The sequence below is a fragment of the Hemitrygon akajei genome, unplaced genomic scaffold (genome assembly GCF_048418815.1).
Source record: "Hemitrygon akajei unplaced genomic scaffold, sHemAka1.3 Scf000118, whole genome shotgun sequence".
NCBI lineage: Eukaryota > Metazoa > Chordata > Chondrichthyes > Myliobatiformes > Dasyatidae > Hemitrygon > Hemitrygon akajei.
Window position 1 is genome coordinate 792,421 of NW_027332004.1, and position 53,693 is coordinate 846,113.

At 43.7% G+C, this 53,693-nt stretch overlaps 2 protein-coding genes across 6 annotated transcripts; both read left to right on the plus strand.

Moving 5' to 3' along the window:
- The first annotated feature begins 377 nt into the window (after positions 1 to 377).
- LOC140723532 (uncharacterized) lies at positions 378 to 19,239 on the plus strand. Of its 3 annotated transcripts, none has more exons than XM_073038101.1 (5): positions 378 to 489; positions 8,424 to 8,519; positions 10,481 to 10,768; positions 11,316 to 11,482; positions 17,106 to 19,239. In XM_073038101.1, exons 2-5 carry the CDS (start codon positions 8,510 to 8,512, stop codon positions 17,250 to 17,252), a joined length of 612 nt encoding a protein of 203 aa, XP_072894202.1. In that variant the 5' UTR covers positions 378 to 489; positions 8,424 to 8,509; the 3' UTR covers positions 17,253 to 19,239. The 3 variants fall into 3 exon arrangements, with proteins under 3 accessions (XP_072894202.1, XP_072894201.1, XP_072894200.1); XM_073038100.1 differs by lacking the exon at positions 378 to 489 and adding an exon at positions 656 to 674; XM_073038099.1 differs by lacking the exon at positions 378 to 489 and adding an exon at positions 3,021 to 3,077.
- Positions 19,240 to 39,579: 20,340 nt separating this feature from the next.
- Positions 39,580 to 47,647, plus strand: LOC140723547 (uncharacterized). Of its 3 annotated transcripts, none has more exons than XM_073038121.1 (6): positions 39,580 to 39,672; positions 41,915 to 42,000; positions 43,955 to 44,314; positions 44,882 to 45,048; positions 47,117 to 47,288; positions 47,400 to 47,647. In XM_073038121.1, the coding sequence occupies exons 2-6, from the start codon at positions 41,991 to 41,993 to the stop codon at positions 47,471 to 47,473; spliced, it is 783 nt and encodes a 260-aa protein (XP_072894222.1). In that variant the 5' UTR covers positions 39,580 to 39,672; positions 41,915 to 41,990; the 3' UTR covers positions 47,474 to 47,647. The 3 variants fall into 3 exon arrangements, with proteins under 3 accessions (XP_072894222.1, XP_072894221.1, XP_072894223.1); XM_073038120.1 differs by lacking the exon at positions 39,580 to 39,672 and adding an exon at positions 39,997 to 40,099; XM_073038122.1 differs by lacking the exon at positions 39,580 to 39,672 and adding an exon at positions 40,073 to 40,099 and having other exon boundaries at positions 41,918 to 42,000.
- The last annotated feature ends 6,046 nt before the right edge of the window (positions 47,648 to 53,693 follow it).

Genomic DNA, 53,693 nt, shown 5'->3' on the forward strand with positions numbered 1-53,693 from the left:
CTTGTTGACGACTTTGACTGGTAGTTATCTCTGGCAGATCTCGGCACAGCCGCTCCCCAGTTGCCCATTACCCAAATGCTAAAACTGCGGTCAGCTGTACATGATGTTTTATAAATAGGCCAATTTAAAATCACTGCAATTCCAGGCTACGGGGGCACAGTTAAATCTGGTGAAAGGGGATGTCCACTGTTCAAAAGAGAACAATATTCCAAATGCATAATATTTCATCAGAGTTGAGAGCGTCCTCTCAACTCTGCAGAGACTGCTCTCTCTGCAATAAACCCGCAGCGATCTTTGCCCTGAGCTGTCACTGGAGTTTATAATCTGACAATAAATTGCTCCCAAGGTGAATAATAATTCAAAGTGGCATCACCAACCGAACGGAACCAGGATGCGGGTTATGATTCCTCTCTGGAGGTGGTAAAATTTCGCACACTGAAGTATCAATTCTAGTTCGGACCACAAGTTAGAAAGACTCATTCAAGTAAGGTGAGTCTTTGTGTGGTTCAACTCAAGGGTTGTGGAACAGGGTGTGTCTTTGCACGCTGAATAGACTGAAGTTCAGGTTTATGAGCGTGTTATCAACTGAACATTGCTCAGGGTGTGTTCACTTAATGTCCATAAAATTCAGATGCTCGGATTCCCTGAAACTAGACCCAGGAGTTCTGCAACGGGTAGGAAGATAGACTGTATTTGGTAGTGTTATGGCGTTTTAATAAGCCCACTTGTCACGGCAGTATTTCTAATATTTCTACAATATCAATATTATCATTGACATCGCGCGGCTTTACGGATCTGTGTGTTCGATTATTCTGTGTGTGTTTTTTAGAGAAGACGAGGAAGATCAGACAGTGATATTTATATCTACAAATATTGTCGTAATTCTCGATGACGGTAGATAAAATGGCAAATGCTGCACTCATTGGACACTTTACTAAGTACCTCCTTTACCTAATAATGCGGCCACTTAGTGCATGTCCGAGTACTTCTGCTGCTGTTGCCCGTCCGCTTCAATGCTGACCACTGCACTACCGTCGGCTTCAGTGCTGACCACTGCACTACCGTCTGCTTCAATGCTGACCACCACACTACCGTCCGCTTCAATACTGACCACTACGCTACCGTCCGCTTCAATGCTGACCACTGACTACCGTCCGCTTCAGTGCTGACCACTGCACTACCGTCCGCTTCAATACTGACCATTACACTACCGTCCGCTTCAATGCTGACCACTACACTACCGTCTGCTTCAATACTGACCACTACACTACCGTCCGCTTCAATGCTGACCACTACACTACCGTCCGCTTCAGTGCTGACCACTGACTACCGTCCGCTTCAATGCTGACTACTGACTACCGTCCGCTTCAATGCTGATCACTGCACTACCGTCTGCTTCAATACTGACCACTACACTACCGTCCGCTTCAATGCTGACCACTGCACTACCGTCCGCTTCAATGCTGACCACTGACTACCGACGGCTTCAATGCTGACCACTGCACTACCTTCCGCTTCAGTGCCGACCAATGAACTACCGTCCGCTTCAATGCTGACCACTGGCTACCGTCCGCTTCAATACTGACCACTATAATACCGTCCGCTTCAATGCTGACCACTGCACTACCTTCCGCTTAATACTGACCACTACACTACCGTCCGCTTCAGTACTGACCACTACACTACCGTCCGCTTCAATGCTGACCTCTGCACTACGTCCGCTTCAGTGCTGACCACTGCACTACCGTCCACTTCAATGCTGACCTCTGCACTACCGTCCGCTTCAGTGCCGACCAATGAACTACCGTCCGCTTCAATGCTGACCACCGCGCTACCGTCCGCTTCAATGCTGACCACTACACTATCGTCCGTTTCAATGCTGACCACTGACTACCGTCCGCTTCAATGCTGACCACTGCGCTACCGTCCGCTTCAATGCTGACCACTACACTACCGTCCGCTTCAATGCTGACCACTACACTACCGTCTGCTTCAATGCTGACCTCTGCACTACGTCCGCTTCAGTGCTGACCACTGCACTACCGTCCACTTCAATGCTGACCTCTGCACTACCGTCCGCTTCAGTGCCGACCAATGAACTACCGTCCGCTTCAATGCTGACCACCGCGCTACCGTCCGCTTCAATGCTGACCACTACACTATCGTCCGTTTCAATGCTGATCACTGACTACCGTCCGCTTCAATGCTGACCACTGCGCTACCGTCCGCTTCAATGCTGACCACTACACTACCGTCCGCTTCAATGCTGATCACTGCACTACCGTCTGCTTCAATGCTGACCTCTGCACTACGTCCGCTTCAGTGCTGACCACTGCACTACCGTCCACTTCAATGCTGACCTCTGCACTACCGTCCGCTTCAGTGCCGACCAATGAACTACCGTCCGCTTCAATGCTGACCACCGCGCTACCGTCCGCTTCAATGCTGACCACTACACTATCGTCCGTTTCAATGCTGATCACTGACTACCGTCCGCTTCAATGCTGACCACTGCGCTACCGTCCGCTTCAATGCTGACCACTACACTACCGTCCGCTTCAATGCTGATCACTGCACTACCGTCCGCTTCAATGCTGACTACTGACTACCGTCCGCTTCAATACTGACCACTGACTACCGTCCGCTTCAATGCTGACCACTACACCACGTTTATGAACCTTAGGTTGTTTTCGCTGAGTTAGTAGAATTAGAGTTAACATAATTTTATCCTCGGGTACTGGATGAACAGGCACATTTGACGTATTCGCTGGTGTTAGATGAAGATGGAGACTTGATTGTATCACTGTTATTTAGATGAAGACGTGTTCAATGGAAAAGATTATCCCAAATGAATGACTTCTCATCAGAGTTCACAGCGCCCTTCCTTCCTTTTGCTGAAGAGGCTGAAATTCCGCTTTATGAGCGTGTTATCAACTGGACATTGCTCAGAGGCTGAAATTCCGCTTTATGAGCGTGTTATCAACTGGACATTGCTCAGGGTGTGTTCACTTACTGTTAGGGACATAAAATTCAGATTCTCGGATTTACTGAAACCAGACTCAGGATTCCAGCACCAGGTAAGAACAGGGACTGTATTGGGCTGTGTTGTGGTATTTTAATAAGCCCACTTGTCACGGCAAGTATTTCTAGCTTTTCTACCATATCAATACTATCATTTGCTGCTTTAGAGGAACCTGGAACACGTGAAGATAGATGAGGTTAATTTAATGAGTTGGAACTCTTTTCAAAGGAAAAGAGAAGCAGAGTTGTTTTTTTCAACGTGTTTAATTCCACTGAACACGGATTATCTACAGGCAAGTGAGTGAAGTGTTGCAGACGGTCGCAGGGATGTCCCACTGAGATCACCGTCCATCTGTGATCATAGACAATGGCGGAACGGGACTGAGGGGGGCTAATGCCCTGTTACTAATTCAACTTACTCTGATAAATAAGAAACCAAGTAGATTTAGTGTGTTTTCTCATCACTCTCTGACGAGGAACAGTACATGTATTTGTAAAATATGGTCGAACCCTGTTGATGTAGGTGTAAAGTGAATAGGATGCCAAGCAAATTCGCCGCGGGAAATGGCCATAATTTCAGATGATTGATGCTGTGATGTGGTAACTTGTTTCCAGTAAGTGAGCAATAAGCTGAAGGGGGAGGGCGTTCTTATCTTGCTGGCGACTTTGACCACTTGCTATCTCTGGGAGATGGTTATCGCGGTACTGTCCATTACTGTAATGGTCCAACTGCGGACAGCTGTTGACCAATGGCTCTTTCCAAACAGACTGACCTAGAAGCCAGTTCTTGACAACTGGGTCACAGTTAAATCCGGACAAAGAGAATGTCCAGTGTTCAAAAGAAAATAAAATGCTCCACGTGCATAACGCTTCATCAAAGTTCACGGCTCCCTTGCTTCTGCTGTCAATATGTCATAAACACACAGCGATCTTTGTCCTGAACTGTCGCTGGAGTTTGCAATCTGATAATAAACTGGTCCAAATGCGAACAATAAATCAAAGCGACGACGCCAACATAACCGGACCATGATGCAGGTTGTACTTCTTCTCTGGATCAGATGAAAATTTCTAAATAAACGCAATCATAGCTAGCAGTACTGAAGCAGTAATTCTGCCACGGACCAGATGTTAGAAAGTCTCACTCACGCAAAATGAGTCTTTGTGTGTTTCAACACAAGCGTGATGCGACAGGGCGTGCCTTTACATCCTGAATAGGGCAAATTTCATTTTAATGAGCGAGTTATCAACTGGACATTGCTCAGGGTGAGTTCACTTACTGTCAGGGCCATAAAATTCGGATGCTCGGATTGGCTGAAACCAGACGCAGGAGTCCAGCAGCAGGTAAGGACAGAGCGATAAGGGGAAATGTTATGTTGTTTTATTAAGCCCACTGGTCGCGCTAATATTGTTAATGTTTCTATCAGTTCACTATTGTCCTCAGGATTGCGTGGATTAATGAATATGTGTATTTAATTTTGTTTGTGTATTTTTAAGCAAAGAGTTTATATATCTGGCAGTGATATTTAGGATAATAATTCCTGTAATAAATCTCACTGGCAGTTGATAAATGTATGGAAGTCTACACTCAGGGTCACGTTTTTATGTACCCCTGTACCTAATGATGTGACACGGAGTGAATGCTCGGGGTTCACTGCGGCTGCTCCCCGTCCAAATCCAAGGGCATGTGTTCAGTGACGCTGTCTTGCACACCGCTGTTGGAGTGCATGGTTATTTGAGTTCTTGCCGCCTTCCTGTCGGATTTAATTAGTCTGGCCAATCTCACTGAGCTCTCTCATTAACGAGGCCTTTAGAGCCGCCGCTCACTGGATGTTCCTTTGGTTTGTTTCCGGTCCATTCTCTGAAAACCGAGAGATTTATACGTGAAAATCCAAGTACCCGATCAGTTTCCGTAACACTCAGACCACCCGGTCTGGCACCAGCCATCACTCCACTGTCAACAGACACTTACATCACATTTATGTCCTATTCAGATGTTTGGCCTGAATAACAACTGAACCTGCTGACCATATCAAAATGTGTTTCTGCTTTGAGTTGCAGGCAGATGATTAACAGATTCGCATTAATGAGCTGGTATACAGTTGTACCTAACAAAGGGGCCATTTCGTGCATTTCCCGTATAGACAAACCCTCACGCAACTCGAATATGAACACGGAAGAGATCTGAGCCTGATTATTGCCGATTTGCATGTTTGCAACAACAGGCTGTCGCTGGCAAGGCAGTGGACAAAACATTGTTATAAGGTGGGGGTAACTTTGAGAGAGAGACTCGTCACTGTTCCCTCTAAACTGTGTGTCTGCGTAACCAAGATGCTCCCACGAACGGAGCCTTTGTTGCAGCGCAGATGGAATTAAACACTGCCAGAGAAACGTTTATGAAACCTGATTTTTTTTCTTTGTTGTGCTGCATTTTTATCCCATCCTTTAATTAGTAATTAAAATCAAACGAATGCTTTTTGTTAAATTATTGTTGTCGGCCTTCATTCTAAATATTCATAGATGCACACTACAAAAAAAGACGCTTCTACGACGCTGCACGTTTTTCAGGCCGTGTGAACATTTCCGGCTCAGAGCAATGTTTGATCCACGCAGCTGCAAAAATAGTAATTAGTGGGAACATTGGAGACCGAACCACGTTAGATTCTATGCATATTAATCACGATTGAATATGGTACATTATCGTGCTTCCTCTTATAGACGAGATGTTAAAAGTCAATAGACTGGTCAAAACTGTTTCACCGGGAGCCTCTCTGGGATCCAGGGAATAGTAATGAATAACGCAAGAAAAATTAATAATAATTTCGCCTTGTCCGAGGAAGCGTACTGTGAGGCAATGAGGCTCAAGTGCTTAACAATGCAGCACTAATGTTGAGCAGCGAATAACTAGAAGGTCCATTTACTATAAATTTAAGAGCTTTTCGTTTTCGTTTCTCGAAAGATCACTATCAATACCCCGATAATCACTTTTGCTACCTTTTCAGAACACTGGGTGTAGTACCTCCCCCATTATAGGGATGAGCAAGGATGAGATCTGAGCCAAATTGCGCAATTAAGCGTTCAGCATATCACGCAGCATCTTGGACAATCCCAGTTCTGATACTGGGTCTCCCACAGTGTCTTTTAAACAGATAGAATCTGACGTACGAGTTTGCAGTACTTTATGAGGGGAAGGCAGGGATGTGGCATTGGGGTGAAAAAAATCAGCAATGATTGAATGATGGAGCAGATTCGATGGACCGCATCGCTTCATTCTACTCTGATATCTTAGCGTGAATGAATGATGAGTTCTTCGTATCCCGTATCAGGATTTGTGACGTATGAGGGTCTATTACAGATTTGCTCACTGAGATCCTTTTATTTGTCATCAGCGTTTAAATTTCAGTGAGATTCGCTTTTGAAACATTGAGCAGAAATATTTTGTTCTCCTTTGTATTGCTAATGCACTATAGAAAGATAGAAACATGGAATAGTACAGTCGGACCACAAAGTTGTGACGACCCTCAAATCCTGCCTCCCATATAACCACCACCTTAAATTCCTCCATATACCTGTCTAGCAGTCTCTTAAATTTCACTAATGTGTCTACCTCCACCACTGACTCAGGCAGTGCATTCCACGCACCAGCCACTCTCTGAGTAAAAATCCTTCCTCTAATATCCCCCTTGAACTTCCCTCCCCTTACCTTAAAGCCATGTCCTCTTGTACTGAGCAGTGGTGCCCTGGGGAAGAGGCGCTGGCTATCCAATCTATCTATTCCTCTTAATATTATTTATCTCTCTGGTTAAAATTAAACCTGCGGTGAGAGATTTATTGGAAGAAAATCTCACAACTGGAAGCAAACCACGACTGAAAACCAGGGAAGAGCGTCATGAACCAGCCCAAGGACTGAGAGCAATGACTGGAGAGAACCCTTCTGACTGAGGGTTTCCATTGATTCAGTCAGGAGAGAGTTTGGTGAGTCTCATTTACTCGAACACTGGTCCGTTAGATAATACCTATCTGTACAATGGACGGTACGAAATAGGTGGAATGGACAGAATGCGCCCAGAAGTAACAGTCATTCCTGTGCGTGAACCAGCTCCGATCACTTCAGGTCTGGTAATGTGCTTGCAGAAGCCCAGCTCTTTTAAAAATCATTCACATTCTCTCAGTGTTTGCTCATTTGAAGGTCTTGCATCAGCTGAAGTAGCTTTTGGTCAGTTCTGATGTTTCCTTGTTACGTTATAATCATCTCAAAATGCATTGACAATTTCCTCCCTTTATAAGAAGCCGCAAGTGCGTCTGCTGCAGTGATGGTTAGAAATGTCGAATTATCATGAACTGCAGCAACATGCCATTGATTCCTCTGGCTATTGCAATCTGCAATGATATACTTACCCTCGAATATATCGTAGCGTAGGCCTCTGCTGAGAACAGACCTTTTTAAAAGCAAAATGTCCCAACACTTCATTTTGTTCAGTCCTCACTAGCAAATGGCAAACAATAGTTTACATTTACATACCTTGGCCTCATCAAGTGCTTTTCTGCTAATTACATTGTCAGAACCTGTGAACGTGACATTAAGCAGAGGTAGAAAGTCAAAGTTATTTTCCCATGGATACTGTACATGAGTCTTCAGCAAAGCCTTTGACAAGGTGTCACAGGGCAGCTTGGCCTCGGTGATAAGGTCCCATGCTGTCCGGAAAGAGCAAGTTGAATGTTTTCAGAATTAGCTTCAAGGTAGCAAGCAAAGAGGTGCTGATTGAAGGTTGAATGGAGGTGAATAATTAGTGGTGTGCCGCGAGGCTACAAGTTGGAACCTTTGATATTCGTTATTTTATAGCAATGATTTGGATGCGGTTGCACAGGGATTACTTGACTGGTAAGTTCGAAGAATGCACAAATTAGTAGTTGTTGTTCACAGAGAAGATTATCGTAGCTATAGGGGATCTAAATGGACAGTGGGTGGTAAAGAGATTACAAAACCATCCAGAGCAGCAACGGATTCATGCAGATTTTGGGGATTATGTGGAGGAAACAGTCAGAGGAAGTGAATGAGGCAGGAACAGTCTCATAATTCCAAAATCAGTTGGGATGTGTAGTTGGAGTGAAAAGGCCAGAAGGGAAGTGGGCCCCTCACAGGAAATTGTGAGCATCTCGGTGGGCACTGTGGTTGGCATTCTGTCGTTGAGATAAACGCTCCGAATTTTATATTTCTGTGAGTCTGTCAGTAGATGCGCTAGGTATCAACAGGCAGACATAGACATCGTATGGAAGTTGCTGTTAATGGGGTATGATTGGCACCCAAGCCAACTGCTTCTCTGATACAGGGGTTGGAAATACTTTCATACTTGCAAAGTAATCGTACTCTCTCTGACTCACTGTCTGCTTGTTGTGTAATTCAGAACATCACCAGCAGGTGGAGCATCCCAGAACCGGGACCAGAATGTAAACAAGACGAAGGCAATCAACAATCTCAGTTAGAATCAGAATGGACAAAGGTATGATCACTGGGATTTTTGCAGTAAACTTTTGTCGCGTTTGTACACAGTAGTTCAGATGAAAAAACTGACACAGATGCTAACAGGGTATAGAAAAGTTTCATCAATCATTGTCATTGATCCCACTGGTAAAGCGGCCTTGAGTAATTGATCAACCTAACAGTTCCAGCGCAGGGACCTGACACCGGTAATGGTCGAATCACTCCACTCACCATTCAAAGCTTCACCTGAGTGAAAGGAGCAGGAGCTCTTGAACCAGCTGGTTGTGAGTGAATCACAGATAGGAATGCGACAGCGGACTTGTGGGTTATGTAAATGTTCAGGGTCAGTGCCCGTTTCATCTCCAGAACGGCCCTGACGTGAAAGACTTCGCCAACTTTCATTTATAAAACTCAACGCCAGATGATAGGAACATTTCCAGAATTTCAGAGGTTGTGTGATAACACAGCATTTCGGGGTACGGAAAGAAATCTTTCAAGACCCTTTGGGGTTTTCTTGGCTACTGCGCAAAAGAGGATAGGGGTGTTTCCGAAATCTGTTTTCTGTAGCGGAGCGGAGATCATTGCCGGTGTTGAGAACGGCTGAGGATCAGGAGGCAGCTCATTGTAGATACATTTGTAGCCTGCTTCGGAGGTTTAATACCCCAGTGAATGTCTGGGCTGTGGAGAAATGGTCAACGTGAGTTTCTAAATATTTCCCTCTTGAGATGATGTTCTACCTGAATTTAAATTTCCAGGATCTGTGATGGGAGACCCGGTATAACCAATGACTAAATGTCTCTGTCAGCTATAGAAATTGTGATTGTACTCAAGTCTGTGATTCCAGGTGGAATAAAAAGGTGTTACAGCCTCAAAACGGGTCCTGCCCATCTAATGCATGCTGATCTAAATGTCTGAGATTGCTCTATTTCCCTGCAGTTTCCCAAATTTCGCTTGTAAAATTCCTCTACCCTTTTTCCTTCCCACATGCTCTCAATTTTGTAAGTTTATCTGTGTTTGCCGCCTTCTCTGGATGCACATAATTTATACCCATCGCCCACCACGTGGAAAAATGCCCATGTGGTCCCTTTTAAATCTCTGCCCTCAAGTCTCAGACTCCCCTACCCTGTGAAAAGGAACGTGACCCTTTACACTATCTATGCCCCTGATTAGTTTACGTTCATATACGTGCGTAAGGTCATCCTTCAAGTTCCTGAGATACAGGGAAAACTGTCCTAGCCGAAACATATAACACAAAAAAAAACAACACTATGTCCAGTAACATAATGGTCATTCTCCACTACACTCGCTCCAGCTTAATCCCGTCCATCCTATAGATTAGCATCTGCCACTACACGAAAGCTCTCCAAGCGAGACTTTGCCAATGCCTTGTATAGTTGTTACATGACAATCAGCAGACGGGGGATAAGAAGGGAACCAGGATAGCGGTCAGCATAAATCTCTAGGTAATGGTCAGTCTGCGACCCAGGGTACCGGACGATGTGCGTTTCAAGGGAATGGTCATCCTGTGACCAAGGGGACTGGACATTGTGTGACAAAGTGATTGGAAAATGTGTGATCCAGCAGACTTGACCATGTGTAATCCCGTTGCTGGTCTGTGTGGGACACAGGCTACTGGACAGTTAGTGACCCAGGGAGATCTTTGCTTGTGGAAGATAATCGCAGTGATATTTCACAATCACCGGACACCGTTGCATTAAGATCATTTGGTCATCCGTGTGTTCAACTGCTTTGAATCCAGTAAGCAGTGTTACTGTGTCTTTCCTGATATTTTACTGGGAGTGAATATGTCAAGTCACCAGCTTATTGGGATGGTTACCTGGCAGGATGTACGATTCATATTACCCAGCACAGTCCCACTCCAAATCTGGTCAGCCAGAGTCTTGGCTCCATTGCAGTCTGTATCAGTTTGCTCAGATCTAAATCATATTCGTATAACCTGCAATTCATTATTTATTTCAGACGGGGAATTGAAACGAGAAACGATAGGACTAAAGAGGACTTCACCAGGCGGATCATCGAGGGAAGATGATCGGGACATGGGGCGCAAGGTACCAAAGCAGGGTCAGATTGAGAGCAATGTCCCAATGGAAAACGGTCTGGCCGCAGAGGAGGAGGAGCAAAGTCTGCCCAGAGACAGTGACGTCGGAGACACCGATCAGGACCCTGAAACCGGCACACTTGAGGCAATTGCTTATCAGCTCGGATACTCATTGAACACGGAATTGTCAAGTCCCCAACAGGGAGCAAGTGAGTGCAATATGAGCGTGATGGGTTCGCAGAATGTGGCAGGGAGGAGAGTAAATGTGATTCCTTGTTGGAGGGCTAGTCAGGTGAGAGGGGAAATGTGCGGGTGAGGTACATGTGGTGTAGTGGGCAGCCGTTACCCCACTACCTTCTCTGATGATTTCCAGGATGTGTATTGGAGGAAATGCAGCTGTCCAGATGAGGAGTATGTTTCCAGGATATGAATCAAGGGAAATGGTTTCGCCAAGATTAAGAGCGTATCTTTGGGAAGGGAATATTACCGAGAGCCTCCAATATTTATTGCCCATCCAAAATTGAAATAGGTGTGTGGGTGGGATGAGGGTTGGACGGTTTGCATTAAATGTGGTCATTACATCCTTGTAATACCCAGAACATTGTTGGGTAGCTTTTAAGGCCAGCGTTGGAGATTGGGAATACATCCACTTTTGTGTCTGTAGGCAGGTTCAAGAGACTTTTCTTTTGTTGAGCTGGGTGAGAGCGGTGGAGACGAGCGATATTCGAGTTCCAATCTGCATTTTTATATTCACAGAGACAGAGTTTACAATCGCTAACTTCCTGGCACCGGGGGGTAAACATCGACTGCTCCAACTGGCTAAGTCCTACAGGGTCAGACTTCAACAAGCAATTGAAGAAAAGGCTGAAAGACTCGGTTGGATGTTGACAAAGGAGGGGTATTCCAGTAGAGAAGAAAGTGAGGTGAGTTTAGGTTGCGTACTCTCACCAAACTGCTGGGAATCGTGACCAAAATTAATCTCCTTCCCGTTCTACGTGCTTTACATAGGAATGGAGACTTTGATCTCTGACTTGTCTCTCGCAGATCTGCTTTCAGTTGTTAAGGTGGGGAGCACTGGGAACTGCAGTTTCAACGTCACCTTTTCTTGTCTCACCTGCTGTATTTATCAGTGTGAAATAAAAGCAGTGGCTGCATATATGAACATTGGATTTCAAATCCTGTCTGATCCATCGGGCAAATGCACGTCATCTCATTAATCCAGGATGAAAATTAAACTGTCAGATTGTAAATTGGGCCAACTGGCTTCATTGCAGTATTTGAGGGAAGGAAACTGCTAACCAGATCTGGTCTTGCCTCTGTGAGTTCCCAAAACAATGTGTGGCTGACTTGTCATAGTCATAAAAAAGTACAGCACAGCAACAGTCCTTTTGGCCCATCTATGTCATGCCGGACTATTTAAACTACATACTGCCATTGATCCTCACTAGCCCATAGCGCTCTATACCCTTGTCATTCATGGATCTTTCCAGACTGCTCTTATTCGCGTGTACTATTGTGCTGCTAGCTAGTTCCACAGTCTTAACACCCTCTGAGTCAACACGTTTCACCTTTGTACCCCTTGAACTTTTCACCTTTCATCCTTTACCGAAAACCTCTTGTTACCTCTTTACCTCAGTACAAAGTGCCTGCTTGCATTTTTTCTATCTATATACCATGTAATGCTGTACTTTTCTATCATATCTCCCCTCAGTCTTCCTCATTCCAATAAATAAAGTCCTGACCCGTTCACTCTTTTTTTTATAACTTAGGTCTTCCAATCCCTGCAACATCCTTGTAATTTTTCCGTGTACTCTTTCAAAATTATCTCCATCTGCCCTGTGGGTAGGTGAACAGAACTGCACATAATATCCAGATTAGGCCTTAGCAACGTCGTATACATCATATCCCATCCGCTGTATACGATGTTTTCATTTATGATGGTTATTAGGCAAAGAACCTTTATTTCAGATCCGCAACTTGTGCACATTTGCAGCCCATTTCAATGACTTATGGACCTGTACTCCCAAATTACTGTGTTCTACCTTCCAGTGCCCTACCGGTCGCTGTGTAAGATCTACCCAACTTGGTTCATCCAAAATGCAACATCTCGCACTTGTCCCCATTAAATTCCATCGGCCCCTTTTCAGCCCATTCTCCAGTTGGTCTATATCTCACTGCAAGCTCTTGTAGTCTTCCTCTGTCCATTGCACCTTCCCAATGTTGGAGTCATCCGCAAATTTGCTGATCCAGTTAACTATAATTTCATCCATATCATTTTTATAGATGACAAACAACAACAGACACAGTACCGATCCCCGTGACACTACACGAGTTACAGGCTCCAGTCAGAAATGCAACAGTTTATTGTCTCGCTCTGGATTCCTCCAAAAAGCTAGTGTCTAATCGAGTTTACTACCTTATCTCGAATGCTGAGCAACCGAATCTTGTTGACCAACCTCCTATCCGGGACCTTGTCAAATACTGTGCTGATGTCCATGTAAACAATATCCACAACCTTGCCTTCATCAACTTTCCTTGTAACTTCCTCGAAAATCTCTGAGAATGGTTAGAAGTGAAAGATCACGCACAAAGCTGATATCTCATGACCACAAACATCAACAGTTTGTCCTATAAAAACGAAGAAGATCAATAGGTTGTCCTTAAAGGAAAGGGATAAAACGAAAAATAAATCTGATAACTTGCTGAATATCTAAACAATGAGGGACAGGGACACGCCATTTCAGGTCACTCTCCTTGGAGTTCACAAACAGTGATTGTCTTGTCCTAGATCTGACCTATTCAGCCATGAGTGGTATTAGCAAATCAAGTGTGTTATACCCATGAGTGACACTGTTCTCGTTTGGATTCATTGGCGCTCTATGTAATTAATCGGACGGGTATTATCAAAAGACAAGAGGAATAATCTGTACATATTTATGCTCATCTATAAATTCATCATCTGAAGACTTCAACTTTACTGGTATGGAAATGAATCCTTTAAATCTCTTTCACAACTGTACCTCCTCAGACGTGGTATTAGTGAAACTACGGGATTCTTTTCCAGTGCATTATAGTACACGATTCCTGTTATGGAAAAACTTTCCAATTCCCTACTGGTAACTGATCTTGGAGATCAATCGTTCAAGCCCCAGGACATTATTGCTCTTATTTCTCAGGGCATTGCCTTGAGCCCATCCATCTTCAGTTGCATCCTCGATGAACTTAATTCAATCATAGATAAATGTTGCTTGAAGGCTATTCAATGTTTAATTCATAATTCCTCAGTTAATCGGGAAGCCCATGCCTTCATTCAGGAACTGAACACCATTTTACAGCAAGAGTGCTAGACAATAACCGTCTCAATCATGAGACAGCCGCACTTACATTCCTTAATATGCTTTTGTCTTTACACATCAGAAGACCATAAGGCACCAGAATACAAACGGGGCATTAGGCCCATTGATTCTGTCCCACTATTACATCATGTCTGATTGTTTCTAACCCTCTCAACCCTTTTCTCCTGCCTACATCCCATGAACTTTGCTGATCTGACTAATCAAGAAGTTACCAACCTCTGCTTTAAGAATACCCAATAACCTGGTCTCAGCAGCTCTCAGTGCCAATTAATTCTACGGATTCAGTACATGTCGGCTAAAGAAACTCCTCCTGTTTATTCTAAATAGACGTCTCTCTATACTGAGGCTCTGTCCTCTGGTTCTAAACTCCCCTTCTTTGAAACATATACTCCACATCCTCTCATGCCTTTCGACATAGTTCTGTAAGTTCTCCTGATTCCTCTCTAGACTTTCCACATTGCCATCATCTTCTTTCTCTGATCAGGGAACTAAAACTGCTCACAATATGCAAGTGCAGTCTGGCAAATGTTTGTTCTTGCATTCCAGTCCTCTCGAAATGAATGCTAACAACGCATTTACATTTTCTAACACCGACTCAACCTGCAAGGAATCCTGCACTAGGTGTCCCGAGAACCTTTGCAATTCTGATTTCTGAATTTTCTCTCAGATTCAAAAATATTCTACGTCTTTATGACTTCTACCAAAGTATACGGCCATGTAACTCCCTATAATACATTCCAATTGCCATTGATTTGTCCATTTTGTCATCGGTCTATGTCCTCCCACGAACTCCCTGCTTCCTCAACGCTTCATGTATCTCCACATATCTTCGAATCGTCCGCAAACATGTCCATAAAGCCTTCAATTCCATCGACAAAATCATTGACATAACGTAAAAAGAAACTGTCCCAAAACCGACGACTGCAGAACACATCTAGTCACCGACATCCAACAAGAAAGAGTCTTAACAACGCAAACTGGAGGAAATCTGCAGGTGCTGGAAATCCAAGCAACACACAGAAAATGCTGGTGGAACGCGGCAGGTCAAGCAGCATCGATAGGAAGAAGCACTGTCGACTTTCCGGGCCGAGACCCTTCGTCAGGACTGTCGAGGAGTCTCGGCCCGAAACGTCGACAGTGCTTCTTCGTATAGATGCTGCTCTAGCCTGCTGCGTTCCACCAGCATTTTGTGTCTGTTGCATGAAAAAGCCTTATTTGTTTCCATTCTGTGCTTCCTGACAGTCAGACAAAATCTGTTTGGAGAAAAACATGGATCGTCTATTCATGCTAGTATCTCTCTTGTCCTGCTGTCTGCCCTTGTCTTGCGAAGCAGTTCCATGTGCGGCACCTAGTAAAAGGTACTCTGGAAATCCGAGTAAACAAATTCCGCTGACTCTCCTTTGTCGAACCTGCATACTATTTCCCCCCAAAAAATTACAACATGTTTTTCAGGCAAGATTCTCCTTAATAGAATTAGGCCTTTTTATCTTTTGCCTTCAAATACCACGAAACGTTGTCCTCAGTGATAGACAGCGGACAACTTTCCAACCACTGGTCAGGCTAACTGGCCTTTAATTTACTTTCTTCTGCCTCCTTCCTTTTAAAGCGTGGTGTGACATTTAAAATTTCCAGTCCTCCGTAACAATTCCAGAATTTAGCGTTTCTTGAACAATCATTATAAATACCCCCAGAATCTCTTCAGTTACCTGTTTCAAAGGCAATAGGGTATAGTCTATCCGGACTCCTCTATTTTCAGAACTTTCAGTTTCCCGAGTACCTTCTCCTTAATAATTGCAAAGATACTTCCTTCTGCCCCCTGACATTCTCAAAATTCTGGCACCTTTCTCGTGTTTTTTTTTTTACAGTGAAGACTGAAACAAAATACTTACCAATATTTTCGGTGATTTCCTTTTTCCCCGTTAGTACCTCACCACCGTCATTTTCCGGCGCTCCGATATCCACTCTCCTTTTTTCCATTCTTCATATATCTTCACATTATTAACTAGCTTACCTTTATATTTCATATTCTCTCTACTTATGGCTTTTTTGTTGTCTCCTGTTGGTTAGACAAAGCTTCCCTGTTCTCCAGCTTTCTACTATATTTTTCTACATTCTGTGCCCTCTCCTTTGCTTTTGTGCTGCATTGACTTTCCTCGTCAGCCACGGTTGATCATCCTCCCTCTGGAATAATTCTTCAAATTTGGGATTATTTGTCCTGCACCTTCTGAATTGCTCCCAGAAACCCCAGCTATTCCTACTCTGCCATTGTCCCTGCTAGTGTCATTTCTGAATTTATTTTTGCCCAGCTCCTCCCTTCTTAGTTCCCTTATTCCACTGTAATACTGATCCATCTAACTTTACCTTCTCCATCTCCATCTCAAACTGCATTGTGAGTTCTATTATTTTATGATCCAAATCGGCCTTTGCTAGTGTCGAAATAAGCTTCTCTCAAAAGCTATCTCATAGGCATTCTATAAATTCCCAAATTACTTTTCTTAGAATTTAGCACCGACCTGAATTTCAAAAGATACCTGCATATTGATATTCCCCATGTCTATTTCACTATTGACCTTTTTACATTCCCGTCCTCTCTCCCATTGTAATTTGTAGCCCACATACTCGTTACTGTTAATAGGCCGGGACATACTGTTCCATCCGAGTCATTTTTCTTATGCAGTTACTTAACATCTACATCGACAAATCCGATATCACCACTTTCTGAGGACATTTTTTTTTATATATGACAACAGAGTCAATCCAACCCTTTCACCCGCCTTCCTATCCTTTCGATTAAATGTTTATCCCTGGATCTAAGCTCCCAGATATGATCTTCTTCCAGCCACAATTCACTGATGCCCGCCATCCTTTTTTTTGCTGTTTCGGTCTCCTCTCTTTTCCGCTCCTGTTGTCACATCTTTTTGATGTCATGTTGTACATTGACGGATCTAGGAAATTAATCATGTTGCATCTACCGCAGAATGTCAGTGAATCTTTATACTTTCACAATATTGATTTAGAATTTCCTTCAGTTACTGTTTCTCTGTTAATGACTGAACCCAGGGAGGATGAGACAGCAGCCGAGTGACTGAATCTGTTCTGAAGCTACCGGGACCATGAACAGATATTTTCCTCCACATTCGCAATGTCTGTCTGTCTGCTCCAAAATAAATTTGTTGTTTTTCTTTTCTAGAAAGTCACTGAACTGACGGAGAAGGGAAACCGGACAGAGGGTTCCAGACTCTTCCTCAGTTTGGTGAATGGCAAAGGCTCCCGGGCCCGGAGGGCGATGTGCGAAACCTCTGTGACACGGAGGACTGAGTTACCGAAGTTAGGTTGAGTTAACTCGGCCTTTTCTCCTTGGAGCGACGGAAGATGAGAGGTGACATGATAGAGGTGTACAAGATAATGAGAGGCATTGATCGTGTGGATAGTCAGAGGCTTTTTTCTAGGGCTGAAATGGTTGCCACGAGAGGGCACAGGTTTAAGGTGTTGGGAAGTAGCTACAGGGGAGATATCAGGGGTAAGTATTATACTCAGAGAGTGGAGAGTGCGTTGAATGGGCTGCCAACAACGGTGGTGGAGGCGGATACGGTAGGGTCTTTTGAGAGACTTTTAAATAGATACATGGAGCTTAGTAAAATAGAGGGCTATAGGTAAGCCTTCTTATCTCTAAGGTAGGGACATGTTCGGCACAACTTTGTGGGCCGAAGGACCTGTATTGTGCTGTAGATTTTCTATGTTTTCTATGTTTCTATGGAATGCCTTGCCAGAGTAGACTCTTTTCCCGGATAATACCTTTTCTCTTCATTGACTGTTCATGGAGTGTCTGGGTTTCCAGTAGGGTGCACACAGGAAGATAGTGTGTTTTCGATGTTTCTGTGTTACCCAATCTCTTATCTCTCAAACTTGTACACCTCTGTCAGATCTCTAGTCAAACTCCAGAGTAAACAAACCAAGTTTATCGACCCTCTACTTGTAGCATTTTCAACCGAATCCAGGCAACGACCTGATGAACCTGCTTTGCACGCTCCCCAATCCTTCCAGGAGCAGGACAATCAGAAATAAATACAATACTCCAGATGCAGCCTAAAACCATAAGACTTGGGAGCAGAATTGAGCCATTGTGCTTAGTAAATTTGCTCCTCAATTCCTCTCAAACCCATTACCCTGCCTTCTGGAAATGTTGGCGCTCTTTCGAATCAGGAACATATCGACCTGCATTTTAAATATATCCAACGACGTGTCTTCGTCAGCCATCTATGACAATAATTTCACAGATTCGCCACCGGCCAGCCAAGAAATTTCTACCAGTGTGGGACCACGCCAGCCAGGACAATTCCCCACAGTTCCCAAGCATGTTAATTTTCTGAATGAGCCTCCCATATGGGACCTTGTCTACCAAAATACAAGTAGCCAACTTCATACATCACCTGGAGGAAATCCATTTAGTTAGCAAGACACAAACCCCATCCAAAGCCTCGCTGTTGAACCCCAAACCACCTCAAGCATGCATGTTTCCAATGGCGAAGAAGATATAAGAGGCTGATGGTATGTGTCACCAACCTCAATGACAGCTTTAATTCTGCATTTATAAGACTATTGAATGGTCAACTGCTATGTTATTACTGGCTGTTAATAATAAGACAATTTTATATTTAAAATTGTAACATCGTGCATCATGTAACTAATACCCACTCACTTATATTAAAAAAACAATATACTTACGGAACAGTAGATAGAATACCTTTAGGGTATGACGGATTTAAAGAACAAGTGTTAATAGATTATGTAATTCTACATCATGCCCTGGGGAAAGCAGAAATCTTTCAATGTTTTATTGTCTATCAAAAACCAGTTGATTCTATCCCTCGCATGTTTAAGAGAAGTTCCTAAGAGGTATCCAATACTTCTGAAATTTTTATATCTTATGAAGCATTGGCGTAAAACAATCGCCCTGTTAACAACCACTAAAGGAACAACCACGTTTATCAAAATAAATGTAGGGATTTGTCAGAGCGATTCATTAAGCTGACTATGATTTTGTCTAGCTTTAAACCCGCTCTCTAACTGTCTGTGTAGTTTTCTCGCTCAGGTGTAAGAGAACGCTGAACTAAACACCGAGGTAAACCGTAGTCAAAGAAAACAGGATCGCAGTAAGATTAACCGTTTGCTGTTCACTCTTCCACATTAACGTATGGTGAAAACTGTTGATAAAACAATACAAAATTTGTACAGTATTTGTTTCCTTCTTGATATCACATTTACATCGTAAATACTTGCAAAAGTAAACTACAACAACTACATTACATTAAAATGCAGCATACAGTCAGAATCTACCTACGCCATAGACTGCTTTAAATACACTTCAACACAAACTATCCGCAACTCTTTAACTAACGAAAACATAAACCTTATCAACCGTCATTACTTTTGACATAATCAGCGTTAGCATTTTAATTCGGCATATCGATTATCTAATGAACTTACGGCGTTGCTTCACTATGTTTCTAGTGCGTAGAAAGAAACTTTTCTTGCGCTGATCCTGCATATGTGAGCCCCCTCCTTCCCGTTTCTCCAAACCGGTATTTTCCCACAAGACGCGGCGAAACCGGGTGTGACGTCATCGCATACCGCGATATATCACAGACAACGAATTTACTTCAAACAATCCTAACTTTAACTAAAAAATGCTAACAAACGAATTACTAAAGCGAAAATATTATAAACTAAACAAATGCCATAAAGGCAACACAGTCTGAAACGGACAAAAATCAGCTATAAAATCAGAAAAAACCCAAATAATTTATACCTTGACACAGTTACACAGGGATGATTTGAAATTAGTTGCTCTTGCATCAGTAGAGCTGAAACATTTAATTCGAATAATGGAACTAATTTCAAAAGATATAAACATGAACTTTAGACTAGAAAAGTACAGATCATTAAACATAAAGAGAGGAGCAACAGAGCCGGTAGAATATGAAACAGGGCAACAGGATACAATACAACCGATGGATGAGTATGAAACCTATAAGTATATTTCGGATATCAACAAGCAAAGGAAATAGTTCATCGTGTGATAAAAGAAAATCATTCAACAAAATTGACTTCAAGTCTAAAGAAAATCTGAACTTACATCAAGGCTTTGGAAAATCTGCCAAACAGAGCTGAACAGGAAACAATATAACAAAGGTACTAAACACTCACTAATCTCTTATTCATGTGTACTATTTGTATAAAATCGAGGTCTGAAACCGATATGGAAACTATGCAAAGAAAAATAAGAGCTTAAGTGACAAGTTTTAGAAACTTTAAGTAACACGTTCACATCTGCAAATGCGCTGGGCTGTTCTCTGCAGAGTCCTTCAATTGTGGGAAGTACAGATCCCACACCAAGCCGGTTATGCGTATTCCGAGGAACTTAAAGCTGTTAAAGCTGTCACCCTCTCAACCGCAAATCCATTGATGTCAATGAGGATTAACCTATCTCCGTCCCTTTCTAGTCTACAACCAGCCCCTTTGTAGTCTACAACCAGCTCCTTTGTTTTTTCAACATTGAGGAAGTTGTTTTCTTGACACATCTGTGGAGAAAAGAAAGAAAACGCAACTGAATTACTGTAAAGTTTCTGTGGTGAGCGTGTATGCATTATCTATTAAGAAATGAATTGAATTGACTATATTACTTTCATCCCTCACATACAAGTGGAGAAAAAAGACTTTACGGTACTTCTGCGTCTAAATATGCAGTGTGCAATGAATAGTAATCTGTAAAAAAAAAAATGCAGTATTTACAACAGGACAGTCAATATAACAGAAATAATCGGAACTAATCAGACTGATGACCCGGTGGAAGTGCTGTCAGGGAGCCTGTTGGTCCTGGCTTTTCTGTTGCGGTACCTTTTCTCGGATGGTAGCAGCTTGAACAATGTGTCGTTGGGGTGACTCGGGGTCCCAATGATCCTTCGGGCCCTTTTTACACAGCTGTCTTTGTAAATGTCCTGAATAGTGGAAAGTTTACATCTGCAGATGTGCTGCGCTCTACAGAGTTGCGATTGAGGGAGATACAGTTCCCATGTCAGACAGTGTTGCAGCCACTCAGGTTGCTCTGAATTGTGCCCCTGTAGAAAGTCCTTAGGATTTGGTGACCCACACAAAACTTCTTCAACCATCTGAGGTGAAAGAGGCGCTGTTGACCTTTTTTTTCCACCACACAGCTGGTATGTAGAGACCACGTGAGATTCTCGGTTATGTGTATGCGGAGAAACTTAAAGCTGATCGCCCTGTCAACCCCAGATGCATTGATGTTAAAAGGGTTAGACTGTCTCCATTTCTCCTGTAGTCCACAACCAGCTCTTTTGTTGTTGCGACATTGAAGGAAGGATTATTTTCTTGACACCGCTGTGTCAGGGTGATGAATGTAGGCTGCCTCGTTATTATTTGTGTTTAGGCCAATCAATGTAATATCGACAGTAAATTATATTTACCGATTGGTGCTGTGGGTGGCGACACAGTCGGGGTATACAAATTGTAAAGAAGGGAGCTTAGGACACAGCCTGAGGAGCACATGTGTTGAGGATCAGAAGAGCAGTGGTGAGGGAGCCCACTCTTACCACCTGCCGGCATCCCCTCGCAGCAGCCCTATGACGTACGCGATCTTCGACTTATCTGATGCGTATGTTCGTGGCTGATGCTCGAAAACCAGGGAGCTTTGTAGTAGAAATGCCCCATACCTTCCGAGGTCCCCACGTAGTATTCTGGCTCCGGAACATACGGCTCTCGAGGGGATCTTGTTGCCAGTTCCAGGGGCACAGACGATCCAGGTTGGCCGAATCAGTTTGCCAGAGTTCTCGGGGGTGTGACGGACTAAGGAAGACGGAGATTCGGTCCACCTGCTCACTGACCTTCCCCACACTTGTGTCCAGCATTTGGAGGTGTTCTGTAACTTCCCGGAGCAATTGGTCGTGGGCGCTCAGTACCTGGCCCTGGCTGGCGAGGGCCTGTTGCACCGGATCCGAGTCGGATGTTCTGTTACACGGATGTGGCAGGAAAACGAACTCAGGTGCAGCACTCCGACGCGGAAGCAGGATCAGGAGGCAGAGTCTCCGTAGTGAGTGTAGAATCGGGACCAGGCTGAGTCAGGACCTGGGAGACTTGGTTTACGGAGAGATACAGGTTGAAGACTTGGAGCAAGGTTCCTCTCTCTCTGAGAGTCGACCAACAATCTGGCAAAGGCTGACCAGAGTTGTCGGAGTCTTATCCTCTGGTGGCTAATGGAAACCAGGTGCTGGTGATTGAGAGGAATTGGGAAAAAATTGGGAATCAAATTTGGGGATTAAGGACCAATTAGGGAGGAAAGGGAAAAGGTGGGAAATGCCAGCCTGGACCATGACAGGTGGGGAATAGAACACACACTCTCTACTATCCGAACTGAATGTCTCCCGTTTGTTGATTGTCTCTGCACTGTTGTTACTCTGTATCATTAGTCTGTATACATTGTGAATTACAATTCAACCTTCTCTTCATTTTCGGCTTGAAACGCGCTGAATCCTGAATCCCCTGCTCTCCGACAGACTGAGGTAATACTGTCTGTTCTCCCAGCTCACTGTTTATTTTTATTTCATGTCCTTATGAATATCTCTTTCTGCAACATGACCCAGCGGCTGTTTCAATGTCGCCTCTCTTTTTTTTTTCTTTCCCTTATTCTGTATGCAGACTCTACCGCAAAATAAGTTGTTTAAAGCGTTCACTGTCGGAAGAGAAACGCATAACCAGGGACTTCGGCAAATAATTTATTGCATTTACTGCGATAGGTCGAGAGAAGGAGAGAGAGCGAGAGAGAGTGTCACAGAGAGAGAGAGAGAGAGAGAGAGAGAGAGAGAGAGAGAGAGAGAGTGAGAGGAGAGAGAGAGAGAGGAGAGAGAGAGAGAGAGAGGGGGGGGGAGAGCGAGTTAGAGCGAGAGAGGAGAGAGAGAGAGAGAGAGAGAGGGGGGAGCGAGAGAGAGAGAGAGAGAGAGAGAGAGAGAGAGAGAGAGAGAGAGGGGAGAGCGAGTTACAGAGAGAGAGAGAGAGAGAGAGAGAGAGAGAGAGAGAGAGAGAGAGAGAGAGAGAGAGAGAGGGGGGGGGGGGGAGAGCGAGTTAGAGAGACAGATGGGGGAAACGCGTGTGAGCGAGAGAGATAGAGAAAGTGTGTGTGTGTGTGTGTGTGTGTGTGGTGATAATGGTTTCTAAATTGAGATTATTTGATGCGTGACCTAACTTGACAATCCTGCATTTATTTCTATCAGGGCACTGCGGACATGATCCCAAATACACTGGTATTTTATGTTAAATCAGGAGACGAAGACATCTATGTAAGGAGTTGAAACTATAAATGAAAGAAAATATCATTCTGGTATTCACAACAGAGTGAAACGTGTTGATGGTTGTGCTCGTAACTCACAGGGCAGTGAATGTCAGCCTTATATTCCTACAGCTAATTGAATGCCACAGTATTTCGGCATCTAATTGTTCCTCTAGTGGATTCAACAGCGGCTTTGTCTGTCATCTTACCGTTTCAAAGTCCACAGCACGAGTCGGCAGTGTTATTCATCTGCTCTATACGATATATAAGACGTACTTCTACATACACACACGCATATACATACACACACATGCAAACATGAAGAAACAAATAAACACAGAGACACAAACAAATAAACACAGAGACACAAACAAATAAACACAGAGACACAAACAAATACATATAACCACGCACACGCATGCACATACTGAGACTACAGATATGGAGAAGAGAGTTTAAGACATCGAGGGAACCGTGGACAGCTCTGGACTTCAAGGTATCGAAAATAAACATTATACAGGGGAGGCTGATCAAAATGACGTGAACATTGTTGTCGCCCAGGGCTGATGGAGAACTGAGCAGAGTGTCTGTGTACACAGCGAGTATGTTTTATATCTGTTGGCACATAGTGGGGCGGGGCGGGGTGGGTTTGTTGCCTGAGCGGTGACGCCAGTTTCTCAGTAATTCATCAGTCAGCCGCATGCTGCAATGTGAAACATTGGATTATTCCAAATGTGAAACCTGAGCTTCCCTCACATTCCTACTCACAAACTCTCTCAGTACCACATTGAACAAGGCAGTCACTATTTTATCAAAAAAACATGGATGGCGCGATACAGACCAGTCTGAAGCTCAGATCAAAAATCAAAATGAATATTATATAATTTACGAGTGGGACATCAGTCGAATAAACTCACATTGAGGAACAGATAAAAGAATCGGCAAACTTAAAACAGCAGAGATACTCGCTGAAGGTAGCAATTTAGAATTGTTGAGGGAAATCTATTCATATAGAAGCTGCTGGAACACAAACTAACGGAAATGGGAGTAGACTCTCACATGGTGGATTGGATAGTGGACTACTTGACAGAGAGGCCTCAGTATGTGCGGTTGGGAGACTGTAGGTCTGACACGGTGGTCAGTAGCACGGGAGCGCCACAGGGAACCGTGCTCTCTCCGGTCCTGTTCACCCTGTACACATCAGACTTCCAATATAACTCGGAGTCCTGCCATGTGCAGAAGTTCGCTGACGACACGGCCATAGTGGGGTGTGTCAGGAATGGACAGGAGGAGGAGTATAAGAAACTGATACAGGACTTTGTGTTATGGTGCAACTCAAACTACCTGCGTCTCAATATCACCAAGACCAAGGAGATGGTGGTGGACTTTAGGAGATCTAGGCCTCATATGGAGCCAGTGATCATTAATGGAGAATGTGTGGAGCAGGTTAAGACCTACAAGTATCTGGGAGTACAGTTAGACGAGAAGCTAGACTGGACTGCCAACACAGATGCCTTGTGCAGGAAGGCACAGAGTCGACTGTACTTCCTTAGAAGGTTGGCGTCATTCAATGTCTGTAGTGAGATGCTGAAGATGTTCTATAGGTCAGTTGTGGAGAGCGCCCTCTTCTTTGTGGTGGCGTGTTAGGGAGGCAGCATTAAGAAGAGGGACGCCTCACGTCTTAATAAGCTGGTAAGGAAGGCGGGCTCTGTCGTGGGCAAGGTACTGGAGAGTTTAACATCGGTAGCTGAGCGAAGGGCGCTGAGTAGGCTACGGTCAATTATGGAAAACCCTGAACATCCTCTACATAGCACCATCTAGAGACAGAGAAGCAGTTTCATCGACAGGTTGCTATCGATGCAATGCTCCTCAGACAGGATGAAGAGGTCAATACTCCCCAATGCCATTAGGCTTTACAATTCAACCGCCAGGAGTAAGATATGTTAAAGTGCCGGGGTTGATTGTATTTAATGTATTTAAGTAAACTACTTAAGAACTTTTTAAAAGCTATTATTAATGCTTTTTGAGAGAGTGATTTAGATGCATATCATATTTTTACTGAGTTAAGTATTGTATGTAATTAGTTTTGCTACAACAAGTGTATGGGACATTGGAAAAAATGTTGAATTTCCCCATGGTGATGAATAAAGTATCTATCTATCTATCTATCTATCTATCTATCTATCTATCTATCTATCTATCTATCTATCTATCTATCTATCTATCTATCTATCTATCTATCTATCTATCTATCTATCTGTCTATCTATCTATCTATCTATCTATCTATCTGAACCATTCTGCCTCTGTGGGTTTTATTTCTATCATTCATGAATTTACTTACGCACTTATATATTTAAATTAAAACATTCATTTAAAGTGCTTATTTTCATTCACCATTGCAGTAGTTGCGTTGTCAAGCCATGGGAAATTACAGATCAGCTGCCGTTAGGTTCGCTCTATGTGGTTGAGTAACGAATAGCATGCGGAATGATGCCGGGCCGAATGGTCTGCTTGACCTATGACTCTATTATCCAGAATGTACTGCTCAATACAACCGCAATTATTCATCAGTGATCTCCCTATCTCACAATTATAACATGAAACAACTATAGGAGACTCTTGCTACAAAAATAACTCAGTTAAGACAGCAACCATTTTAAGAGCAGATACCTGATTTGAGAAAGTAGGAGAGAAAATATACCCGCTCCCACTGAATCAGTGGGTTACGGGTGCGGGACTGAGATGACACCGCAGAGACTGAAAGATACAGAACATAAACCCACACTTTCACACTGTAACAGAGACAAAATGACACAGAATGAACCCACACTCTAACTCTGTAGCCCAGACTGACAGATAGAGAATGAAACCACACTTTAACTCTCTAGCCCAGACTGACAGAAACAGAATGAACCCTCACTCTCACACTGTAGCAGAGACTGACAGATACAGAATGAAACCCACACTCTCACAATATAACAGAGACTGACAGATACAGAATGAAACCCACACTCTCACACGGTAGCAAAGACGGACAGATACAGGATGAAGCCCAAACTCTCACACTGTAACAAAGACTAACAGATACAGAAAGAAACACACACTCTTATACTGTTGCAGAGACTGACAGTTATAGGATGAAACCCACATCTCACACTGTGAAAGAGACAGACAGATACAGAATGAAACCCAAGCTGTCACACTGTAGCAAAGACTGAGAGAAACAGAATAAAACCCAAACACTCCCACTGTAGGAGAGACGGACAGATAGAGACTGAAAACCACAATCTCACACTGTAACAGAGACTGACGGACAAGGAATGAAACCCAAACTGTGACAGGGACTGACAGATCCAAAATGAAACCCACACTCTCACACTGTAACAGAGACTGACAGATATAGAATGAAACCCACACTCTCACACTGTAACAGAGACTGACAGATATAGAATGAAACCCACACTCTCACACTGTAACAGAGACTGTCAGATACAAAATGAAACCCACACTCTCACACTGTAACAGAGACTGACAGATATAGAATGAAACCCACACTCTCACACTGTAACAGAGACTGACAGATATAGAATGAAACCCACACTCTCACACTGTAACAGAGACTGTCAGATACAGAATGAAACCCACACTCTCACACTGTAACAGAGACTGACAGATATAGAATGAAACCCACACTCTCACACTGAGGCAGAGACAGATACAGAATGAAACCCACACTGTCACACTGCAGCAGAGACTGATAGATACAGAATGAACCCCACACTCTCACACTGTTGCAGTGACTGACAATTATAGGATGAAACTCACATCTCACACTGTGAAAGAGACAGACAGATACAGAATGAATCCCACACTCTCACACTGTAACAGAGACCGACAGATACAGAATGAACCCCACACTCTCACACTGTAACAGAGACTGACAGATACAGAATGAATCCCACACTCTGACACTGTAACAGAGACCGACAGATACAGAATGAAACCCAAAATGCCACACTGTAGCAAGGACTGAGAGAAACAGAATAAAACCCACACTAGGTTTTTTGCATTAGGCATGCGGGAGACAACCTCTTCAACCGTGAGCAGCGGATAGTTCTCTCTTTTGATGGCTCGGTTGAGATCTTGTGGATCCATGCAAATCCTAATCATTTTCACTGTGACCCAGTCGGTCGGCTCTATTTTTCTCGTTATGACTCCCATCTGTTCCATTCTGTTTAGCTCCTCCACTACTCGATCCCTGAGAGCTACTGGAACCTTCCTCGGAGCATGCACGACTGGTGCAACAGTTGGATCAATCTGGATATGGTGTTTTCCTGGTAAACATTCTAGCCCAGAAAACAAGACAGCAAAGTCGTTGAGAAAGTCATTTTCTTTCTCAACACCATACATTCGCTTCACCAGGCCTAGCTCTATGCATGTTGCTCTGCCTAGTATTGCCGAAACGTGCAGTTGCACAATCTCACACTCTATCTTGTGTTTTTGTCCTTTATACACACAGGTGAGTGTTTTCTTTCCCAATGATGCTTTCTTGTGGCCAAAATATCCAACAAGCTTGCAGGTGGATTTTCCAAGTTTTCCTCTGATGTCCAGAGAGTTGAATGTTTCTGCTGACATCACATTGCACTTCGCCCCAGTGTCAAGCTTAAATGTCACATTCCTCCTGTTTATTATCAGATCTTGAGTCCATTCATCTTCAACATCCATCTCAGCATTATCAATGTTCTTGATGCATACCTCCTGTTCCACTTCAGTTGTTCCAATGAACATGTCACTCTTGCACTCACTCTGTTCCACAGCATGCATTTTCCTTGCTTGCTCCTGCGATTTGCACATCTTTGCAAAGTGATTTTTCTTTCTGCATAATTTGCATGTCTTACCAAAGGCTGGACATTTTCTGTATCCATGTTTATAACCACATCTGTTGCAGTTAACTTCCTTTTGATTATCCTGTGGAGCTGGCTTTGTCCTACTCTTGTCAGTTTTCACAGCTTTTATTTTGTATACTTCAGTCTCTTCATTAAGCATTTTAACCTGACTCGACGTGATCGCGCTAGCACGGCACGTATCAATCGCTTTTTCCAATGTAAGCTCCGCCTCTCTCAATAGCCTGCCTCTCACATGATCATCTCGTATGCCGCATACAATCCTGTTTCGTATTAAAGAATCATGCAGTTGTTGAACTCACAGTTTTTTGCCTTGTTCTTCAAATCTGTTACGTAGGCGTCTATAGTCTCTGTCGGTCCTTGAGCCCTCGTAAAAATTATGTGTCGAATGTACGGTAGGTTTTTTCTCGGTTCGCGGTAATCTTGAAACTTTTTCTTCAACACTTCAATTTTATCTCGCTCACCCTCTTGGAAGACAAACGTATTGCAAACCTTTATTGCCTCTGCTCCTGCTACATGCAGAAACGTAGCACATTGCACTTTCTCCGTCTTGTCATCTGCGCCACTAGCCGTGCAAAACAGCTCAAACTGCAGGAGCCATACCTTCCAATTCTCAGCAATATTACCTCGTAGGCTTAAACTCGACGGTGGCTGTAACTGTGACATCTTTTTACGTGTCTTCTCCTCCTTTCCTTTTCGCAGTCTTCTGACACCATGTAGCGTTAATGTGACTCGGAAACCGCAGTATATTAAACACACACGTTTATTCACCAGACTTCCAGTTTACAAAACCAGCGTTCTGACGGCATACGCACTCTGACCTACGAATACTCACATAATACATTACAGTCCCCACCAACAGTATCCAAATCGGTATACTTATTATTGGTGGGAACCGCCACAGGGGTGCTCTGCTCTTCCTGTCTATTCCCCGGCACTCTTCTGACAGTCACCCAGCTACCTGTCTCCTGACTCACCCTCTCCTAGTTTCCTCCTTGTTCTTACCAGAGCTCAGGAACTGGTCACCAGTCGGTCAGGGACCGTCTCACTCACGCATCGTCCTGGTCCTGATCTTGACTCCCGTCTCTCAGGGAAGTCTCACAGGTAGGGATGAGATTCCTGTCCGAGGGGCCAATTACTCTGTCGGGGCTCAGCTGGACCCCGTACACAGGGATCCCATCCCCGCCGCCAGATTGTCAGGGATTTTCCTTTCCACACACGACTGGGACCCGGGTTTTCGTTAGGAGACTCTTTATTGACGTGACATGGAGAGCAGTCCCTCCGGAGAGCAACGCCTTCGCTTACAATCCTTATGGTTGATTCTAACGGGTGTGGTTTGTTCAACATTTCCATATTTCGGATTGTTCTGAGCCAGCCAGAGGGAAAAAAAAGCACTGAAGTCACGTGGCCTCGTGGTGTACAGCTGCTGGCCGGAGGGCAGTACGACGTAGCTTTTTGTTGACGGTAGAGGGCGCCATCAGGATTTTACACTAATCCAGGCTTTACGCAACACAGACACAAGATGCTATAGTCCCGCAAAGGTATTTAGCCAGCCCAGCTGACCAAAATTCTCCACACAAGCGAAAAAACCTTCCTCAGGACCCTGGTGCAACGACAAAACCTATAACACACACAACAGACAAACCAATAAATTGTACTCTAATCTTGTTAATTGAATACAAAGTGCGTGTAGTAAAGCACCACTCTGGTAAACTGTAAACATTTAGTAAACAGCTCGCTGTCCAAATGTCGAGACCTCAGTGGTGGCGGGATATTCATTAGTCTCGCAACCCGAGGGAAGAAGTTATTACCCGGGCATTCCTAGTACTGATATGCATGCACCTTCACCCTGACCGCCTTGTGTCAAAGAGATCATGGGATGGGTGGTAAGGATTCTCAACAATGCTTTGGCCCCTTCGTCTGCAACGCTCCCGGAAAGTGTCACAAGCAGGGCCGAATGAGACCCCGATCACCCTGTCGGCGGGTTTTACTCTCCCCTGTATTGTCCCGTGGTTCGATGCCTTGCAGCTTCCGTACCACACAAAGATGGCACCGGACATGACACTCTCCATGGTGCTCCAGTAGACGCTGCTGTGGCTTCTTGACTAGTGTAGAGGTGTTGTGGGTCCAGGTTAGACCGTTTGTTATGTGCACACCAAAGAACTTGGCACTCTTCACCCTCTCTAGAGTACAGCCATTGATGATCAATGGAGAGTTGTCGATCCGTGCCTTCTTGGTCCCCCATCATCGCTTCACTTTCTCTTCTCCACGCTGACACCCGTGCTGTTCTTCTCGCAACATTTAACAAACCTCTCAACCTCCTCTCCGTGTGCTGAATCACCATTGTTGCTGATGATACCGACCTCTGTGATATCATCACAGAACCTGGTGATGTTGTTTGAGCTGAATCTGGCAGTGCAGAGTACACCTTTTGGATAGCGGAGGATGAGAGGCGACCTGATAGAGGTGTACAAGATATTGAGTGGCATTTATCGTGTGGATAGTTAGAGGCTTTTACCTAGGGCTAAAATAGTTAGCACGAGAGGGCATAGATTTAAGGTGTTTGGAAGTAGGTACAGAGGAAATGTCAGCGGTATGTTTTTTACACAGAGAGTGGTGAGTGCGTGGAATGGGCTGCTGGCGGCGGTGGTGGAGGTGGAAACGATACGATCTTTTAACTCCAGGATGGCTACATGGAACTTGGAAATATAGAGGGCTATGTGTAAAGCCTAGGTAATTCTAAGTTAGGGATATGTTCGGCACAGACTTGTGGGCCGAAAGGACTACATTTTGCTGTCGGTTCTCTGTGTTTCTATGTTTCTACAACCCTGTGGGGGGGTTTGTTGAGGTGGAGCGGTGGCTTCTGTTACATGGGACGTATTGTCCCTTTGCACCTGCCTGGGTAAATTGTCCGGCTCTGCGGGTTTGAGTGGGTTTCTCCTGGGTAGCGTCCTCCTCACCTCGGCTCCGGCCAGATTGAGTGTCTGTTCCTCTGGAAGAGAGGAGGCTTCTCCTCAGCGGCACGACATTCAATTGGTTAAATTGTGCACAGGAAGCATACAGCCTGTGAGGAATGGAGGCGTAGCAATTATTGACGTGTGAGGCCACTTGTAATCCGTTCTGGTGTGTGTTCTCGCCACAGGCTCCGCGTGTCCCTGGTGTCACAAAGGTGTCCGTGCATTTTCTGTGCGGACTTCCGCATCTCCCCGCTGTTGCACGCTATCCGCTCCCTTGCTTTCTGCTGGTTTGTTACGTGGGATCATGAATGGATCAGGACAGACAAGTTGAGGAGAACAGAACTAGCAGGAACAGAGAAACAAAACATGCCGACAGTTTACCTGAGCAGTGGAGACAGGAAAAAATAGAGTAGTTGTTGGAAATATCGAAAGGTTGCAGGAATTTGAAAATCACGGACGTCCCGATGATTCTAAAAAGAGACACTGGTCGGATTTAATCATTGCTTGCCGGGGATTCCAGTCTCAGTGATACACTCCCACCGACTCTCCACTCCGCCTGGGAGCAACGAAACAACCCCACACAAACAGCAACAGCACCTCAGGCTGCTGTTCCCGATGGAACTCGGCGTTTAAGACCATTATCCGCTCAGTACGAATCAACAAGCTTCAGACGGGCTCTGCTCCTCTCTCCGCAACCGGATCCGCAGTTTCCTCAACGGGAGATCACAGTCAATGCAGATCAGTAAAAACTACTTCTTGCTCGCTGAGAGTTAATTCAGGCACACCTGAAGGATGTGTGCTCAGTCGACTGCTGTACAATCTGTTATGTTTGTATATCTAAACATCGCTACAAGATCCGTGATGTATTCGCATGTTCTTAAGAAGGTTTTGTACATGTATGTGTAAGTCACGTGAGCCCCTTCCGCGCTCCCTTTTTACCGCAGATCTGCCTTGTTTCCGAGGTTCCGCCCCCAGCTCTGATGACTTAAATTACAGTCATGACTTCCCTAATTGAGAGAAAACACAAAAAACTGAGACGCAAACGGACTTGGGAATATTGTGCAGGATTCCATAAAGGTTAATTTGCAGATTGGGTCAGTGGTGAGGAAGGCAAATGCAAAGTTAACATTCATATCAAGAGGACTAGAATATAAAAGGAAGAATATAATGTTGGGACTTCATGAAGCACTGGTGAGGCCTCATTGGGAATGTTGTGAACAGTTCTGGACCGCTTATCTTAGATTGAATGTGCTGAAACAGGCGATGGTTCAAAGGGGGTTCACGAAAATGGTTCCAGGATTCAGCGACTTGTCAGATTAATAGCATCTGGTAACTCCGGGTCAATTACTCACTGCAATTCAGAAGACTGAGTGGTGCCCTAACAAAACATATCGAATGGTGAAAAAGCTTTGATAGAGCGGATGTGGAAAGGAGGCTTCCTCTGGTGGAAGAGTCTGAGACCAGAGGTCACAGCTTCGGTAAAGAGGGATGCCGTTTTAGAACGGGGATGAGCCGGATTCTCTTTAGCCAGAGAATGATGAATGGATGGAATTATTTGCTGCAGGCAGCTGTAGAGTTCATTTTTATATGTATATTTAAGGTAGATGTCGACGGATTCTTTATTGACCAAATAGAGGAAGGCAGAAGATTGGGGCCGAAGAAAAATAGATCAGCCACGGTGCAATGGTGGAGCAGACTCGGTGGTCCAAATAGCCTAATTCTTCCTCTATATCCATAGTCTTGTAGGGGAAATGCAACCATTATAGTTTTCAGTTTTACTGTTACAAAATGGCTGCAGCATTAATATTTGTCACAATGATACTCACAGTTTACTGTATGAAGTTGTTCGTTATTTCCTTTTTTGCTTAGTTACGGTTCAGTAAAATGTTTCTTGCATTTAGAGTTTTTTAAAACATGAGCTTGGAATAACTTTTGTTTGCTGAGAAATGGACTCCATTAATGTTTAATTAAGATTTATTCCCCAAAAGCGCAGTAACAGTTCTTTCAGTACGTCAAGTCCGTTGCATTTTCTGCTGGACTCATCCAGCTGCACCCAAACCAAGGCACTCAATATTTCTCTTATCGATGTACCCAAGCAATCTCGTCTTAAATACCGCAACTGAACTTCCATCTACCAGTTCCGCTGGGTGCTGGATCCAAATTTGCACCTCCATCTGAGTAAAATAGTTCCCGCATTGATTCCCCTTAAGTATTTCAACTGTCACCCTAACTGAGGAACAAATACCTACATGTATTCACCCTACATAGATAATTGTAGTTTTATATACATCTATCAGTGATTCCCCACCTGACGACCACCGACAACTTGATTACTGGATGGGGTCCATGGCATAAAAAAGTTTGGGAACCCTTATCTAACTTGTTGAACTTATCCCTGAGAGCGAGATTTTCCAGGGTTGTGAGGTTTACTGTATCATCGGGAACTATAGACAGAGTCCAGACAGGTGATGTGTTCACCTCTGTCCACAGTTCCCTGCAGTTCCTTGCAGCCATGGGCAGAGCAATAGACAAACGAAGGTGTGAAGTATCTGATGGGATCTCTTATGGTGAAATTTGGTGAGAGGCAAAGGTCATATGCCAAAGTTCATGTTATTTGTCCTATGTTTGTAATTTTATGATCTTTTATGTATTACTCGGAACTACAAATTCAGTATCAGTGCATTGCTGACGTAATATCAGAGATTGCCATTGGTCCCTTAACATCTTGGTTCCAAATCCTCACCATTCCCATCCTGTTCGACCTCCGTCCAACCACTATCCCACCATCCTAATGATATATATCAACCATCTTGTTCAACCTCTGTCCAGTCTGTATCACCTTACTGATATATCTGTAATATTTCTTGTCACATTTGTTTTCATTATGAAGTATTTTCTTGCTTATTTTCCATCACGTAGTCTTCCAGGTATCTTTTTTTTTAACCTAGAACTACCAAACGGTTAATAGAATGCAGCTCGAAGCAGGGCTAAATTAGCCATTTCAATTTTGTTTCACAGTTACAAATTATCTGCAATGCTAACACTTGTTATATCGAAAATGTCTGCATCTGATTTGAGTTTGTCATTTCCCTATCGGTTATTTTCAGTTCTTCAACGATTTTAGTGTTTCTTGCATTTGTAGATTCTTACGACATTACCCTGGAATGATTTAATTCTTCTGCGAAATGGAGTTGTGTAGTATGCTCAAATTTGGTTCATTCTCCTACAGAGCAGACACAGTGTTTTTTCAGCCCATCCAGTCCGTTCCGTTCCCTGCATGGTCCCAACCACCAGCCCCCATTCCACACTCTTCCATAACTCTTTCATCCATGCTCTTCAATACTGCAATTGAACCTGTACATACCAGTTCTATTGGGAAATTGTTCCTTTGATATTGTTAGGAGTGTATGATATTAAAATGTGTGGGAACCCCAGCTGCGATCTCCGCTCATTTCCCTATGCCCCAGATAATCAAGTTCTAAGCTGTTCAACAACCCCGGCCATGATTTCCTTACATACCAGCAACGACTAGGTAGTGGTAGTTGGGGGGGGGGGGGGGGTGGAACGAACTAGAAATATAAGGATGGAGTTAAAGGGAAAGAGAGAATAAGAAAAGTTAAGAAAGACATCAGAATTGACGGGGTAGAGAGCTCAGGAAGGGAGTGGAGAGTATGGCCAAGTGCAATAGGAATCGATGTGAAAGGTGAGAGGAGTGATGGATCGAAAGTATTATATATGAATACACGAAGTATAAGAAATAAAGTAGACGATCTTGAGGTTCAGTTGGAAATTGGCAAGTACGATGTTGTAGGAATAACGGAAACATGGCTGCAAGAGGAACAGGGCTGGGAAATTAATATTCATGGTTACGGCCTATCGAAAGGAAAGACAGGTGGGCAAAGGGGGTGGGGTGGCTCAGTTGGTGAGGAATGAAATTCAGACCCTTGCGAGGGGTAACATAGAATCAATAGATGTAGAGTCAGGATGGATAGAACTGAGAAATTGTCAGGGCAAAAAGTCCCTAATGGGAGTTGTCTACAAGCCCCCAAACAGTATCCTGGATATAGGGTGCAAATTCAATTAAGAGTTAAAATTGGCATGTCGCAAAGGTAATGCTACGGTTGTTAAGGGGGATTTCAACATACAAGTAGACTGAGTACTGGTTGGTACTGGACCCCAAGAAATGGAGTTTGTGGAGTGCCTCCGAAATGAATTCTCAGAGCAGCTTGTACTGGAGCCTACCAGGGAGAAGACAATTCTGGATTTAGTGTTGTGTCATGAACCGGATTTGATAAGGGAACTCGAGGTAAAAGAACCATTAAGAGGTAGTAACCATAATATGATATTTTAATCTACAATTTGAGAGGGAGAAGAGAAAATCGGAAGTGTCAGTTTTACAGTTGAACAAAGGGGACTATGGAGTCATGAGGGAGGAGCTGGCCAGAGTTGACTGGAAGGATACTCTCGCAGGTATGACAGTGGAACAACAATGGCTATTTCTAGGAATAATTCAGAAGGATCAGTTCATTCCAAAGTGGGAAAAAGGTTCTAAGGCGAGTAAGGGGCGACCGTGGCTGACAAGGGAAGTCAAGAACAGTAGAAAAATAAAAGAGAAGTATAACATAGCAAAGATGAGTGGGAAGCCAGAGGATTGGGAAACTTTTAAAGAGCAACAGGAAATAACTGAAAAGGCAATACGGGGAGAAAAGATGAGGTACGAAAGTAAGCTAGCCAAGAGTATAAAGCCTCTTCAGATATGTGAAGAGGAAAAAAAAATAGTTCAGACCAAAGTTGGGCCCTTGAAGGCAGAAACGGGTGAATTTATTATGGGGAACAAGGAAATGGCAGAGGAGTTGAACAGGTACTTTCGATCTGTCTTCACTAGGGAAGACACAAACAATCTCCCAGATGCAATAGTGGCCGGATGTTCTAGGGTAACAGAGGAACTTAAGGAAATTCACATTAGGCAGAACATGGTGTTGTGTAGACTGATGGTGCTGAAGGCTGATAAATCCCCAGGGCCTGATGGTTTCCATCCCAAGGTACTTAAGGAGGTGGCTCTAGAAATTGTGGAAGCATTGGTAACCAGTTTTCAAAGTTCTATAGATTCAGGATCAGTTCCTGTGGATTGGAGGGTAGCTAATGTTATCCCACTTTTTATGGAAGGAGGGAGAGAGAAAACAGGGAATTATAGACCGGTTAGCCTGACATCAGTGGTGGGAAAAATGCTGGAGTCAATTCTAAAAGATGAAATAGCGGCGCATTTGTATAGCAGTAACAGGATCGGTCCGAGTCAGCATGGATTTATGAAGGGCAAATCATGCTTGACTAATCTTCTGGATTTTTTTGAGGATGTAACTTTGAAAATAGAGAAGAGAGAACCAGTGGATGTAGTGCACCTGGAATTTCAGAAAGCTTTTGATAAAGTCCCACATAGGAAATTAGTGAGCAAAATTAGGGCACATGGTATTGGGGGTAGGGTACTGACATGGATAGAAAATTGGTTGGCAGACAGGAAACAAAGAGTAGGGATTAACGGGTCCTTTTTTGAATAACAGGCAGTGACTAGTGGGGTACCGCAAGGCTTGGTATTTAAAATATACTTTAAGGATTTAGATGAAGGGATTAAAAGTAACATTAGCAAATTTGTAGATAACACAAAGCTGGGTGGCAGTGTGAAATGTGAGGAGGATGTTTTGAGAATGCAGGGTGTCTTGGACAGTTTGGGTGAGTGGGCAGATGCATGGCAGATGCATTTTAATGTGGATAAATGTGAGATTATACTCTTTGGTGGCAGGAACAGGAAGGTAGATTACTATCTGAATGGTGTCAAGTTAGGAAAAGGGGAAGCACAACGAAATCTAGGTGTCCTTGTACATCAGTCACTGAATGTAAGCATGCAGGTACAGTAGGCAGTGAGGAAAGCTAATGGTATTATGGCTTCATAAGTGAGGGAGTTCAGTATAGGAGCAAAGAGGTCCTTCTACAGTTGAACAGGGCTCTGGTGAGACCATACCAGGAGTATTGTGTACAGTTTTGTTCTCCAAATTTGAGGAAGGACATTCCTGCTATTGAGGGAGTGCAACATAGGTTCACGAGGTTAATTCCCGGAATGGCCGGACTGTCATATGTTGAAAGATTGGAGCGACTTGGCTTGTATACACTGGAATTTAGGATGAGAGGGTATCTGATTGAAACATATAAAATTATTAAGGGATTGGAAACGCTGGAGGCAGGAAGCATGTTCCCGATGGTGGGGGAGCCCAGAACCAGAGGCCACATTTTAAGAATAAGGGGTAGGCCATTTAGAACAGAGTTGAGGAAAACATTTTACACCCAGAGAGTAGTGGATTTGTTGAATGCTCGGCCTCAGAAGGCAGTGGAAGCTCTGGATGCTTTCAAAAAGAGTTAGATAGAGCTCTTAAAGGTAGCGGAGTCAAGGGATATGGGGAGAAGGCAGGAACGGGGTAATGTTTGTAGATGATCAGCCATGATCACATTGAATGGTGGTGCTGGCTCAAAGGGCCGAACGGCCTACTCCTGCACCTATTGTCTGTTGTCTATAAAACTGCACCCTCTGGCACCAACAAGCATTCCACTCTCAAAATCACTGAGATCACATTTCATCTCCATTGTGATGTTTGTTGGAAACAGAACGTACCCTGTGCCAAGGAACAGGTCACGGAGACCCCCGCTGATAAAGCTGTGGATTTAGTTAATGATTATCAACAGGAACTGACTGAATATTAACCAGGGGGTTTTCATTTACTTACAGAACACGTAAAACAGCCTTACTGGGACAGAGTGGTAACAAGAAGCTCTATATACTGAAATATAAACACCACAAAGGCAGTTAGCCACTTTTATGAAACCGAATGGGATTGATAACGTATTGTGTTGAACGACATTAGAACAGTAGCGAATCGCTTTTAAATGAATTAATAATTCCCTTCAGCTAATTGAATGCATCTTGTCCGGCGGGAAACCAGGGCAGTTGACAGTATTATTGAATCGCCGCAATTTCAACCCTGCTCCGAATGATCAGCAAAGGCTCGGGAGGTGCGAGCTTCCCGCATCTCGGAACTGTCCCCGGGCTACTGCTTACCGTAACAGGAAGACCGATCCGTCCACACTCGGGGCTTTACCGATCCCCGACCGAGGGAACTGAGGATTCGCTTTGCTTATTCCTTCTCTAGCAGGATCAACACTATCTGTCCATCCTAGACGGCATTTTGGTTGGTGGACAAAAGTATGGAACCACCCACTTTGGAGATTACAGGGTAGTCGTGGGGGAAGACGGTGTAAGGAGTTGATGGTTCCATTATATAGTCGGTTGGTGAGACCTGTTGTGGATCACCGCCTGCAGTGTTGTTTCCCTTCTGTCAGATGTGAGTGGGTAGGTGGGAAATCAATAGAAGATTTACCAGACAGATATCTGACCCCGTGAGTTTTTCTATGAGGAATCTGTTGTGATCTTGACTTGTGGTGTGACATAAACAGGGGAGACCTGCTTGTATACATTACAGTTTTTTAATAACAATGTACTTGATTGTATCGGCGGAAATTTGGTAAAATGAGTGGGAGCATCGATGAGACATAAAGTATCCCGCGGAGTTTGACAGGGACGTGGACAAAATAGTTCCTGTTGTGTGAGGATCTGAAACCAGGCACCGCCAGTTGAAGACCGCTGAGATGTTTTTTCTCTCTCTCTCTGTGGGTCTAGTGTGTCATGGGAATGACCGTCCTCAATATTCAGGAGAAGGAGAGTCTATCAGTTAATATTGTAATCCTGCAGTGTAGTGATACACAAATGAGTGAGATGTTACAGGTGAGAAGCAGGATTGATGAGCCGAGATCACAGTCAGATCTGCGTTGGTCACAGTGAATGCGGGATGCCAATGAAATTAAATCTCCCGTCAGCAACTTCTGGCTGACAAAAACACATATCAATGGGCACTGTACTGTGCACGTCCCGTACCTAATACTGCGGCCACTGATTGTATGTCCGTGGTTTTCTACATCTGTAGCCCGTCCGTTTCAATGTTCGACATGCTACACGTCCAATGACGCCTCTCTGCACAATGCATTTGCAGCGTGGTTATTTGAGTTACTGTCGTCTTCCCGGCAGATTGAACCAATCTCGCTTTTCTCATTCGATCTCTGTCATTAACAAGGCATTTTCGCTCTCAGAACCGCCGCTCACTGATCTTCTTCCGCGCCATTCTCCGCAAAACTGAGACTGTTGAACGGGACAATCCCAGGAATTCAGCAGTTCCTGCGATATTCAAACTGCACCCTCCGGCACCGACAAACATTCCACTCTCAAAATCACTGAGATCACATTTCATCTCCATGGAGATGATTGTTTGCAGACAGAACGTACCCTGTGCTAAGGAACAGGACGCGGAGAGACCCGCTGGTAACGCTGTGGGTTTAGTTAATGATTATCACCAGGAGCTGACTGAACATTAACCAGGGTGTGTTCATTACTTACAGAACCCGTAACACAGCTACTGGGACAGGGTGGTAACAGAACCAGGAGCCGCTGTACACGGTAAGAAACAGTATATACTGAAATATAAACATCACAAAGGCAATCAGACACTTAAATGAGACTGAGAACTTATTTGGTTCTTCAACAATTGAACTATAGCGAATCACTTTTGAAAGAATTAATAATTCCCTTCAGCTAATTGAATGCATCGACTTCCTGTGCATGTCCCGCGGGAAACCGGGGCAGTTGGAGGTGTTATCGGAAACGCCGCACTTTCAACCAAGCTCCGAATCATCAGCAAAGGCTCGGGAAGTGCGAGCTTCCCGCATCTCGGAACTGTCCCCGGGCTACTGCTTGCAGAAGCAGGAAGCCAGTCCAACCACGCTCGGGGATTTACTGATCCCTGACTGGGGGAACTGAGGATTCGCTTTGCTTATTCCATCGCAGGCGGGATAGACACTATCTGTCTGCCCTTTACGACATTTCGGTAGGTAGCTGCTGGGAGAGGGCGAAATTATGAGAACTCCTCACACTGCAGTTTATAGCGGGGGAGGGGGTCGGAGGGAAGGGGTGTAAAGAGGTGATGGTTCCATTATCTAGTCGGTTGATGAGACCTGTTGTGGATCACCGCCTGCAGTGTTGATTCCCTTCTGTCAGAAGTGTGTGGGTAGGTGGGAAATTGCACATTTAAACAGAGACGTAACGTAAAGAATTTTGCTTCTCATGTATATCAGGGATGTAAGTAATGAAGTTAATACAATTGGATATGCACAAACACAGATTCGAACAAAAATACAATAGAGGGACCGAGATCAGGATGGAAACGGTAAAATGAGCACGTTGCTAATGTACAAACACGAGAAAATCTGAAGTTGTTGGCAATCCCGGGCAACACCAGGAAATCTAGGAAAAGATCTAGGAAAAGAAGGTTTAACACAGAGACATCTGCACCTTGTGAGTTGTCCTGTGAGGAAACGTCTGTGATCTTGGCTTTTTTCAGTGATTGAGGAGAATTCGACATGACCTGAGTTTACACGGTGGTGTAGTTGATTGTATCCGTAGTAGTTTGGTAAAATCACTGGGATATTTGATGAGAAATAAAGTATCCTGCGGCGTCTTGACAGGGACGTCGACAAAATAGTTCCTGTTCTGGGAGGAACTGAAAGCAGTTGAAAACAGTCTCCCCCATTGTCTCCTCTCATTCTCTCCCCCATTCTCTCCCCCCATTCTCTCCCCCTCTCTTCCCCCTCCCGCTTTGTACCCCTCTCCCTCACCCCTCCCTCGAATGGCCTCCTCAACATTCAGCAGAAGCAGATTGTTCCAATTAATTCTGTAATCTCTGCATTGTAAATATCACTGCCAGGTGCATGTCTGTTTTCCTTAAAAACACACACACAGAAAAAAGCATTCATGTCCGTAATGCCACAGTTTTAAAGACAATATTGAACAGGTAGAAACACTGGAAATCCTCTCATGACGAGGGACGTATTGAAACATCACAACGTTCCCCACCCAGTACGGTCTCTGTGTGTACTCGGTGCTGAGCTTCTGTTTCTGTTCCAGCGAATCCAAGTATCTGAACTTTGTGGGTCCAAACAGTAAGTGAACACACCGTGAGCGAGATTCAGTCGATAACACACATATAAACCTGGGCTTCTCATCAGTCAGCACGTAATTCCACACCCTGCTCCACAGCGCATTAAGTATATGACACAAAAGCTGATTCAAGTGAATGATTATATTGTGCTGTTCGGTAAGTTCGCAGAATGCACAACATTAGTAGTTGTTGTTCACAGAGAAGTTTATCGTAGCATATACGGGATCAAAATGGACAGGGGGTGGTAAACAGATTGCAAAACCAACCCGAGCTGCAACGGATTCATGCAGATATTGGGGATTATGTGGAGGAAACAGCCAGAGGAAGTGGATGAGACAGGCGCAGTCGCATAATTCAAAAAGCAGCTGGGATGTGTAGATGGAGTGAAAAGGCCAGAAGGGAAATGGGCCCAGCACAGAAAATTGTGATCATCTCAGTGGGCACTGTGGTTGGCATTGTCTCGTTGGGCCGAACGCTCTGAATTTGGACTCTATTGCTCTGTGAGTTTGTCAGTAGATGCGCCAGCGCCAGGTATCAGCGGAACGACATAGACTTTGTGTGGAAGGTGTTGTTAATGGGGAATGCTTGGTACCCAAGCCAACTGCTTCTCTGATAACAGGGGATGAAAATACTGTCATATTTGCAAAGTAATCGTACTCTCTCTGACTCACTGTCTGCTTGTTGTGTAATTCACTGCATCAACAGCAGGTGGAGCTTTCCAGAACCGGGACCAGGATGTAAACAAGACGACGACGATCAACAATAGTCAGTCAGAATCAGAATGGACAAAGGTATGATAAGTTGGGATTTTTGAATTAAACGTTTATCGCGTTTGTACACAGTAGTTCAGATGAAGAAACTGACACAGGTGTTAACAGGGCATAGAAAAGTTTCATCAGGCAGTGTCACTGATCCCACTGGTAAAGCAGCCTTGAGTAATTGATCAACCTAACAATTCCAGCGTAGGGACCTGACACCGGTAATGGTCGAATGACTCCGCTCACCAGGCAAAGCTTCAGCTGAGTGTCAGGAACAGGGGCTCCTGAATCAGGTGGTTGTGAGTGAAACACAGACGGGAGTGCGACAGCGGTCTTGTGGTTTATGTAAATGTTCAGGGTCAGGGTTCGTTTCACCTCAAGGCAGGCCCTGATGTGTAAGACGTCGCCAAATTTCATTTATAAAACTCAACGCCAGATGATAGGAACATATCCAGGATTTCAGAGATTGTGTGTTAACACAGCATTTCAGTGTTTGGAAGGAAAGCTATCAAGAATCCTGGGTTTTTATTGGCTGCTGTGCAAAAGGGAAGAGGGGTGTTTCCGAAATCTGTTTTCTGTAGCAGAGCGGAGATCATTGCCGGTGGTGAGAATGGCTGAGGATCAGGAGGCAGCTCATTGTAGATACATTTGTGGTCTGCTTCTGAATTTTAACACCCCAGCGAAAATCTGGGATGTGGAGAAATGGTGAACGTGAAATTCTAAATACTTCCCTCTTGAGATGATCTTCTACCTGAATTTAAATTCTCAAGATCTCTGCTGGGAAACCTGGTATAACCAATGACTAAATGTCTCTGTCAGCTATAGAAATTGTGATTGTGCTCAAATCTGTGATTCCAGATGGAATAAAAAGATGTTACAGTCTGGAAACGGGTCCTTCAGCCCATCTAATTCATGCTGATCTAAATGTCTGAGCTTGCTCTGTTTCCCTGCAGTTTTCCCAAATTTCCCTTGTAAACTTCATCTACCCCTTTTCCTGCCCACATGCTCTCAATTTTGTAATTTTATTTGTGTTTGCGGCCTCCTCTGGATGCAGGTAATTTATACCCATCAGCCACCACGTGCAAAAAGGCCCCTTTGGTCCCTTTGAAATCTCTGACATCGAGTCTGAGACTCCTCTACTCTGGAAAAAAGACTGTGAATATCTTCCCCATCTGCACCTCTGATTACTGTATATGTGTGCGTAATGTCACTTTTCAAGCTCCTGAGCTCCAGGGCAAACTGTCCCAGCCGAACCATTTAACACAAAAAACAACACCCTAGTCCAGTCCCGTAGTGGTCATTCTCAACTATTCACTTTCTAGTTTAATCACCTCCATCCTATAGATTAGAAACTACAACTTCACGCAAAGCTCTCTAAGCGAGACTTTGCCGATGACTTGCATAGTTGTTACATGACGGTCATCAGGCGGGGGATAAGATGGCAACCAGGAGAGCTGTCAGCATAGATCTCAAGGTAATGGTCAGCCTGCGACCCAGGGAACCGAACAATGTGCGTCTGAATGGAATGGTCAGTCTGTGACGAAGGGGACTGGACATCGTGTTGTAAAGTGATTGGGGAATGTGTGATCCAGCAGACTGGACCATGTGTAATCTCGTGGATGGTCTGACACAGACTACTGGACAGTTAGTGACCCAGGAGAGATCAGCTTGTGGAAGATAATCACAGTGATATTTTCCAGTATCACCGGACACCATTGCATGAAGATCCCGTGTCCATCCGTGTGTTCAACTGCAGTGAGTTCAGTGATCAGTATTATTGTGTCTACCCTGTTATTTTACTGAGAGTGAATATGTCCAGTGACCGGCTTATTGGGATGGTCACCTGGCAAGATGTACGGTTCACATTACCGAGCACAGTTCCACTCAAAATCTGGTCAGCCAGAGTATCTGCTCCATTACAGTTTGAATCAGTTTTGCTCAGCTCTATATCATACTCGTATAACCTAAAATTCACCACTTATTTCAGGTGGGATATTGAATCGAATAGGGAAAGTACTGAAGAGGGTTTTACCAGGCGGATCATCGAGGGAAGATGATCTGGACACGGGAAGCAAGGTACCAAAGCAGGATCTGATTGAGAGCAACGTCACATTGGAATGCGATCCGACCGCAGCAGAATTGGAGCAAATTCAGCCTAGAGACAGTGGCTTCAGAGACATTGGTCAGGACCCTGGAACCAGCGCAAGTGAGGCGACTGCCTGTCAACCCAGAGACAGAGACGTCAGAGACACTGGTCAGGACCCTGGAACCAGCACAAGTGAGGCGACTGCCTGTCAGCTCGGAAGCTCATTGAATATGGATTTGTCAAGTCCCCAACAAGGAGCAGGTGAGTGAAATATGAGGGTGATGGGTTCGCAGAATGTGGCAGGGAGGAGGGTAAATGTGATTCCTTGTTGGAGGGTTGGTCAGAGGAGAGGGGGAATGTGTGGGTGTGGTACATGTGGTGTAGTGGGGCACCTGTTACCCCACTACAGAAAATGTACTACCTGCTCTGAGGATTTCCAGGATGTGTATTGGAGGAAACGCAGCTGTCCAGATAAGGAGAGTATTTCCGGGATGTGAATCAGGGGAAATGTATTCACCAGGATGGAGACAGTATCTATGCGAAGCGAATATTACCGACAGTCCCAACATTTATTGCCCATCCACAATTGAAATAGGTGAGTGGGTCGGGTGGGGGAATGGACTGGTTTGCATTAAATGTGATCCTTCTGGTAACCTAATGCCTAGGACATTGTTGGGTAGGTTTTAAGGCCAGTGTTGGAGATGGGAAATTAATACTATTTTGTATCTGTAGGCAGGTTCAAGGCACGTTTTTTGTTGAGTTGGGTGAGAGCGGTGGAGATGAAGGATATCTGAGTTCAAGCCTACATTTTCCTTTATATATTCACAGATCCAGAGTTTACGATCTCCGACCTCCTGGCACAGGGGGAGGAATATCGACTGTACCAACTGACAAAGTTCTATGGAGACAGACTCAAACAAGCGATTGAAGAAAAGGTTGAAAGATTCGGTTGGATGTTGACAAAGGAGGGACATTTCAGTCGAGAAGAAAATGAGGTGAGTGTATCTAGTGTATTGTCACTGAACTGCTGGTATCAGAGGGAACAGTGATCGATATTCATCTCCTGCACGTTCAAGGTGGGGAGCACTTGGATCTACAGGTTCAGCGTCACCTTTTCCTCTCACACCTGCTGCATTTATCAGTGTGATAGAAGTTGTGATAGCAGTGGCTCTTATTCTGCACTTCGAACATTGGCTGCATATCTGGACTTCGAATAGGCATTCATTCTGAAACTAATTTCAAATCTTGGCTGAACCGTCGGGAAGATTCACCTCACCTCATTAATCCAGGATGAATATTAAACTGTCAATTGTGCCAACTGGCTTCACAACGGTACTTGAGGGAGGGAAACCTGCCAACCATATCTTATCTTTTTATCATCTGCGTCCAAATGCGCCGAAAACTTTTCCTCAATTATCGACATCTTCCCAAATGCTGATCAAACTAACTGGCCTATAATTTAAAATGGTCGGTTCTCCGAAAACATTCCAGAATCTAGTGATTCTTGAGCGATCATTACTAATGTCTCCACAATCTCTTCAGCCTCCTCTTTCAGAAGCAATCGGGTGCAGTTGATCTGGACTCATCTATCTTCAGATCTTTCAGCTTCCCGAGCGCCTTCTCCTTAATAATTGCAATTACACTCACTTCTGCCCCCTGATATTCTCAAATATCTGGCATGTTCTAGTGTTTTTTACACTGAAGACTGACGCAAAATACTGACTAATACCTTCCGCCATTTCCTTGTCTCCTGTCAGTAACTCTCCACTGTTATTTTCCAGTGGTCCAATATCCACTTTCCTCTCTTTCACTCTTCATGTATCAGGCGGACCTCTCGCAAGCCTAACTTCATATTTCATATTTTGTCTACTTACGGCATTTTAATTGCCTTCTGTTGGTTTGTAAAAACATCTCAGTCATCCAGGTTTCTACTATATTTTGTAATATTCTGTGCCCTCTCCTTTGCTTTTGTGCTGCTTTGACTACCTCGTCAGCCACGGCTGATTATCCTCCCTTTAGAATAATTATTCAACATTGTGATCATTTGTCCTGCGCCTTCTGAATTGCTCCGAGAAACGTCAGCCTTTCCCGCTCTGCCATTGTCCCTGTTAGGATCATTTTCCAGTTTTTATTTGCTCAGCTCCTCTCCTATGCCTCTGTAATTCCTTTATCCAACTGTCACACAGATACATCTAACTTTTCCTTCTCCCTCTCAAACTGCACTGTGAATTCTGATTTTTTATGATCACTGCTCCCCAATCAAACCTGGTGCAATACACCACGGACTCCAGATCCGCTTTTCCTATAGTGGGCTCAGCCACAGGCTTCTCTCAAAAGCCATCTCATAGGCATTCTATAAATTCCCTCACTTTGGATTCAGCACTGACCTGATTTTCCAAAGCTACCTGCATATTGAAATTCCCCATGACTATTTTATCATTTACCTTTTTACATGACTCTTCTCTCTCCTGTTGCAATTTGTAGCTCACATCCCCGGCTACTGTTAACATGCCTGTATATAATTTCCATCAGGGTCATTGTACCTATGCAGTGTCTTAACATCTACATCGTCCAATCCGATATCACCTCTTCTCAGGACTTTTCATTTTTAATGACAACAGAGTCTACCCAACCCTTTCACCCACTTGCTTATCCTTTCGATTCAATATTTATCTTTGGATTTAAGGACTCAACTATGATCTTCTTTCAGCAACAATTCAGTGATGCCCACCGTCTATTTTCTTTTGCTCTTTCGGTCTCCCCTCTCTTCCATTCTTGTTGTCACATCTTGTGGATATAACTTTGCACATTGACAGATCAAGTAAATTAGTCATGTTTCATCCACTGTAGGGTGTCAGTAAATCCTTATTCTTTCACGATATTGATGCAGAATTTCCTTCAGTTACTGTTTCTCTGTTAATGACCAAACCCAGGGAGAACGAGGCAGCAGCCCAGTGACGGCATCTGTTCTGAAACTGCCGGGACCATGAACAGATATTTTTCTCCACATTCTGCATGTCTGTCTGTCTGCTCCACAATAATGTCACCGCTTTCCTTTTGTAGAAAGTCACTGAACTGACAGAGAAGGGAAACCGGACAGAGAGTTCCAAACTCTTCCTTAGTTTGGTGATGGGCAAAGGCTCCCAGGCCCGGAGGGCGATGTGGGAATCCTTTCAGACATGGAGGACTGAATTACCGAAGTTAGACAGAATACTGAGGGAAATACAGGAACGAGGTCTGTTAAAACCACGCGCTGAACACAAAAGCACATTAAAATAAACATTTTAGTTATTTTAATTATTTTAGCTCTATTTCCATGTATTTATTTTAATATATATTTAAACAGGTCCTGATCCACAGAAATACATGAACATCGGCCAAGGGTTATCTGAATTACCCCCTCAACTGATCGGTGAGTGATCAAATGCTCAGTTCAAACCACACCTCAAGTGTTAGTCTGTGACTTCGCAAACCTAGGAATCAAAATTCGCCATTAGTCATTTGCTGATCTCTGGATTCAAGCAACAATTCAAAGAATCTCTCTTCGCAGCCTGAATATTCTACAATATATTTTTTTATTAATCCAGCTGTTGGTTCTGCTGAAGCCTTCACTCCAGGTCCTAACGCTCTAGGAATCCCCACACGCCCCAGGCAGGCTCATGATACACAGTATAACCCGGTCCAGGTGACTTTTCTAGCTTCAGACCTTACATCTTCCAAGCTCCTTTTCCTTTGTAATAGAACTACACGCAATTCTGTTCGCTGATGTTCGTTACCTTTTGTAATTCCGCTAGCGACTTCCACAGAGTTTGTCTGGCATTTTCATTTCACACGTTACTGCAACTACAACATAATTTTTCAGCGGTGCGATATCGACCCTCTCTCGTTTTTTACTCTTTATATATCTGGCAAAGACAAAAAAAAACTTCGGATTCCTTTCTTATATTGAGCATATCCTTGCATTTCCGGAACATTCATGTATATCTAGGAGCATCTGTAAAATAGACAGTAAATTCCAGGCACTCACAACTCTATGTAAAAAAACTACTCACAATTGCTGTAAATTTACCCCATCTCACCTAAACCAAATGCACTCTGATATTAGACACCAGTCTTAAGTAACAAAATAACAAACACAATACAAAATGTCGACCCAAACTCTCATCTCTCAAATGTGTACACCTCTGTCAGATCTCTATTCTACCACCAGGGTAAACAAATCAAATTTATGAAACCTCTACTTGTAGTACATGTTACCGAATCCAGGCACAATCCTGATGAACCTGTTTTGCACCCTCTCCGATCCTTCCAAGAGCTGGACGATCAGAAGTGAATACAATACTCCAGATGCTCCCTAAAACCATAGGATCTAGGAGCAGAATTAAGCGATTCGGCTCAGTGAATTTGCTCTTCAATTCCTCGCAACTCCATTATCCTGCCTTCTGTAAATGTTGATACTCTTCCTAATCTTCCTATCGACCTGCATTTTAAATATATTCAATGACGTTGCTTCCTCAGCCGTCTTTGATAATTATTTCACAGATTTACCACCCGCCAGCCAAACAATTTCTCCCAGTGTGGGTCCCTGCCAGCCAGGACGGTTCCCCACAGTTCCCAAGCATGTTAATTTTCTTTATGAGCCTCCCATGTGCGACCTTGTCAAAGACTCTACCAATATGCAAGTAGACAATATTCATCTGTAACTTCATCCATCACCTTTGTCACCTCCTTGAGGAACTCAATAAAGTTGGCAAGACGCAAGCCCCACCCAAAACCTCGCTGCTGAACCCCAACCCACCTCAAGCATTCTCTTTTTCATACTCCCATGGGGCAGAAGAGATAAAAGGCTGAAGGTACGTACCATCACCCACAAAGACTGCTTTAGTTCTGCATTTATAGAACTATTGAATTGTCACCTACTATGTTATTATTGGCTCTTAATAATAATAAGACAATTTTATTTATATAATTATAGCATCGTGCATCTAATAACTGATAACAACTCACAGATACTAATAACACATACTAACAGGAGAGCAGAAAGAATACCGTTCGGGTATGAACAACAGATAACAGATTATGTAATTCTATTCCAAACCCTGTGGATAGCAGAAATCTCTCAGTGTTATATTGTCTATCAAAACATTTGATTCTCTCCTTCACATGGTTAAGAGAAGTTCCAAATATATATAAAATTCATCCAATACGTGAAATTTCTACAACATCTGATGAAGCATTGGCGCAAAATAATCGTCCTATTAACAGCAACAAAGGAACAACCACAATTATCAAAATAAATTGAAGGATATTCTGGAGTGACTCTCTAAGCCCACCATGGTTTTGTCTAGTTTTAAACCCGCTTATAATTTACGGAAAGGGACATAAATCAGGTATCAAATGAGGAAAAAATACAAATTATACCTTGACACAGCTATTCATTGATGAGTTGAAATGATTTGCTCTTGCATCAGTAAAGCTAAAACAAATAATTCAAATAATGGAGCTAATTTCCAAAGATATAAGCATGAACTTTAGACTACGAAAGTACAGAACATGAAGCATAAAGAAAGGTGCAATAGAGCCAGTAGAATATCAAACAGAGCATCAGGATACAATGCAACAGAATATGAAACATATATCTAGGATATCAATAAACAAAGAAAATAGATCATCGTGTGATAGAGGAAAACCTTCCAACAAAATGTACTTCAAGGCTGAAAAAAATCTGAATTTATGTGAAGGATCTAGAAAATCTGACAAAGAGAGCTGAACAGTAAAAATATAACAAAGGCAGTAAACACTCACTGTGCCCGTATTGACGTATATTTTTGGTAAAATATCCTGGTCTGAAACAGATCTGCAAAATATGCAAAGAAAAATAAGAACTTAAGTAACAATTTCTAGAAAACACCATGTGCACTGCAGCACACTTAGATTTATACGAACGAGCACAGTATGAGGATGATGAATAACAGATCTATAAAAAAATGAAACAACAGCCAGATAAAAATTCTCAGAATCAGTGTTAGTATCACGGACACATGTCGTGAAAAGTGTGTTTCTGCGCCAGCGGCACAACTACAGTAAAGTGTGTGCGGTGAGCGTGTATACGTGTATACAATTGTAGAGATAGAATCGCATCAGCGTGAGTTAATCAGTCTGATGGCCTGGTGGAAGAAGCTGTCACGGAGCCTGTTGGTCCTGGCTTTTATGCTGCGGTCCCGTTTCTCGGATGGTAGCAACTGGAACAGTTTGTGCTTGGTGAGACTTGGATCCAGAATGATCCTTCGGGCCCTATTTACTTCCTGTCTCTGAAATGTCCTAAATAGTGGGAAGTTCACATCTGCAGATGCACTGGGCTGTCCGCACCACTCTCTGAAGAATGCTGCGATTGAGAGGAGTACAGTTCCCATACCAGGCAGTGATGCAGTCAGTCAGGATGCTCTCAATTGTGCCCCTGTAGAAAATCGATAGCATTTGGGAGGCCATACCAAACGACCTCAACCATCTGTGGTGAAAGAGGTGCTGTTGTCCCTTTTTTCACCACACAACTGCTGTGTACAGACCACGTGAGGTCCTCAGAGATGTGAAAGCCGAGGAACTTAAAGTTGTTCACTCTCTCAAACCCAGATCCATTGATGTCAATAGGGGTCAGCCTATCTCCATTCCTCTTGTTTCTGCGACTTTGCAACCATCTCCTTTGTTTTTGCGATATTGAGGGAGAAGTTGTTTTCTAGACATCACTGTGTTGGGGTGGTGACTTCTTCTGTGTAGGCTGCCTTGTTATTATTTGAGATTTGGCCAATAAATATAGTATTGTCAGCAAATTTAATTAGTAGATTGGAACTGTGGCTGGTGACGCAGTCATGCGTATACAGAGAGTAAAGGAGAGAGCTTCGGACACAAACCTGGAGGGCTCCTGTGTTGAGTGTCAGAGGGGCAGAGGTGGGGTGCTCACTCTTACCACCTACAGACGATTTGAAAGGAAGTTCAGGTTCCAGCTGCAGATGGCAGGGTGAAGGCCGAGGTCTCTGAGGTTCTTGTCAAGCCTGGAGGGAATGATGGTGTTGAATGCTGAACTGTGGTCTAATAACATCATTCTCACATAAGCATCCCTCTTCTCCAGATGTTTAAAGACGGTGTGCAGAGCAGTGACTATTGTGTCATTTGTTGATCAGTTGTGTCGGTAGGTGAATCGTAGTGGGTCCAGTGTGGGTGGTAGCATGCTGCAGATGTAGTCCATGAACGGACTCTCAATGCATTTGCTTATTATTGAGGTGAGTTCGACAGGACGCCAGGCATTCATACATGTTGCCTTAGTCGCTTTAGGTTCAGGGACAATGGTGGATGATTTGAAGCAGGAGGGCACTCTACACGGAGAGGAAGAGATTAAAAATGTCTCTAAACACACTTGCTAGTTGTACCGGGCACATCACGAGGATGCCGTCCGGTCCCGCAGGCTTGCGACTGTCCACTCGTACTCAGAGATGACCAAAGTGCAGGTCGCTTTGTCGGCTCTCCTCGGGGGTTCAGTGTTGGCGATATTGAACCGAGTGTAAAATAGATTTAGCTCCTCTGGGAGAGAGGCAGCGATGTTGGCACCATCAGTGCACTTGGCTTTGAAGTCTGCGATGGCGTACAGACCTTGTCATAAGCTGTGTGTGTTGTTGGTGAAGAGTTGTGCCAGAATCTTGTCTCTGTATTATCGTTTCGCTGTCTGGATTACTTTCCACAGATTGGAACTGTATTTCTTGAGCTCCTGCTGATTACCGGCAATGGAGCTATAGCTATGCATGTCTGTGTGATTATATGAAATATAAAATTAAATAAGTTGTGCTTGAATAGAAATACAAAAAAATAGTGAGGCACTATAGATGGGTTCAATGTCCATTCAGAAACTGGATGGCAGAGGAGAAGTTGCTTCTGAATCATTAAGTGCGCTCCTTACTCCGATCCTGTACAGTAGTCCCCATGAACCAGATGGTGATGCAGCCAGTTACAATGCTCTGCAAGTTACACCTGTAGAAATATTCGAGTGATGTTGGAAACTCCTGATGAAATATAGCCACTGTTGTGCCTTCTTTGTAGCTGCATCGATATATTGGGTCCAGGTCAGATACTCAAATATTGACAGCCAAGAATTTGAAATTGCTCACTCTTTCCACATCAGATTCCTCTATGAGGACTGGTGTGCTGTGTTCCCTCATCTTGCTTTTCTGAAATCCACTATTAGCTCTAAGAATATATGTTCATCAACGCAAGGAGGATTCAGCACTCCGTACAAGCATATGCAAATCTGACAAGTGGTACACATCACTGAATGGAAATGAAAGCAGAATCCATAAAAATTAAGACACTATCATAATAGTAGAAAACGTTAACTAATGGAAAAGTCTGACTCCCCATGGAAGACATCCCCACGATCTGACCCGACTAGATGTTGACAAGGAAGCGTCGAGCCCCTGGCTCAGAGTTGGAGACCTGTTCCCAGAAACAGAAGACATAGTTGTAACAATACAGGACAAGGTTGTTAACACATATAGTTATCAATAATACAAAATAAAAGACCAATAGGTTCAAGATGATAAATGCTGAGAGTTACAAGAGAAACCAGAAACAATCCAACACATTACAAGACCCTGCAGTAGTTTAACTGAATCTCATTACTTACACAGGCACAATCAAGTGGTGGACAACATTCACAAAAATCTTGCTTAAACTACAACTGCTGAAAAACACCATAATTTACTATAAGTACAAGCCTGCTTCAAATTTCGAGTTAGAGTCCTTCATATCATACTGTGACCGATCATTGTTTCAGATAGGATAATCCATGATAAATGTTCGGATATAATTTTTCAGGATAAACAAGCAAAAACAACTTACTTAATCGATATAGCCATTCCAAACTTAACATACAGAAATCAATTAGTAAAAAACACCAGAAATATGCTGACTTAAAAGGGGAAATGAAAGACTATGGAACACGAACTGGGTATTCATTAACCCAATCGTAATATCGATAACTGGTATAATCCCAAAAGATTTACACAATAGTACTAATAAATTAGGCCCACACGGCAATACTTGTGTAAATCTTCGAAAACACATCATGCCATACACCACGAGAATAGTCTGAAATTCCCTATCAATTCAGACTTGAGTGTGGTTGGCTATGCCCGTACATCGAGTTTTACCAGTTTAGGCTGAGAAAATAATAATAACAATAACCTATTTATAAAGCACCTTTCATCCAGACGATGCCTTCAAACCACATCACAACGGGATAAAGTGGAAACTAGAAAATAAAAGACAAAATGTTGTCAGTCTTAATATACACCTCAGACTTCTGCACAGTACTGTAGATTTAGGTGTTGAATTCTACAGTTTGTGAGCATAGTTCCAAAAACAAAACCCTGACCTCCCAAAGATCCTTTGACCTTCTACCTTACTGTCTGCCTGCACTGCATTTTCTCGGCAACTGAAACACTGTTTCCCTGAACTATTCTGTTCCGTTTTTCCTTGTACGACCTCATTGCACCGATGTGATGTAATGATCTATTTGGATCGCATACAGAAAAGCTTTCCATTTTACCGTGGTGCATGTGACATTAATAAACCCATTTATCGATTTATTGTT

Bases quoted from the DNA above. Each gene is read 5' to 3' on its own strand.
- LOC140723532 (XM_073038101.1), top strand. The intron at 10,769-11,315 runs GTGAGTGCAATA...TTATATTCACAG, and splicing joins AAGTCCCCAACAGGGAGCAA to AGACAGAGTTTACAATCGCT. The intron at 11,483-17,105 runs GTGAGTTTAGGT...TTTCTTTTCTAG, and splicing joins CCAGTAGAGAAGAAAGTGAG to AAAGTCACTGAACTGACGGA.
- LOC140723547 (XM_073038121.1), top strand. The intron at 45,049-47,116 runs GTGAGTGTATCT...TTCCTTTTGTAG, and splicing joins TCAGTCGAGAAGAAAATGAG to AAAGTCACTGAACTGACAGA. The intron at 47,289-47,399 runs GTCTGTTAAAAC...ATATTTAAACAG, and splicing joins GAGGGAAATACAGGAACGAG to GTCCTGATCCACAGAAATAC.